The sequence below is a fragment of the Rhamphochromis sp. 'chilingali' genome (genome assembly GCF_963969265.1).
Source record: "Rhamphochromis sp. 'chilingali' genome assembly, chromosome: 7".
NCBI lineage: Eukaryota > Metazoa > Chordata > Actinopteri > Cichliformes > Cichlidae > Rhamphochromis > Rhamphochromis sp. 'chilingali'.
The window spans coordinates 13,571,182-13,622,353 of NC_137934.1; the positions used below are offsets into that span (position 1 = coordinate 13,571,182).

Genomic DNA, 51,172 nt, shown 5'->3' on the forward strand with positions numbered 1-51,172 from the left:
TCTTTGCCTTTCTTTACGACAAATTGTTCTTACAGCAAAATCTAATTTTGTAGAGTTATTTTAGACAGTGGGGAATTCCAGAATCTAGAAAGCTATGCCAGCAACATGTTGATGTAATTCATCCTTTAAGAAGCTTCCAGATTAAAATTGTTACATCCTGCACAGTAAGACAGTATTAAATATGTTTTATCTACACAAAATATAACAGATATACCAAACTCAGGCATAAATACCTGAATTCAAAATTATGTAGAGTTCAAGAATCTGAGTCTATGTTCTTAACTTTAAGTTTACATTTGAGATCGTCTCAATGGGGATTCCAGAGAAAGTGAGCCATGGCTGTCCTCTGACAGTGCTTTATATGTAGGTAATTTTAAAATGTCACACACACACACACACCGCTACAACACCTTAAAATTTTCCAGGATATCTGCTTATGTTTGAAACCCTGGTTTGGGTGTGTTTACTTGTGGATTACTCCAATATTCCGATCATTATTGTCCCTTTGAGCTAACTGGCTATGAATGGCATGTAACAAACAATGTGAGAAAATGTTGCCTTAACATAACTGTAACCAGTCAGTGCAGGGTGGTAAATATAGTCCATGTAAATAGAAAACAAATTCATTCATCCTCAATGACTGGAATAACTTCCAGAATGGCAGAAACACCAGAAATCTATTCAATATCAAAAATATAAACACACTCAACTAAATACCTGAGTTTCTCATCTGATGGCAAAATAATAATATAATACATAAGATTTTTGTTCACTTTTACAGACTGCTCTCTTGTTTTTGGCAAACAAGTAAGCAAACAGTTGTCTGCTTATACAGAAGGCAAACATGGAGCAACATTAGTTTCATTTTGCTAAATATATGCCTGTGATCAGAAGCTAGTCCCTAATTTTCCCAATAGACTCTTTATTCCTGCAGCACGTGGTTTCATTAGAGTTTGTTTGTTGAAACGAAAGCTGCCTGCTGTAACTGGAGTTGAAACCAAAACAGTGAAGCTGTAGGCCCCAAAGGTCAATGAGCTGAAATATATATTTAAATTCCAGTATATAAGAAAGAAATTACCTTCAGGAGTCGTCAGGAACAACAGATTGGACTTATAATTCTCTACTCAATTAACTGCACTGACTTCAAATGACTCGCACTCAATAGTTAATATAAAAATATTGATTAATGCAGTTTTAATTTCTGCTCTGTTTGTGAAAACTTGTGTGCAGCAGAAAAAGGCTGCATTGCTTTTCCTGCCTCAGCACGATCACTTTCAGGCTCAGTCAGGCAGAAAAATGTTTGAGTCCCACAAAAACATAACCCTCACCCCCCAGGCCATGTGTCTGTGGTATTCTCATCACTAGCTGGCCTCCATCTACCCTACACCTCTCATTCCCATCTAATGACATCCTCTTAGGACACCCCCCCCCCTCCCCAAAACTCTCCCTACACATAAAAAGAGGTTTGCAAGGACCACCCCCTATTGCAGCCATACAGATTCCTGGCCTTCCCTTTCTGAATTGTTTCACCATGGGCTCTATTGTCCGAGCAAAGACAGAAAGTTGGGAGGAAGAAAGAGAGTGAAGAGAGGGGAAAATGTGCCCTCTCTATTCTTTGGGTTGGAGGCGTCCACCCACATCAGGGTGTGGAAATTCCGTTTCAGCTTCCTGCTTTCTCTCCAAGCCCTTTCCTTTTAGTCCCCTCACTCAGTCATCGCTGTCATGGGTTGTTTTTGGCTTTGTGGAACGTCCAGATTTTAATGCAAAGCGTTATCTGAGGATAACCCAGGAGCACTTTTACTCGTAGTAGGTATGAACATGTGGCAACATCATTCAAAGCTAAACAATCACAATAGAAAAACAACGCAGAGTTAAGCAAACTGAATACTTATAGGGAAACCTGTATTTTTCACACACGCACACACACACACGCGCTGCAGGTAATGAGTCAATGAGTAATAAGGGTGAAACAAACATTAAAGTTATGGTCAACAGAACCAATGAGCTGAAAGATGCTAAAATTTTCTATAGGCCTGAGGGGACTGGTGTAATGATCATATTTGTTGCTACTTTTGTGGTGCAAGTTGTGTTACTTAATCCATGATTAATTATGCCAAGAAAGCCGTGTTAAACAATATGAACCTTTATTTCCCATTCCTTAATTTCCATCAGTCTCACTCTCCCACCCAGGCCTTTCCAGCTTTCAAGATTCTTGAAGACTGTGATTTGCATTCACGCCATGCCCAAAGGATGTTATGGTTACTGTTACGATGTAAGACACCTGTCCTTATTAACCAATTACATACCAAGAACCAAGGACATTTGATGGGATCAGTCTTCCTCACTGGTATGGAAACCATGTGAAATCTCCAACCATACAGTCACTGATTACAGATACCCAGCAAACACTGAGTACAGCAAAAAAAAAAAAAATTATCCATTTAAAGGTTTTTGCTTGTGTGTGTGTGTGTGTGTGTGTGTTTTCTTTTTTAAATCTGTAGACTATATTGTTAATTTATCTGCTGAAAAACTATAAAGTCAAAACATTAACAGGAAATCTTCCAAATACTTGATACTACCTAATACCTAGTGTGAGGCAGTTGCTAATGATAGTGAGTTACATGAAGCTAAACTTGACCCCTATCAGCAGCCGTTACCTTTGAAAAGTAATCTCTCACTTTCCCCTCCTGTCCTGTCTTTCAGCCATTGTACGTTTGCCTAGCAGGCATACTGTGAGACAAGCTGCACCGAAACAGTTTGTGTTTGCTTATACTTTATATTACTTCACCACTTTAAAAACATACTCTGTTTATCTTCAGACAGGTTGTTAAGTGTTTGCTAACATTTGCTTTGTTGCAGTGCCTTCAAGTGTCCATAAAATCAGTTGTCATTAAATGTAAATTGAATTCTGGAATGGGTGCAACTGCATATGAATTCCAAAAGATTAAAAGTTGTGAACAGATGGCGCATGGAGCTATATGGCTCCAGGAGGAAAAGTAGTCTGGTTGATAATGACACTAAAATGGGAGAATTAAAAGTTCTGGAAACAGCCTGAATACAGACTGTATATAAAGAACTATGATAACAGCGACTACTGTTTTCAAGTATACAGTAAGCATCTTTGGTTGCTTCCATCTTGCACTTTTGAAACCAGATGGTGCATGAAAGAGTAGACCTGATTAGCTAATGCTAACACAAGCTAGATAGCTTAGCTAGCTGTCGCGTTAGTAGGGATTCAAGTTTTGGCTGGTAAAAATGAAACATACCCTGCTTAATGGGAAAACTGTAACCATGCAGAGAGCAAGCAAGGCTGAATCTGACTGACAAATCAGTAACACATAGCCTGCATTATTATCTATTTTACTTGTTACAAACTAAACATTTATCAACCCTTTAAGACCTACCATAGAACCAAGTCCGCCAGAGCTTAATATTATATTTTTACATGTTGTTGTGCCATTTTTGGGAGCATTTCAAGTTGATATACATCAATACAACCATTATAGTCCAAATTCTAATAATATGTATGCATTAAGTGCATAATAATTACATAAATTGCAAAAAAAGTGCAATAAACTACAAAACAATTGAAAATAGTTTTTGTTTTTTTAAACATATATTTCTAGTTAGAGGAATTTAAGAGGCTTAACCCTCAAAACTGTAAATACAAAAAAGTTGCACAAAATAGTTTCCCACCACAGGAAATTTATTTTAAGTGTCTTCATAGTTTTATTTTTGAAATACACCAATTTTTATATACTGCAGGAAAAACGAAAAATAAATATTATAATGCAAATTTGTAAAGAAAACAGCATATGCATCAAAATAAACTATTTCCAGCAGTGCAATATGAGTCCTAAGCATCCCAGAAACGACACAGAAAGTCATAAAGTCAAACATAACTTAAAAACTCAAAAGGCCATCAGGGCTCAAAAGGCCCTGATGGTAAAAAACTACATTTCCGCAAATTGACGTCACTTCCGGTTTCGGGCAGGTCATGGCGGACATGCGATAGTTCGTGCTGATGGACGTAGGAAGTGTTACAAACAGCTGCTCAGATCGGTAAAGCGTGTTTCTGGAATATTATTTTTTTGTTGCTTCAAGTGCATTTTATGCAGTTTTTGCAAAGCTATATGTGGAAGGAAACCGTGACCTAGGACAAACTGATGGCATAAGATGTAAGTACAACTCCTCCGGTTTCATATGCAAAACAAATTATTGCGCTAGCTTATGTGGTTGCAGTGCTACCGGGATTTAAAAATAGTAACGCAAAATGGAGCGTGCCCGCTGCCACCGGCTTTAATAAAAAGAAAGAAAATAATGATTTTAGCAATATATGCAATGAGCACTTGGGGTATTTTCAAACTTCTATCCAGTCAACCTGATTACACTGGTTTCACCTCCAATCCTTCGACTACATTAGTCTTTTGCAGATATCTATGTGATTGAGGTATCACACTGGCACAAATTGATTGCTAACTAGTCTGTCCCAACCAATTTGTTTACAATAAATACGTTTTTCATTTGCTTCACTTTAAGCGATCTTTAAATTGTTGATGTTCTTCTGATTGTCCCAAATGCTTTGCCAAGGGCATACATTATAACTCTGTGAGCGCTCCAGTGAAAGTGAAGATAACACATTATTTACCCCACAGGCTTGTAGCAAAGAGTGTTGATTTGTCCACCAAGGTCATCTCCGATGCTCATCTAACAGCTCTAATCAGCCATATCAAATCTGGAGCAAAAACTGTGAACATCATAAGAACACACATGAGGATTGTACACACACCCACACCCACACAGAGAGCTTGATTATAGGTTGTATTGCATATTGGGCATCTTTATATTGGACTTTTCCCTCAGTCAGATTGTCTTTATGGATTATTTCAAAAGTTGTACTTCATCAAGACTCCCGCTGTTCCCCACATTGTCTTTTTTTTTTATTTCAGCGAATTGCAGATCACAGTAAGAAAAATGTGAAGCATTATTATCAAAGACGGGGTAAAAACAAGCTAACAAAATACACATAAAACATTCTTTTAGCAAAATAAGCACAAGTTCAAAAATCTAAATTTAGTAATTGTTTATGTGACTAAAAGTTTAGGGAGCTTTAAGATCTTGATCTTGGCGTGTAAACACACCGAGGAACCTGGGCTGGGTCCGTGCAGATGGCAGAGCCTCTAAACTACTCAGAGTGTCAATTGTTTTCTTTTTTTACGAGACAAAGAAACTTTCTTTGACTCTCACAAATAGCTATTGTCCGGCACTTTCCGTCTGCTGGAGCCAGCAGACTGGTCAAGGAGAGGACCTCGGTTTGCAGTTACATGCATAACACGCTGAATTATAGGGTGATTTTAAGACACAAGCTAGGCTTGGAAAGAGACAAACCAGTCCCTTTAACACACTAAAGGTCACTATCATTAGCACAGGAATATGTGTAAAAGTACATGATGCTGAGAGGTTATCTTAAATTGGAAAAGGAAGAGTATTTCGGTATCACAACAGGATACTGACAGACGCTTAAAGATGTAACAACAATGGACAAAGTAGGAATAAATAATCTGAGCTTACACAATTTTTATTGTTATTAATTTCTTTTAACAACAAATTTTCTGATTACAGTTAACTAGAAGCAAAATTGTAGAGTATGGTTAAGAATTCCTCTTAAAATTTCCAGGCAGCCAGAGAAACATCTTCACGTCTTATACAAAATATGGTTTACGGTCATATTAATTTTGTGTTGGACCTCCTTTTGCCTTTGCTTGCTATAATTCTTTGTCATATATACAGGGAGTGCAGAATTATTAGGCAAATGAGTATTTTGTCCACATCATCCTCTTCATGCATGTTGTCTTACTCCAAGCTGTATAGGCTCGAAAGCCTACTACCAATTAAGCATATTAGGTGATGTGCATCTCTGTAATGAGAAGGGGTGTGGTCTAATGACATCAACACCCTATATCAGGTGTGCATAATTATTAGGCAACGTCCTTTCCTTTGGCAAAATGGGTCAAAAGAAGGACTTGACAGGCTCAGAAAAGTCAAAAATAGTGAAATATCTTGCAGGGGGATGCAGCAGTCTTAAAATTGCAAAGCTTCTGAAGCGTGATCATCGAACAATCAAGTGTTTCATTCAAAATAGTCAACAGGGTCACAAGAAGCGTGTGGAAAAACCAAGGCGCAAAATAACTGCCCATGAACTGAGAAAAGTCAAGCGTGCAGCTGCCAAGATGCAACTTGCCACCAGTTTGGCCATATTTCAGAGCTGCAACATCACTGGAGTGCCCAAAAGCACAAGGTGTGCAATACTCAGAGACATGGCCAAGGTAAGAAAGGCTGAAAGACGACCACCACTGAACAAGACGCACAAGCTGAAACGTCAAGACTGGGCCAAGAAATATCTCAAGACTGATTTTTCTAAGGTTTTATGGACTGATGAAATGAGAGTGAGTCTTGATGGGCCAGATGGATGGGCCCGTGGCTGGATTGGTAAAGGGCAGAGAGCTCCAGTCCGACTCAGACGCCAGCAAGGTGGAGGTGGAGTACTGGTTTGGGCTGGTATCATCAAAGATGAGCTTGTGGGGCCTTTTCGGGTTGAGGATGGAGTCAAGCTCAACTCCCAGTCCTACTGCCAGTTTCTGGAAGACACCTTCTTCAAGCAGTGGTACAGGAAGAAGTCTGCATCCTTCAAGAAAAACATGATTTTCATGCAGGACAATGCTCCATCACACGCGTCCAAGTACTCCACAGCGTGGCTGGCAAGAAAGGGTATAAAAGAAGAAAAACTAATGACATGGCCACCTTGTTCACCTGATTTGAACCTCATTGAGAACCTGTGGTCCATCATCAAATGTGAGATTTACAAGGAGGGAAAACAGTACACCTCTCTGAACAGTGTCTGGGAGGCTGTGGCAGACTGTGTCATTTAAATAATGCTCGGTTGTTTCTAAGGGGCCCAAAGTGAGCCAAGAAAATATTCTCCCTGCCCTTACATTACCACAACCAATTTAAACCATTGCTACACAACTTACTGTTCTTCGCTGACAGGACTGGTGCAGGTGTGGTCTTCTGCTGATGTAATTCATCTGCTTCGAGGTTTAATGTGATCCTACCTCACAAACCATCCTACCAGTTGTTTCTGCGCATGTGCTGTGTATGCGCACAACACAAAATTAGGTGGCAAACCGTCCTATCTTTGTGAGTATGAGCTCCAAGTATACTTTGAGGGGTAAAACTAAGTGGAAAACCATCCTGCCTTCATTAATATGAGCTAGAAGTATACTCTGATGGGTAAAGTTAAGTGGCAAACCGTCCTGCATACTTAAATTTATGTTGGAATTATTGTGTGACAGCAGAAATGTGCATAAACTGTTGGACAGTTTGCCAAAATAGGATGGTTTCTGCAAACCTTGATTGCAATGAGTTTCTTTTTTTTTGTTTGTTTGTTTTTTGTTATTATTGTCTTGCTTTGAGCTCAAAGCTGTTTATTTGCATGATGTAAGAGAATTTAAAGGAGATAACACAACAACACAAAAATGTGAATGAATAAAGGCTGAAAAAAGAAAAACTATGTGTTAGAATGCACATACAAGCTTTTTTAAAGTTGCCCCAGACGGAGTATAAAAATCAACTTAAAGGAGAGATCGGACTTATGCATTCAACATTTTGGCTTCTTATTCACTTCAAACGTGCTGACCTCAACTTTTAAAGGTCCAACAGAAATGTCAGACAATTTCTGTGAAGCAAAACCTTAAACTGCACACTACATAGCACTAGCATCTACAGTGTTTACAAAATGATTAGATTGTATGACATGAACCCTTCTCAAAAGTGTGTATTAGTACTCAGTATACAGTGTGCTTCTTCTTCTTCAGTCCGGTTTAGCATGGAAGATGCATTTGCTTTGTCAGTTCATTATACACACAGTACAGTAGGCTAAAAGTATATGGTCAGGAGGTCAGAACAACAGAGTACAGAAAAAGATATTTGATATAAAAATAGAACAATGCAATTCTAAGTAGAGTAAGTACTTGTAAGGAAACTGGTCTTTGATCAAACCAGGGTAAAGTGAAGGTGGTTAAAAATAGCAAGGAGAGCCAAGGTCAGATATGCTATTAAGGCTTTCTTGCCAATGCTGGTGGGTGACACTGGGGATGGGGCTTCATCTCAGGCAGGTCTACTCAGAAACCGTTCAGGAAATTATGTTTCCTAGCTCTGGGACTGGGCAGATTGTTCCTATTTTTAGGTACTTCCTGGGGATCACTGAGGCAAAGATCTGGGGAATGCTGTACCAAAGGTAATGCACAAGAGTAGCATCCTCTCTTTGGACACCATAGATGTCAATGGAGATTAAAAAAAAAGTGGAACCATTTCACAAAATGATGTGCTAAACTGGCTTAAAGGTCAAATCTAGTCAAGTCGTCAAGTCAAGTGCCTTTATTGTCATTTCAACCATATGTAGTGGTACAGTACACAATGAAGCGAGACAACATTCCTCCAAGACCATGGTGCTACATATAACATGTAACAGACAATTAGCAGAGGACTAAATAAAGTGCAAGCATGCAAAAATTGAAAAAACAAAACAAAATAAAGGGCTGCTGTCCCTTACCTTATGTAAGTGATGGTTATTGATAGAAATTATATATAAAAACTTAGATTTTAATGCAGAATTGCTGATATAATTTAGATTTAGTGATTCAGAGTTTTTGGGACCACCCTACTCTTTTCCAGCCTACCACACTCATACATAGAGCATAAATTTGCACTTATTATTTACTTTAAAGAAGTTGTAGATGGATAAAGACACACAAAACCACAAAAAGAAATTTACTGCAATGCCTGCAATTAATTAGCTGTTTTATAGGTTTCAAGTAGCCAGGTTTGCCGTGTTAGTTATTCTCAATCGATATGTTAGTTCTTGCTCAGAGTATGAATGGGAATTTTTTAAAGTTTAAAGAGCTGCTCTGTCGGTATTCTTGCCCGGCTTGTAAGGTGGTAAGCTTTAATTTTTGGACCAGGTAGGCAGAGCTTGAGACACTTTTGTAAGGATGCATGAACCAAGACTGAGCTACGAGGGAGCTACTGCACACACTTAAGCTTTTTATAAAAGCTTCATCAGTTGAATGTCAAATCACCTGAGGGTGCTGAAGCCCTACACTGATTAAAATGGACACAGCATAAAACACAGGTTAGTGCTCTCTAGGCAGGTAGCTTGCAAAGGGGCTTGTAGAGCTAGCACCAATTGTAGGTATGCTAAAGCTAACTAAAATAGCAGACCCTATCTGAGATTTTTGAAAGGATGTGTAGAATCTGACTGAGAGCTAAGCTTGACTTATATCACTAACACTACACATCTGTTTTTGGCAGTCTACAAATTGTGGGCGTTGCATCAATATGAGACAATGATGTACTTTAGGACTGATGTCCAATGACAGCATGCACTCCCAAAAAGACCTGCAACAAAATTTAATTAAAACAGTAAACATCTGTTTTACTCTTTTAGTTAACACAAACAGAATCTTTCAAAGTGCATATATTAAAAGAGTCTTTGGACCTAAACATGTGATTACAAGCCAAATCAATTGCTGAGGTATGTGGCTGGAAATGTGGCAATGCTGGGGGAGAAAAAAGGCAGGGAAACGAACAGATGTGAGAGTTCTGCTGGCATTTACAGCTCACAAATGTCGGGTAGAAAATAGTGGCAACTTCAAAAACGTTTGAGGAAAATGTGGTAAACTGTTTGACTTGTTTACAATTTGTATCCGCCTTTCTCGTGTTTCTGCACAAGTTGTATTTTGTTAAAGCAGTGTGATTGTGTAACCAGTTAGTTTATCCTGCCAAGAAATGATATAATACTAAAATATCATTAAATACACACGTTGACATTAAAGTGTCAATAGAGAGCAAAAGAGGAGGAGGAGGAGGTCAAAGTAGATGAATGGGTCAAGCTGTTACAAAGGAGACTGCTGTAATCCCGCTCACACCTTAAACCTCCTCACACCTTAGTTACAAGGACGTCAGATCACATTTGGGTTTTACTGGAGGACAGCTTGAGGACACTAAGAACTTAACATAATCTGAACACGTGCTTTGAGTCTGTGTGCTTGTGATTGTGAAAAAAACATCCTCATCAGCACCATCAGTGATATTAGTTCTGGCCTTAAAAACTGCTGCAACTGGATACCAGCAGCTTTTTGCCCGTGTGTGCGCATTCATGTTAAAGGCTGTGTCTGTCATTTTTAAGCATGTGTGTTTGTCTGTGGCTGCGGGTCATCTCCGCTGAACAATTTGCCCAGTGAGGTGTGACCACAGGCATTGTGATGGTGGCCACACAGTGGACTACAGATGCAAAGAGTGAGAGAGATAGAAAAATACAGAGAGAGAGAGAGGGAGAGAGAGGGAGCGAGAGCAAGTGGGAGGGAGGGTGGGAGACTGGAACTCTGTTCCACACAGGCAAACCTACATAGGCTCAGAAACACGATCTCGCCTGCAGCACTCACACTCGAACACCGCTGGCTGTGGATCTTATTTCATACATCTGCGGGTAAGCACCTGACATGTTTTCACCGTCCTTTTCCTCCCTCTGTCTCTCTCTGTATGTGTATTTTAATCAGGTGGTCTTGACCAATAATAAGGTGTGTGTGGATATGACTCCTATAATGCAGGCAGTTGCATGCTGGTATACACACTCTAGCTGCAGTTTTACACACTGATACACACAAACATACTGGATTTCATCAAACATATATAAGATGAAGGGTTGTGGTTGATGCTGGTGTGCAGATTCTTACTAACATCTGGATTTCAAAGCTGAGTAATGGCTAAATATATGTGTATGTGTGTTCCTGTCAGTGAGGCGTCTGGATAAATCTGACATATAAAGATGTTGGCATCTGCAATTTTCACTCTTGTGATTTCGTTTAGCAGTTGTATCTATTTTCACTCACTTTGTTTTAGAAGGGTGTGCAAATGTATGTATGTGCGCTTTGGAGTTAGCAAACCAGCAAATGCTCTTGCAAGAATCGATTGGGGTTTTTTTTTTGAGTGTGTGTGTTTGTGTGTCAGACTGCCCATTTACATGTGAGAGCAACACGCTCCAAGAAGCCAAACAGCGTAATCCAGAAGGTGTTCAAATTCCTGGGATTAACAAGACGTCTTTGGCTTCAGCTGTCACCATGGCAAAGGCAGCCTGTGGAAAGCCTGTGTTTGAAAGCGTCCTCTATAATAAGCGGGTTCACTGCATTCATCAGCTCTAGAGCTAACACAAGCATTAACCCACTACAATGTCATTCTCAATCAAGAGATTGATGAGATCTATCTCAGGGCTGGTCAAACTGGGATTTTTTTTTTAAAGAGGTGGTATTTAGAATACATTAGAAAAATACATTAGAAAAATACATTAGAAAAATACATTAGAAAAAGAATGCCAGAACCAAAAGATAATGCCCTGGAGTGGAAGCCCTGCAGGTGAAAATAGCAAGGAATTAATCTTGTTTGTAAATACAGTGACTCAGGATGTTGTTTGGTTGTCAAGCCAACGGGACTCGGTTGGGAGTCCAGCTTATGATGCTGCCTATTTGGACACATGTGGATGGGTTTAGCTATTCTTAGACATGAGAACAGCTCTCATTATGGTCAATAATGTCCAGGCACTATTGACTGGTTGCACAATTCCATTTGTGCACATGTTGCTGCGAACACATTAGTTACAGTCTAGGACAACAGATGGAGAAATTATTTTTAAAATGATGACAAATGTGCAGCACGGTGGCACGGTGGTTAGCACTGTTGCCGCACAGCAAGAAGGTCCTGAGTTCAATTCCACCATCAGGCCGGGGTCTTTCTGTGTGGAGTTTGCATGTTCTCCCCGTGTTTGCGTGGGTTCTCTCCGGGTACTCCGGCTTCCTCCCACCGTCCAAAGACATGCAGCTTGTGGGGATAGGTTAATTGGATAATACAAATTGCCACTAGGTGTGAATGTGAGTGTGAATGGTTGTCTGTCCCTGTGTGTTAGCCCTGCGACAGACTGGCGACCTGTCCAGGGTGTACCCCGCCTTTCGCCCTATGACAGCTGGGATAGGCTCCAGAGCCCCCCGCGACCCTGAAAAGGATAAGCGGAAGTGAATGGAAATGGATGATGACAAATGAAGAAAGCTTCAAATTAAACAGGGGCAACTGTAGCTCAGGAGATTTGATGGTTTGATCCCTAACTCCTGTAGTCTGTATGTCCTTGAGGAAGATACTGAAGCTCACATAAGCGCTTGCTTATAGATTTATCACTTCTCTCCCTGTGTTGTTGCAAATACTGAATGATTGTTTATAATATTAGGTTTATCACAAGGAAATTTGTCTTACTTCCCGATCTAATAGAAATAATGCAGATTTAATGCTGCTTCCCACTGTGTCTGACTTCTTTGTCTCCTCCAACAACAGTTCCTCTGGTTGCCGGAGCCTAGAGGCAACTAGTCACAACACAGGTGTTTTGTCACTATTCTATAGGCTCTGTGCAATCAGAAAATAGCAATTTAAGGCAAAAGGGTTGTGCAGTTAACGACAGTTCTTTTAAAAATTGTCTGGGAATCTTAATAAAATTCTCGCTTGTGCTCTTTTGTAAACATGACTACAGTCAGCAGGTGGTTGACCTAGGCTACTGTGAAGACAGAAACTTTGCTTTGCCTAAAAGGTTACTATTTCCTGGCCACAGTTATTAGCCAATCACTGCTAATTTGAATAAAAACACTGTATGGCATCATGGCGACGTAACCACACACAAGATGTTGAAACGCTACTATGGAAGCAGAATTGCAAGTTGAGTTAACTGAGTGATTTCCTTTTTTTTTAGTTTGCAGTATTGTTATGGCATTTAATGCCACAGAATTCTTATTACACACCATGAGCAAAGACAATATAGTAGTTGTGAAAGATAATAAAGAATAAAGGAGGGTAAAGTATCTGAATATTTGCATATGAGGCTCTAAAGCACAATAACACAAATTTTTGATAGTCACACATTCAAATCATCTTGGTTGTTCAGTGCCTGCTTGATATGGAAAGCCTTCTAATTCCCAAGATTTAAAAAAAAATCCTTTCAAATTTAATACTTAAGTTTGCTCTTTAGATGGGAGATGGAGTTACATTTGAAAAACAGAGGGCCCAAAGGCACGTGGGAGGACGCACGTGCACTTGTATGCTATTGCACCTACACATAACCATGGAAATAATACTAGAGTGAAAACTAGGGCTTGTAAATATGTACACCCACACAGCAGACTCAGAAAACAACAACGATCACACACAACAGTAGCCATTTGCAGGGAGGTAAATTACTCCATTATCCTGGACTATGTCATTGATCCTCAGACCTTCCCGCGCTCATAGAGGGTTTGTTAAATAGTAATGACGCTGGCTGCAGTCAATTCATCTCTATTCGCGACTGCCCTCGCCATTTCAATCACTCTAGAAAGACCCAAGCCTCCACTTCAGTTACAAGGTTTATATTTCTTGTTTGATTAACTTAAACAAAATTTTGAGTGCACTGATAACAGAAGGGGTTGTCCTGCGATAGTTCCAATTAATTTAGAAACAGCATATGTTTCATGGAGAAACGTGCTGCACCACATTGAAAGCTGACTGCGTGTCAGGTAGCTAATGGTCCCAGAGAAAATATGAGGTATGTGCTTTCTTGTAAACACAGACACGCTGAGACTAAAATGAAAGCCAGGAGTCTGTTGACAGAGTTAATAAAAGAGGTTCTGGGCAGCAAACTAAAATGAGCATCAAGGAGACTGCCGCAGAGTTCGCTCTCTTGGACTAACAATGTCACAATCGAATGTCAACACGGTGTTGTTCTTCTCCTCGCCTGCCCTTGTCTCTTGTTCTCGGTCCATCTTTCTCTATCTCTGCTCCGTTGAGCACACTACAGTGCCAGGCTCCCCACCATCTTTGTCAGGAGCAGTGAGACAAAACGCCAGCAAAATAAGAGAAGGGACTTGCATATTCCCCACAGCCACTTTTTTATAGCTCCTTTCCACTTGCTCGACTGCCTGTCAAACAAGACAATGCCTACAGCAGGCGTGTATTTGATGTGGGGAAGAATGGTAACAGGAATGTTAAAGGCAGTGGCATTAAAGCTCAAGCTGAGTAGGATTTTGGAATAATTGGTGGTTTGTAGTAAGATTATAAGATTGTTTAAATTTGACTCTGACAATTTGTGGTTGAACATTACTTGTAGGCTGCTTTGTTTACATTTTAAAGCTTCAGTTTGGCTTCGGTTTTTATAAGGTCATGTGAGAACATGCACATGAAATGTGTCACCCGCAAAGAAATACTACATGACTGAAGTTACCCTCACCTGTAAACTGCTTTATGCTGTTAATTATCACCGCTCTCATCTTTTTTTCTTTTCTTTTTTTGGCTCTGACAAACCTATTTTCTCACCACAAACCAAATTTCCGATGAATGGAGCAGCCCATCTGCCTCATTGGTCCTTTAAACTTTAAGGCACTTTAAAACTTTGTTGGAAAGAAAATGTTTATTTTGAAATATAGTTAAAAATGAGGAAACACAGTTGCTAGAAACACACATTCAAACGCATGCAACCTTTGCTGTGTATCTCCTGGACATCCTCTGATATTATGACTTGAAAGGTAATTTTAAAATTTTTCGTATGTTAGATGCAAGAATAATCCTGATGTTGACGAATATGCATGAAAAATGTCTTAGTTGTTTAATCCAAGATCTAGCAAAGTATGCTTTGAATTGCTTAACTGCTTCCGGTGAATGGCCTGAAAAAACGATATCATAGTAAATATCATGATTATTCGAGAACTGTGCAATCGCTACGCTAAGGAAAGCGATCATTTTACACTCGACATGAGCCTACATGAGTTTCCCATTTACCACACTGCAGGATACTAAATGAAAGTGATACTGAAGTGAAATGTGAGAATGTTAACCAAAATAAATTATATATACTAACCCGCTGTGTAAATAATTGATGATTTATACATCAAATCAACAAAAGGGCAACTAGGGATGAAAGATAATTTGCCCCATGCTTCAACTAGATGTTTTTCCCTTTCTCTAAGCCTTTAAAAACTGCTGTCAGAATGTCTTGAAGAATTCAGGAGAGTGCAAGCGTGGGTGTGTGGATCTACTACAGAACAGTACATGTAGGCGAACAAGTTGTACTAACATGCAGAGTCAGATCCATATTCATCTACAATCGTATCACTCATATCACTGCATGCATGAAATGCGACTGTCTGCAGGTTGGCTGGGGCAAGCTCGAACACACAGCCATCTAAAAACATTCTCACCTCCTTGGAATTGGATTTTCCTGCTGTTCAGTCAAAATGCTAAAAGTGGGGAGTGTGTGGGAAGCTTCATGTTTGCCCCCCCCCCCCTTCCAGTTCTCAGTCTTCATATCTAAGCATCTGACTGTGTGCTCTGGCTGATTTCATTCCTTCAGGCAGGGAAGAGAAGGGTTGATGGCTGGACAAAGCCCTGCTTTCCTGATCAGTGGAAGTAATCCAGAGACATCGGGATAAGCAGTGGCTTATTGATCTAAATTGTATGCGTGCTAAAGAAAATGGCAACACTTGAGAGATCAAAGTTAACAGGCAATGCTTTGAAAAAAAAGAGGGATTTAAATAAACTTGTCATAGCGGAAAAGAAAAGCTGACAATGAAGAGGAAGTGTGACATGCCTGATTAAAAACAACGAGAGCACGGTAGAGAAGCTTGACTGTGATAGCAGTTTTCTGTGAATATTGATGCTTTTTTTTAAACTCCCACACAAAAAGACCTTTCTCCACTGCTTTAAAGAACAAATAAATCTGAGATTGAAAGAGAGCAAGACCAAAGCTGGGAGTTATTGAGGAGGGAGTTAAGTAAGGCTATGCATACAGGTTGTTGTTCTCACAGGGGAAATTCCTTGGGTGCTCCAGTCTTTTCACTGAGGCAACAGGCTAGTGACTTTGAACTATTCAATGCTCCACAAAAGAATAAGTGGTCTTTCTATTCTTCTCAGAGTCTAACCTCCCCCCAACCCAACTCTTATACATTATTTCTCAACCACTCCTTATAGAGGAGGATGTATATGAAAGGAAGTTCCTTCTCGAATTCATCAGTCCATGTAACAGCCCAACTGCTGCGACACAGTGAGCATGCGAGCAACAGCATGACATAAATACTGACCACGGCATCTGACAGAATACCGCTAATTGTGGGGTGTCCATAATACTTAAGCTCTTGTTGTGATTTGTGGCGGCTGACGTATTTTTTAAGCCTGCTAACTTCAGCAGTCGTTTGTAATGAGTGGCATCGTTTCTATACTTTTTTTTTTTCAAGAATTTGCTTTACAGTCTGGAAAAACAGATCAAAAGCAGGTCATGCTCTAAGAAAACTCAGCCTTTCAAAAAGTGAACACATGCAAATTCTATCAAGTTTTCATCAACTCAAATTTAGCCGCCAAAGAGTGGATGAAAAGTGTGTCACTGATGTCCTCTGTGTTCTTGTCTTCTAGGCCATATTTGCTGGCAAGCCAGCCGGACCCATCTCAGGGAGCAGGAGAATGGAGAACAACATGTGACGGATCTGCACACCACTTGTCGAAAGCATGCTTCGCCTCCACTGGACCTTGGCATTCTTCTTTTGGTATTTTTTGTTACTTCACAGAGAGGCTGCGGCTGACGAAGAGGCCCCCTGGGGATCGACGGCATCAAGTGAAAAGCCACCTGAAGATAAAGTCAGCTCGTATTGGTGGGCCCCGGCTCTGTCGAAGCTCCCTTCCCTTCCCAAACTGCAGTTCGGTATTCCCTTTTATGGGAGTTCAGATAGTAAAGAAGAGGTAGCTGCAGTGACCACACCTGCCAAAGGGCTGACAGAATCAAATGATCAAGCCCAAGAAGGCTCAGGATCTGGAGACGAAAGCATTTTTGAAGCATCTCAGTCACCCACCACTTTGACTCAGGGGCTCCTAACCAGCGTGACTAAGATAAGAAGCGAATCACCTCCCACAGGAACATCAGATTCTCCACACAGCAGCATAGTTCTGAGCGACAATGATACTCTTGTTTCCAACTCCTACTCTCCCACAAGCGTCTCTATCAGAAACACTCTGTTCACCAACAGTCCCACCAGCACTAACGCTCCTGAACAGAATGCAACACATACCCACCCACCATGGGACACAACATGGGTAGCTGAGCCCAGCGCGAATGCCACCGCACAACACCTTCAAGAGAAACACAGTGTTCCTCTGGCAAATGAAGATTTTTCTCCAGAGATCCCTTCAACAATAGCACCAGAAACCACAGTTCCCACTGCCTTGACATGGGCAGTAGCTCAAACCACGACAACAAACCCAGGACTCGTGGAGACCGCACTGACCATGGGACACAATCTGGGGCCGGCTGCTCACACTGCTACCCCAGAAACAATATTTAGCAGAGAACCACAAGATGCATCTGTTAGCATTACCCTCCAAGCTGGAGACTTCACTACATCAGAAGTCCACACAACTCAAAGCAGAACTGAGGCCTGGTCGTGGGCCATGGCAGAGGAGCCAGGGGTAATGTCTAGTGCCCCGGGGATCGATCATAAACCAGTCCTGGAATCCACAACAAGCACAACTCAGATCCAAAAGGTTAACTTACCAATTGGAGGTAAGCAAAGTTAAATCAATAGTAGCTGGATTGACTTGAAAGATGTGATCAATCATGTGTTGACAGGTCTTTAGTGTTCAATAAATGGCTGTCAAAAAGGCTGCAGACAGATTGGCTTGATCGATGACATGTTTGACATGGCAAGAAGTCAAAGGTCAGAAATTTGCATAAAACCCAGATCCAGATGAATCCTTGTAAACAGTCACTGAATACGAGATGGGAATCAGCATTAAAATTATTACACGATATTCAGCATTTGATAAATGGATTGCATCTAACTGCCAGCGTGATGATGGTTTTGAGACGTGAGAGTTGCTTAATAAGTAAAGCAATCAAAAACACGTTGAAACCATTGACAAAATGACACGTCTTCATTATATTTCCAAAGCATCAAGGGAGAAGAAATGATCAGAATGTGTTGAGTAAAGTGTTGTGGGTGGTTAAAATGAGATTTCAAGTGTTGTGTTGTTGTTTACTGGTTAAATCTATACCCGAAGTTAATTTCACATTGCACAATTGCTTCCAGTGAGTAATTTGGGCCACCCTACTAAAAGAAACTATCTCTTTAACCACCTATAATGTGTTTTCATCAGCAGATCAACTCCAACATTGTCTATGCTAAAACCAGAAAAGGGAGGTTATTTTGTCTAAATGTTGTGGGGGTTGCTGTGTGAGGAAGGGGGAAGAGGAGTTGCTCTCCTCGTGCGTATAAAGCGAAAGATGTTAATCTGAAATAGCTTCTGGTAGCCTTTATGTCGCAGGAGACCCTGACACGACACCGAGGCAATACTTTCTTATCCCTGGCCCATCCCCCAACCACTGGTGGCAGTCTGGGGTGTGAATACTTAACGAGCCCTCAGAGGGAGATCCTCCTCCAAGTACAGACACATTCATCATGTGGGGTCAAAGGTCGGCCCTGAAAATGATGAGTCGATTATTCTCAGCAGTTGTTTGGTGGATGGGTACACACAGCAGTGTCCTAGCTTGTGTAGGACACAACTATTTTCTGTTTCTGCAAATAGACCAGATATATGTTAATGTTGGAATTTACTTCAAATATAATTTTTAAGTTGTTTATAAAGTACAATTCGGCAAAAAACTTAATCGGGATGAAATTGTGTTACTTGATGTTCTTATAGATTCACTGTCCTAATGTCATTTTTTGGATTTAGTTAATTTAAATCACTAACTGCATACATTTTAAACTTAACTTTAGATACTCACCAATTACAAATATATTTAAATGCTGCGGTGTTTATACTTACCTATTAAAAAAACATCAGACTTGCCATTTGAGTAGTTTTCCTCCAGTTTTTGTATTTTGTGTGTTTATCACAAAATTGTAAATGTCTTCATTTGTAATTTTCTGCGCACTTTGGTTCTTCAAGCTCAAAAGCTCAAGATCAGCCTTTGACCTTGAAATGCATTTGTTTTGCCTTGTGCTGTTTACAGATTTGAGAATAGATTTTTGAGCTTCATCAAGATGCTTGCAGTTTATAGTGTTGTTATGTTGAAATCTTGAGATTACAGTTCTTCCATGAATGTTTTTTTCCACAACAGCAGTGTTGGAATGCAACCATTCCCAATCCCATATCACCCAGTCTGCTTTGGCTGACAGTTATTATGTTTTGTCTGCTGTGATCAGTATTGTCTGCACTTGTTTTTCAGCTGTGCGTGGTGTGGTGGGATACAGCACAGAAGGTGGGTGGGGAGGGCTGCTGTGTTCATGTATCAGTATTCTAAGCGCACGCTCAGCGAAACCACCGCCTCTCCTGTGGGACCATCCGCTCGCCGTCGCTGTTCATGGATGCTGAACATGCTTCTTGCCATTTAGTCTCCTCCCTCCTCTCTTGTGGCCATGTATATTCTCTCTGTACAGACGCAAACCCCTGTCACCTCGTTTCATGGATAAAAATGTCGGCTGTTGCTTTAAAGGTTGAAAATGCCCTGACGAGAAGCTGAGAAGCTTCTGATCATTCACAAAGAAACGTAAACCAGTAACATAAGACTAATTGATGTGCTAGTGGACTGGAGTCATGCAGTGTTTAAATTATTACACGTTACCAAAGGACACAAGTGGAGATTAATAGGACACTAACAGCATAGCAGCTCTGTGTTATCATACTTTATCCTGATGTGAGCATGCTATCTGTGTACTGTCATTTATTTGAAAGCTGCATGGGGTGAATTGTTTCAGGTGTTGGACACCTTCGCCACAAAAGGAAAAAAAACAGGGGGGGGGGGAGTTACATTGATCGAGGGAGCGTTGCCCTTGAGGAGGCTGTCAGGTGTAAAAATAAAACAGCAATGAAAACAGCCATAGCAAGGTCAATTATGAGAAGAGAAAGTGGGGGAAAGAGAACTGAGGGGTGAAAGTGTTGGTTTTCTCAAACCACTGCTGCTAATTTTCATCCAAAAATCTGTCTTTTACCCTGCTGTCTTTCCCTTCATCCCTGTTTCCATTACCGCACTAACAGTCATTGGTGAGTCTAGACCCTTAGCACACTCCATTAATACCTGCAAGGATATATTGTCTCTGTGATCCAAGCACTGTACCCAACTACTAAAGCGTGGCCAATGACAGAGTAATTGATTATGGAAATGGATACAGAGCATGTGACATGAATATCTGATGGCCTTTTATAGATTTTACATGGAAAATGGGCTTTAGTGCAAATAGAGAACACTGCTGGGGCTTACATATTATGCTAATCTTCTCAGGCTTTACCAGCCTGGTTTGTTTTTAGGATTTGACTCACAACTCTTAGGCTGAATAAACTCCATGAAAAGAACTGGCTGAGGAACACATATTAAGCAATGGGGGTGATTTATTACTCTAGCCCAGACTGATTTTAAAGTAAGAGATGCTCTGGGTTCCTGTGTAGCTGCCTTAAAGATGAACCAAATTAGCAACAACGTGATGCAATTTTGTGCAAGTAAGTCACATTAGAAGCAAAATTCAAGATGAGAAACTTTATTGCGCCACTGTTATGAAACTAATTATTAGTACATTTCTTACAAACCATTGCATTCATTCGTTTCATCAAGTCACACAAGGCTTTTATAGCTAAGGAGAGAGTAATGGAGTGCAACATCATCTCCTGTTTATCATTTCTGGTAGCTAAAGATAAAGGGAAGCTCCATCATCACTATACACTGTGTTACTGTGGTACACTTAGACTCGCCACGGCCGCTAATTATGTTTATTTTTATTTTGGGTGGCCATAAATGAATTGAATTATATGAAGCTATAGCCTGTGGTGAGGAAGGCACTGAGACATTCCTTTTCTGCTGTGACTGAAAAGCAACTGAATGAGACTTTAAGGTCACGGAGACCAAAGAAAATTATGGATGTACTAATTAGGTAGAGGCATACATGATAAGTCAGCAGAGGTGTGGAAAGTTGAGCTGTTCAATAAGAAAAGTGGAAAGTTAGCACATCCACAGTTAGCTCATACATCCCTGTCAACTGTCTACTGTTTTATTTTGCAATTTCAGCAGTCGCTTTAAAAAGCTGGTCATCAGTTTGTGATGAGCTACAGATATGAGTGAACTCTCTCGTCACTCTCTCTTCCTCGTTTTTAGCAGATCTTGTTTGACATTGTTATTTACTCGCTGCCTGCACTGCAGATCTGTAGTGATTTAGATGTGGCGTACACACACATAGTATTAGCTCCCTAAAAAATCAAAATTATGAGTTGAACTTAACTGTGAATATTTTTACAACAATCAGAATAATAACAAAATTGCAGTGAGAATATATTGCTTACATTTCTGGCAACACAAAGTAATTGCCCGCTAAACCTAATAACTGGTTGCATCACCTTTGGCAGAAAAAAACTGCAATCAAGCATTTGTGACAACTGGCAATGACTCTTTCACATCGCTGTGGAGGAATTTTGGAACCACTCGTCTCTGCAGAATTGTTTTAATTCAGCCACATTGGAAGGTTGTTGAACCTCATGCCAAATCACCTCAGTCGGATATCAGCCTGGACTTTGAGTAAGCCACTCCAAAACCTTTATTTTGTTTATATGAGGCATTCAGAGGTGGACTTGTTAGTGTGTAGGAAAATGAGGAAAAGTGAGGCCTGCAGTTCTTTAGATGTTTGTGACCTCCTAGATGAGTCACTGATGCAGTCCCTGAGCCTGGTTGTGCCTGGTTTCTTCCTGTTAAAAGACAGTTTTTCCTTTCCACTGTCGCCAAAGTACTTGCTCATAGGGGTTCATCTAATTGATGGAGTTTTCTCTGTTTTCTCTGGATCACTGCAGTGTCTTCACCTTAAAATCTAAAGCATCTTGAGGAAACTGTTGCAATGATTTTGCACCATATAAATAAAACTTAACTGAATTGATTTGCTGTCCCTTGCCTGGCTTCCACAAACAGAGCTAGACCAGAGAAAAAGCCCAGGACATACACAGAGTTTTATACTATTATTTTAAAACCTCATAATGTTAAACATTAACAAGCATAGCAAGCGTATGTAATGAAATAAAAAGGTAATGTGTAACATGTCCTCATCAAATACAATATTTTTTCCTACTAATCATTTGTTCAGATAGACCGCAATATAATAACATAAGCAAAGAAGACACTTAAAACTTAAAATACAAACTTGTAGTGTGAGATACTGCTGGGCGTACATGAGCTATATTGTCTCTCTTTTTTTTTTCTTACTCTTTTTGGCTGAACTGTAGCTCTCGCTGTGTGAAACCGATTTATTGTAGGACTTTTTAAACTAACAGATGACTCGGGTACTATCTGCTTGACCTAGATTAGTCTCTAAGATAGAAGGCATTGCCTTGTAGCTGTTCTGATTTTTTTCACAACTCATTATCTTCCACTTTATTTGGTATTTATTTTTTCATTAATATTAATTCTGAACTTATAGCCTAAAACTGTACCTGGTATCCCTGGCTTCATTACATAGTCAGCTCATCCGGTTTTCCCAACAGGTTTATTCAGCGCTCTAAATCTTTTCTTCTGTCTTTGTGACTGTTGTAACACACAATTCCTGCGTGGGTGGCTAACTATGAAAATATTTTGTGATTCAACCATACTGAGCTAAAGGGTTGAATAATGCCATGTGTAGTAATAACTACACATGGCATTTTGTGTAGTTATTAACATTAGCACTCTCTCGCCGTCTTTCTTGCATCATTTTTCCTCTTTGTCTCCTTTATGGAACGCAGCAGCTCTAGACACAGTCTGGATTTGCAGTGGACCAGGATGTACACACCCATGCACATACACATAAGGATGTCAATGTAATTAGACCACACAGGCCTATTCCACTGTGCTATGCTATGGATGACTGAATACAACTAAGTGGGTGATAGGCCGATCCCTGACAGAACTGGGTTAAGAAATATAGTTCTTCCATTTGCTACAGTGTTAAACCTCAGATGTGCTTTGAGCAGAGAACAGAGAGGGTTAAGTTTTCTTTTGGGTATGCTAATCTCTTTAACTCAGACTACTTTAAAGATGCCAGTGCTATTTAAAATGCTATTTTAATTAAATTGATCACTTTGAGATCTCGCCTAGGTTAAACTGCACGTGTCTCCCCAGATCTGCCAGGCAAAGAGGATAAGGAGGATGAGAAAGGTGTGGTTCAGTCGACTGCAGACAATGATGGTGACATAAGTTTGGCAGGCATTTCCACGCCGTCCAATGAGCTGCAACAACAGACAGGTGAGCAAACACATCCCTCGAGATGTAAACAAACACTGTCTTCCTTCAAAAATCGAATCCATTTTAGAAGCATGTGTTTGCACTGTCATACTGTTAGGAGGACAAGCAAAAGTCTGCATGCTGTTACTTTCAGAAGCCATCCTCTAAATGTTTGCGTATGTGTAAATCTGTCAGAAGACTGGGAGAAACAATTACCTGCATCCATTGCCTGAGGCTACTAATTGCTTCCAATGGGAGGGGGGGAAAGTGCTCATCCAACAGATAGGGAGCAATGCCCAACCACTGAACAGACTTCTAGGTACTACTTCTAAAATACACAATTATTGATCCAATGATAACAGTTTCTATTACAAAAATAAAACACACAGTAGTGCAAATCTTGCTGGCCAATGATTATCATCATTAGTCATCTTTTTGCATTATAACAAAGCAATATCCACTTTTGAATTAAATAAAGAGAATGAAAAAAATAGAAATAAATGCATTAATTCTACTTGGTCGATGTGGATTTTTTTTTTATGCTACAGTTGTCTGGAACCATGCTGTCAACAGTTTTTTAAAAAAGTAATTTAGAAGCATTTGCATCTACTTCAAACATTTCCACATGTCACTGGTTTTTATTAATAGCACGAATCTTTACAGCTCAAACAGGCAAAGTCTGATGGAAGCATTTTGGCAAGCGAGTACACATAGAATAGTACTCACTAGGAAATCCAACATTGTAGGTCACTGTGGTGCTAATAAATAATAATAATAGCAGCAATAACAATAAGAATGCCTAGGCTATACAAAGAACACGCTACAACTGGATCAAACCTCTTTTCATCGCCTCACTTCACATTAAAAAGAAAAAAATCAGATCAATTGTAAGAATGTGTTACAGTATAAATGTGAAATTCACATATTAGTCTAATTATTTGTGAATCATATACAGCTGATTTCTGATCAGATATCTGTTGAAGAGATTCACTTTCAGCCCACTTCACAGAAGCAGCTGTAACCCACATTACCTCACCCAGAATAGCCAATACTGTCAAGTGGTTTTCAAAAATAGACTTCAAATGTGCCACCTGCTGAATATGGCTCGCAAGTAAGTAAATGAAACAATAATATTACTAGTGTGCGTATCTGTTATTTAATAGTGTTCTCCCTAAAGCAAAACAAAAAAAAACAAGGAAGAAAAATAAAATAAAATAAATGTGCTGATGAGAATGTCTGCTCCGCATAAAGTTATCGTAAAATCAGGCCCGCTGCATTGTGTAGAACTGTTTAAGTGAGAGATAAAACCTCAGTCGTACAGGTCCCAGCACAACTGGCCCCTCCTTAGTATGCATCGGATTTCTCCATGAGCTCCCACGAAATTACTTTTTCTGAAGTGAGCCAAATTGAAGATGAAGGCGATCAGAAGAAAACTACATGGTTCCCTTAGTTTAGTGATACAGAATCAACATGCTGTGAGTTAAAGATGGGCGTGGGGTAGCTGGAGTCCACGTATCATCAGAAGAACCCTTCTACTTCATTATCTTAGCTGGTAGACATGTGAGGCACCTCAGGTGAGACCTTTGAAAAAATATTGCCGTAAACAGTTTATTTTGGGACACCACGAAACAAACGATAGCGTAAAATGAAACAATAGACGTTTTTATATCGTCATCTGATATATATCGTTATATCGAACAGCCCTAGCTACGGGAATGCCAGTTGGTGGATTGGTCGACTCCTGAATGAAATGCTACTAGTCTAAAAAGTAGAAATCTTCTAAACATTTGTGACTTTCCCCTACTTTTTTCCCAAGCCCCACCTAGAAGTTCACATCTGTGGATTTGGAACTCGACTGGATGATTTAAATACTTATGTTGCATAAAATCCTGAGTGTAAACCTCCCTCACTAGAGTTCTGGTTAGAGAATGGCAAATAAATCGGAAATCTCTTCTCCCTTGCGGCACTGTCTTGTGACAACCATAAGTAACCTGCACTGTTGCCAATTAACTATAACGACAAGCAGCTTGCTGCTGTCACATTTTCGAAATCTGTTGTTGCTACTGCAATGAAGGCAAATAATTATTGTTACATAAGCTGTCACATAAACGGGAGAAGATGCGAAAATTATCCATTCATTCAGATTCGATGCCTTGTCTTTGTGCGGAGGTTTTGTCAGAGCTCCAGAGGTGACACAGCTTTATTACTGAACGTTGCCATGCTAACACAAAAATGCTGAACATTGTGAAGTATGGGAGCACTGCCACTGTAAGCATTTTACAGTAGTGTGCTACCATTAACGGCGAGCTCAAAGCACCATCGTATGTCTCACAGAGCTGCTCATTTTACATCTGTGATCCCAACAAGCAGAACAATTCTCAAGTAATTAAAAGATTATACTTTGTTTTTTAATAGTTCTAACCCCTCAGAGTCCACAAAAGACCTCTTGAAGTCTTTCTGTGTAAAAGGTTCCCAGCATAAGAGGCGAGAGTGTGTCAGAGGCAAGAGTGAGCAGCCGCCGGCACATACCAAACCTTCCTGAGGCCGCTCAGTCGGCCAGCAGCTCAGATGGGACTCTTATTGACATGAGGAAACAAAACAGGGCGATCATTCAATACCCATCACGTTTTCCACTCGGCCTGCCTCAGTGGAATCCAAGTCATTGCCCTGGAAAGCAGACAAGTGGGCACACAGGTCATTGACATAATGCATATACTAAAACACACCTACTTTATCAGTGGCTGCCACATTCAGAATGTCTGCAGCCATGGGTTTGTTTAATACTCGAACCACATTTCCCACACAGCGACTGTGTTCTGTGATAAGATGACATAGTTGGAGTCAGTGCGAGTACATAGACTGTTTCTATGCTGCTAGTGCGATAACTTTTACAAGATTAAACATAATTTTATCTTATTTTTATTTGATAATAATGAGTGTGTAAGATTTGTTTGCTTGTTTTTTGCATTTTGCACTGATGCAACATGGAATTTGAATTAACCAGTTAACCAATTATCATTTCACTACACTGGAGAAAGGGTTACTGCTGACCTTGATTAATCTTTAGATATTTATTTATGCTTGCTGCATTGCACCAGTGCTTGTCAGCCCACCACATTTGTCCGGACTTGAATATCGTGTTACAGACATTACACATTCCCAGACAATGACTTCTAATGACACTAGTGAGCGCTGACTTTTCCTATAATGGCATCATGAGGTTGACTTTTGCAGCACTGAGTGCTGCACAACTAATATTGCATGTCTTTAGCATTCCCGTTTTGTCAGACTAGCAGTCCAAAAGTCAAGGGTACTGTAAATATAATGAGACAAAACAGGGACTGTTATGAAAGTAATAAATGTTTGACCACTTCGTGTTATATGTCAAAAAGGTGGTTTTATTTCTGTCCTTTTTCTAGGCAGATAATCAAGATTTCCTTGGAGCGCTTTCAAATTTAAAGCATGTCGCTGTTCCACACCCATCGGGGCTTGTGTTTATAATTCAGCCATTCTGAATTATGGCAAATTAAATGTCAGCATGGAACAGGATGTTTAGTTCTATTTTGCTTAGCAGACTTAATGGTTGCACAGCTTGTACTTAGCAGAGCAGAATGTGGTGTGAAAGTGCTGACTGCAGACTTGCACATCTAAATCTCTTTCCTGCTCTTAATAATCCAGCATCATCATGAGAGAGAGAGAGGGAGAGAGAGAGATGTGTAACAGAGCCACGTTGAATGCATCTTGCTATTAAAGCTTCATTAAGACTTAAGTGAAAAAAACAAAACAAAACAAAGCCACTCACAAAAATCGATCCTTGCGTTTCCGCTCGCTGCTCTGGATCAGCTCAGGGTGTGAAATAAAACTGCTGCATCACATTTAGAGATGCAGAAGTGAGCCTGCGGTGGGCTCGTATTTCCTCAGGCTCAATGTTTTCATCAGTACCTGGGGCTGTGACTCAGCACTGAGGTCAGGAGATAAATGTGAATAATGACAAAACAAACACAGGCAAACAGCAGAGAGGTGCTTTTGCTAAAGCGCTTGTGAAAGTCCTTTTCTGCTCATAGGGATCTGATGATGGCTTTGTTCACAAGTAGCTTACAAATCCATGTAAATGCAAGGATTCACACCCCAAAATGAACGCATATACAGACACAGGTTTTATGGAAAGCACAAAATAAAGGAGTTTTCACGTTGGAGCAAAAAAAAAAACCCAAAAACTGCTATTTCCATCTGGAGCTGCTGACATATTAAACGTAATAGAAACTGCAGCTGCCATACATTGAATCTATATACTTGGAAAAACACCAGGAAAAGCACAAAAATAAAGCATGGGAAGAGACTTGTAAAACTCAGGGCTGTCAAAGAGAAAAGTGGATTTGGTAAAGAAAACTGTCCCTGTTCAGAAATAACAAGCCCACCTATGGGAGTTTCCCTGTTTGCAGGCGGGAGTCGAAGGAAAATCAAAAACAAAAGAATGAATTAGGTGACCAGGACAGGGTGGGATGGGAAACGCAAGAATATAACCCATAAAAGACATGTGAGAAAGAGTTCAGAAAACCACATGAATTCCGCTTTTATTTTTACTCAGGAAACAAATTAGACATCTTCGGCCTATAGGCAAAGATTTGGGGGGGTTGCGGTTCTGAAGTCTACACATTCATGTTCTTAAACAGGCATTTAACATTACCACCGGATATAATGGATTCTCCAGTTAACGCTAGATGGGTTTCAATTACTGTTGCAGACAAAAGTAGTGGGAGTGCCTTTTATCTGCACTTGGGCAATATTTGAATCAATAAAAACATCACTTTCTGACACGTAAATGATTCCAAAATATATCTATGAGTGTGCACTACATTAAATCTGCATGCTGTGTGATTTAATAGGCTGTCAGTTTATCCTGCCCATTTGTCCCTGTCTCTGTGGTCTCTTTTAGCACCTGAATTTTTATGGTGGAGTTATTGTCTCTGATAAGCCTGCAGCAGAATGACTAATGATCCTGTGTGTGTGTGTGCAAATCCCTGATATGCAGTTAGAAGCTGTTTCTCTTCAGCTGCATTTGAATACATATTCTTTATAAGCTTCCATTGTTAGCATGGGTCCTTCTTTTTTTGTTGTTGTTTTGCTTTTTTTCATGGTGAACGCAGTATCGGTTGTGCTTTATGAAAAAGAACAAGCACCAGTTTGTGGAGCTCAGTGATGCAGAGACTAGAAGGCTGAAAAAATGTTTGTCTGATTGCCCATCTGTGAGGCATTATGCTGTGTGAAGTGCCTTATGTACATCCTTTTCGAGTAATTGAAGTGCATAAACATGTACAGGGTAGATGAGCTTTGCAGACGTCTCTGCAAATTTTGTACAAACACACATATGCATGGCTACTCCTTAATTTACAAAGCCAAGCCACTTCCTTTGCAGTGCTAAAACATGTCTAACAAAATCACAATTAACTATAGCTGCATGGAAACTCCAGATGGCTTACGTAACGCAAGAACTAGCTCTTGTGGTTCGGAGTGGGCTGATCTCACTCACACACACACACACTCAGCCACACATGCAAATCAAATCAAATCAAATCACTTTTTATTGTCACATCACATGTGCAGGCACACTGGCACAGCACATGCGAGTGAAATTCTTGTGTGCGAGCCCCACAAGCAACAGAGATGTGCAAACACAACAACACAAACGAGCAAAATACAAGAATGGCCAACCTGAAACTAATAAATATATGTACAATATATAATAGTGTATGCATTTCTGGATGTGTATACTAAATATTTTCCTACGTGTGTGTGTGTGTGTGTGTGTGTGTGTGTGTGTGTGTGTATACACATTTTTACAAATTAAATAGTAAAAAAATAAAATAATAATAATAATAATAAAATATATAAAATATACAGAGTTGAATATGTGCAAAACAAGTGGCATTTATATACAGTGTGGAGTGCATAATGTTGAAGTTCCAGTAGTGAAGCTGAGGTGTCTATGACGTGTTCAGCAGTCTGATGGCCTGATGGAAAAAGCTGTCTCTCAGTCTGCTGGTACGGGACCGGATGCTGCAGAACCTCCTTCCTGATGGAAGCAGTCTGAACAGTTTATGGCTGGGGTGACTGGAGTCCTTGATGATACCTTGATGCATACCTCTGCTTTTGGGCCTCGCTCGGTTTGAACAGCTTACAAGATTTTACACAGGATTAGCACATTAGGAGAACGTTCCCCATCCTGGGCCCGAGCCCATTTGTGTTCTGACTCTGATAGTTTTACTATTAAATGCTTCTGTGTATTCTCATTAGAACTCCATTAGTGCATTTTCAAGTGATATAAAAGTGTCCGTACATGTTTACAGCTACTGTCAATTCAAAGTTTATGCATTTTCTTTTTCTCTGTTTTTATGAAAACTCATTCAGTTATTAATGTTCCAGAATCATCTCTACTTTTTTCTTTTTATAGACCTTCCCCGTGAAACTCCCCATATACTTCTGTATACTGAAGACTGGATGTCCACCTCAACCAACGTCGCTAAAGAAGGCTGTAATCGCTCCACCACCACGTGGGATTCCACAACCTACATGGACATTAAGCCCACAGAAAACACCACTGTCATCAACCAGTCAAGTAGCCCCTTTCTGATCCCAGCTCCACCGATGTTGGTGCCCTTGTACACGGACTGGAACAGCGCTATGGCCACGTGGGGCCTGGCCTGGGAGGCCCACATTTACGGCGCTGGTTGCGTCTTTGCGATGCTGACGATTGCCTCAGCACTGAATCTGCTCTGCTTACCACTGCGATGCCCAACTGGTTGTGGCTACTTTGCTCTGGTTAGCCTGTTCCTATTAGCTGCTGGTTGTACCAGGTCCTTCTCACTCCTGTATGATGCCTATGGCCACGAGGACCGCCTACCCTCCACAGAGGCCTCACTGATGCTCTACGAAGCACCGTTTCCCTGCCTCACTGCAGCTTTTGGTCTGGTTTTCCTTCTCCTGTCCATGCGCTCACGGATGCAGCTTTCCTACTCGGCCTTTCAGAGACCCTGTTTCCTGGCCTGCCTGGTTGTCCTGCATTTTGCAGCTGCGTTCGGTCCAGTTACATTTCTGAAGTTCTACCAGCAAAAGCCTCCTCTGTGCCTCTTTCTGTCACTCATCTCCCGGGGAACCTTTGTGGCACTGGCAACTTTTCTATCAGCTGCCTATTTTGTGTTCTATATCTACGTGCGGGCAGACTCGAAGCACATCTATCACCTGAATAACACATCTCCAACGCCTGCTGAGCGCTACAACCGCTGCCCTTTTGCTGAAAGCAGGGAGTGGGATCGTGCTGCTGCAACGGTGTGTCTTTCAGCATTGTTTTCATTGGCGTGTGCAGGACTTCAGTTATACGCAATGCTCAATGCAATGGGTGTTGTGGGTGGAGCGGAGGTCTTCCATCCTTGGCCGTGGTGGGCGTTCCAGTTTAGCTGCAGACTCTGTGAGCTCGGGGTTTGTCTCACCTTAGCCTTAGTGGTTGCACAGCCAGTTTATTGTTCTGACCACCTTCCAGCTGCTGGAAGTTGTTGGACCGAACTGTTGGCATCCAAGTCACCCATCCTGCCTGGGAGCTACCAATGGACCCTGAGTCAGCAAGAGAAGCTAGCTATTGTGGACACTATTGGACTTGGAGAGACTGAGAGTCTCCCGCTTTACACTCTGGTGGATGAAAGACTTGGCAGCAGTCTGAATGGCCTGGACCTCCTCTACCACAGTAACCGGGCTTTGGCTTACCGAGACCTGGACATGGATTTACAGAGTTCAGAAAAACCTGAAGATACAGGTGGCAGAGAGCCTTCAGGTGCATCTTCATTCACCAGTGACTCCACCGCAGACCTACGTCCACCTTCACCCATCAACCTACGTCGCAGCATAGATGAGGCGCTCTTCAGTGAAGCCTTGTTTCCCATGAGCCTCTTCAGCCCTGCTAGGCCTTTTCAGTGCAGTGACCAATCAGTAAACAAGCACTGGACACTTCCCAGCAACGGACTCTGTGATCCCGTCTCTGCCGACGCTGGCCTTTATCGGACCTCCTCCTGCATGGAGATAGCCTCTCAACCCCAGCCACCCGAATCTGAGGGTAATGGTGTTGAAGGTGCTCCGCCATCTCCCTCCCTGAGCTCTTCTTCCAGCTGTTCATCACCTGAACGATGGAGGGGAAGCTCTTCCTCCTCTTCCCTCTACCGAGCCTCTCTTGGAAGCTCGCTGGTCCTCTGCGCAAGCCCAGAGAGACATGCACGACAGCTTCTCCAACAAGGCCGCACGGGTAACGTGGCATCCTCTGGCCACCAGGGCCATGCAGACCTGCAGAGGCACTATCACACATTGGGAGCAGCCTCACAAGAGAGCCTGGATCTAGACACGTCGACAGAGGCAGACCGATCTGTCCAGGAGGAATTCATCAGTGTTTGCAGACAAATCGATGCTTTGAGCATCTGCAGTGAGACTATTGATTTATGAAGTAGTCTGGTCAAATGAGGGTTATACTGAGGACTTTAGGGTGACTACTATGTGCAGCAAGCTGACTGTCCAGGAATTTTACAAATTGATAGTGCATGGTTAGCGGTGTATACACTATGGAAGAGCTACAGCTGCCAAAATATAGTTTTTGAAAGGCTTTGTTATGTGGTAAAAAGATAAAAGGGTCTAAGTGCCAAGAATGTCAAAAGCCAAATGGTAATTTGTAACTTTTACATGTTTGATAAAAGCAAGTGACATTTGATACAGTCGTTTAGTGAGTGGTGATCTAACAAGAACTGATTTGTACAAATAATTTTATCGCATTCCAACATTCCAATAGATAGTACTGTGAGTGAAGTAAGCACTTATTAAATACTACTGAAGTCAGACTCCTTCTAGTTCTACAAAATCATCAATTAGTCAAGTATTTCAAGCTTAAAAAACAAAAACATACCACTAAGCTACGCATTTGCAGTTATGATGCAGCAGTGCCCTCTACCGGTATTAAGCACAAGCTATTTGTCACATGCTTCTATATAAACAATCCAGACAGCATATTAATGACCAGCTTACTAACTTATTTATGTTTATCTATAACTTTGTCAACATATTGTTTAATAAAGATTTGTTTTTATAGTAAGTTTGCTTCTTTTATATCTTGAAACAAATAACTTGGTTCATACAAAAAGACAACAGCCCATACATGGTTTTATTCATTTATTCTTTTTACTTTGATGAACAGCAAAAGCAACGTTCCTCTGTCGAGTGTTTTACTGTAAACATGTTCTGACACAACAGTCCTCAAATTCCCCTAAACGATTTACTACATACAAAGTCTTTTTAGTCCATCTAAAAAAATAAAAATTAAAAAAAATTAAAAATTAAATTGCAGTTATCTTGTCATTTAGATTGCAAGTTGCATAAGCAACCGCTGTGTTTTGGCAACGCTTGTGAGGCTGATAAGGCAAAAAAAAAAAAAACTACTTAAAATAACTGTATTTGTGCCTTTTTAGATGGACCAACAGGACTCTGTACTTGACAACTTAAGACGTTTTAAAAACCTGAATTACAACTTTAGGTGGGGAAACTGAAAACAAGCAGCAGTCATTTCCAACTACAGGTATACAAGTCTCCATATATTTTAATGTACTTTTTGCAATTCAGCCCAGCTGCAAGATCATGTTAGTCAAGTGAACCCTGCGCAGGGTGTAATACATTAGCCAGTTAGGAAAACAATTCTTGCTTACACTCTGGGCCACAAAAAACAAAAACATAACTTTGTATGAAAATGTTAGAAAATAAACCTACTCCTACATAAGCTTAACGATAAAAACAAACGATGAGACTGTTTCAAAGCAAGAAATGGAGTCAAGAAGGTCTGTAACATTATGCATTTCAATGCATTTTCACATAGCCGTCTTACAGCTGTTACCCACCCCCGTTTCAAGGCATGTCTCCAGTGAAAAGACACTTTAAGACTCCGAGAAACTATGCCACGACGTGAAAAGAGCAGGAACAAACAAGTGAGAAGCAACTTGTTGCACCAATTTTGGTTTTTAACTTATAAAAGAAGTGTCAAACGAAGTGTAAATACACTTGGCAGTATGTATGCAATTAACGCAGAATATAAATACAGCCACGGTTGGCTTAGTGAAAAAAAACATGCATATCAAAAACCCTTCATGCTCATTTCAAAGCCCCCCTCCCCGAGACTATACAGGTTTAATATAAAGCTTTTGTTGTTTTTAATATATCTAAAAGTATTCAAAGTACGGGCAAAAAAACTCAACTATTTTTGATTGACACATTTTTATTGTTTTTTTTCTCCTTTAAATATACCTGATCTTCGGATTTTGGTCCTCTCCTTGCTCAACACATGAACACTACACATCGAGATGGGACACTGGTTATTCGGCTCAGTATGTCTAAGGGGTAAATGAATATTCACGAAGATAAAAAGGTTGCAGGTCTGACCTCCATCTACTGTTGACACTGGAGGAGACAAACTTGACCAGATGACTACCATGGCCGTGTATTTCTGACTGCACGATACACCGAGTGAATGAATGCTCAACTATAAGCGGCTACTCTTCGTGCAGCGCATACCTGTAATGATGTTTGCCGTGATCGACTGCCACGCTGCACAAATAGAGCAGAAGTGTTTCTCTTGTTGTTTGCATGTGTGTATTATTCTGGTTCCAAAATGGGATGTTTGAGGCAACTCGCAGGTAAACATCAGGGGGAAATTAAGAAATAAAGACAAAAAAAAGGATGCTGATGGGACCGGCGCACAATGACTGTTGTCAGCTCACTAACAGAAACAGGACAAATAAACATAGCGCACCTTCACTTTGTCTGTCCCCACACACACACATACACAAAACTATATCACACATTCAAGCACACTATTCTTAATTCAACCCCTTTGTTCTCTCACTGCCATCGACACGCACATATAACTGGGATCAGGCTGTATAGCTGTGATACAGGTGTGTGTGTTTTTCCAAAGACCCTGATGCTCTGCTTCTTAAGTGCAAAATCCAAGGTGTTCAGAGAGTTAGGTGTCAGTTTGAAAATTCACACTTCGCTGCGATGCCCCTCCTCCCCCTTCTTTTCCCCCCTCCCTCTAGACCAGCCGGGTAAGATCAGAAAGAGCAACAGTGAATATGATGCTGCAGAGGGGGTGTAGTTGGCGGCATGTGTTCTAGCAGAAGTAGAGATATAACATTTGGTCACTGTAAGATTGGGAAGGTCCTGTGCACTGGGTGATCCACATGTCACACCCCTGTTCAGTAAAGCCTCTTCTCAAATCTGTGGAGGCAAAGAAACACCAAATCAGCTAGTTCATGAAAGGATGCATGGGCACTGTCTGTGCTACCGCGTATCATGCTTTACCCTCCATTTCTCTCAGTGGGCTCACATATTACAAAATGAAACTCATCTTTTCTGAGGTAACATCAGGCAGGCAGCAGCAGCAGTTTCTTATCGACTTCTACTCTGATTTTTTTCTGTTTGCTGCTCTTTAGAAACCAGAAAGATTAAGAAACGGCTGCCCATCTTTTATATACAGTCTACACTCTACACTGTTTATATCAAGTAGCTAAAATATGACTAAAAGAAAAGACATTCTTTTGTGGGTTTTTGCACTTACGAGTGGAGACCATGAACACCACCCTCCACCTGTGCAGATAAGGTGCGCTTCTCAAACTTCAACTCTCCAGAGTACATCATGGAACTGTATAAAACATACAAGCACCATCATACATACTGCTTATAAAAGCATCTCATAACCTTAAAAAACACACACACAACTCACCGAAGGACGGAAAGACTCTTTGCCCCAATATCTTGGCACCCATGTTGGATTCCTGCTATCAGGTATGGTACAAACTTGTGAATGGAACCCTTGTCCTGGACTGAGCCCGACACACCCTGGGCTACTTTCACTTTGTCACCCTCACTGTGGACAACATATCACCAAATTCATATACATCCCAGTGGTTCACAATATTACAATAGCTGTAGCTTTTAATAACCTCACACATACCTAAAATAGCGTTTCTGACTGCTTGTGCTTTTCTCCATTGCATCCAGGGAGCCCATACCACGATACTTTTTCAGTCGCACACCGTCTGCAAAGAAGTACTCTCCAGGAGCCTCAGTTGTGGCTGCTAGCAAGGAGCCCATCATAACTGGAGTGAGAGCAAATTTCTTGTGAAAGACCGCTCCACTGTATAGAAATCAGACATTTCTAAAGACCTATATGAAATATTAGCTTGAACAAACTGCACGTCGCCATCTCTTAAACCTCACCAGTTGATGCACCGAGAGCTAAAGCCTTCACCACATGGCCCACAGTTTGAATGCCACCGTCAGCGATGACTGGCACACCGAAACGCCTAGCATACTCTGCCACCTTGTACACAGAGGTCCCCTGGGGTCGTCCACATGCCATGACTAGAAAGTAGAAAACACATCAAACGTGACTGCCATGTTGTTTTAAAAACACTGTTTTTGTTCGTTTGTTTGTTTTAGTATAAACATGACCTAGTCTGAACATGAGACCGGTCCCCATGGCAACACAGAACAGAGGCCTCGGCAAATCACCATGACAACTAGGAGTGGTCTCAGGGTATTAGTTTCCACTAGCAACTGATGGCCTTTTCATCTTAGCAAAGCTCATTGCCGGAAAAAGGATCGGCATAATTTTTTATAAATACTTATCACTACACTTAAGTTCTATCATCATATCACGGTTTCCACACTGAATACCTTCTTGTGTGATGCAGATGGAGCCGCAGCCCATGCCGACTCTCAGAGCATCCACGCCGGCATCAATCAGATTTTTGGCCTGGGCTGCTGTGACCACTGTAGGAAAGGTGGAAAAGTGAAAACTGTCAAGAAATGTGTGCAAAAAAATATATATCTGTTTATTTTGTTGTCATTTATGTTACTTTTCATAAAGGGACAGCCACATAATACTCACTCCCCACACCAACAGACTCACCATTTCCTCCCACCACTTGTAATTCTTGATACTTCTGCTTAATATAGTTTATCATGTTGATCTGATACACCGAGTTGCCTTGCGAGGAGTCCTAAAAAAAAAAAAAGAAAAAAGAAAAAAAAAAAAAAGAAAATATATATAAAAAAATATTTATGGTTTAAACATAATAAGTTTAGACCATAAAATACAGTAACACCTAATAAGTCAAAACAGACATTTGAATGGCGTCGCCGTGTGTTTTTTTACATGTGGTTGTTTTTTTCCTGTTTAATAATATTCAACATTGCTATCAATACATTTTTTAAAAAAAATGGGTTTAAAAATATAAACAACTGTGGGATACTGTTTGTCCGTGATTTAGACAGGGGGAACAAATTGCGGCAGGATCAGCCTGATGTTATTTGTATCCCGCTGTAACTTTACTGAATAAAGAGCTATCATCTCCAAAATGTCAGGAGTAGTTAGTCATTACAACAAGTGTTTGTGAACTAAAAATCAAGAATGTGGGATACTGTGTGATTTGAAGAGCCCAACGCCTGCTCCCGACGAAGGGAAAACCAACTATGCAAGGGAGACCTACCTTGGCACTTGTGCAGGTGAAGCCAAAGGGAAGATATGCTTCACCATATTTTCTAGTCTTTGGCTTAGAATGAAGTTGGTTTGGAAACATATTCAGCTATGCTTCATCTCCTGCTTTGCGTTTGTGTAGGTGCCCCGTGCTAGCAGTGTCCAAGTGTTGTTGTTCCCCCCCCTTTTCATACCGCCCCCCCATTACAATGGCTCTGCACCCCTAGGGGGCAGACCCCACGGATCCATGGATTTATTTGTGGACTTAGTCACATATCTCCTTGAGAATTTTACTCTGTAATAATTAACATTTAAGCTACAATTTTAAAACAAAACACAGCAACAGGAAGTATGATTTGGGCTATAACATCAGTTTGTAATTTACCTGCAATACTGAATCGCACCACAAGGTGGTACCCATTCCATTTAGTTGTGTTTAGTTACAGTAGAGTGTTCTACACGGAGTCTGACAGTTTCTCATCATGCATGAATAGTGCCTGTACTCTTTTTCGAGATCTATTCAATCAAATTTTATTTATATTGCGCCAAATCACAACAAAAGTCGCCTCAAGGCGCTTCAGACCTGCCATTATATGGCCAATATTAACAACAGCCACACTGCTAGGCTCTTCAGTGAAACCAAAACATGACACAGGTTTCACATCCTGTCGCCATTTAACACTAGAATCACCGACAGACCCCTTAGCATTTTAAAAATGATGTCAATGTTAAAATAAAACCCCATAATCTCATATTGCATCTCAATTTCTGTGTAGCACTCTGTAGTGTCAGTTTTAAAATGCAGTCAATGACCAGTTCAATCCCTTTCAATGTAAGTGCCCTGTTTTAATACTTTCTTAACGTTAGTACCTCCAATTAAAAATCAGTTTTTTTAAGTTTACTACAGTAGTTTTTTTTTCTTTTCAAGGCTAATTATTTAGATGTCTTATTGCGCTGTTTATAGTACTGTTTTTTTATGAATTCTAAAAATGTTTTAGCTATACAATAATGTAAGAAAAACAAAAACAAACAAACCTTAAAATAATTTCCAAAACTATTAAAATATAATCTGAAATATTTCTTAATGAGAAAATTATAGAAATTAGCCATGTGACTGACAGTGGCTGCCATTTAGCTACAAGCTGCTCTAAAATTTGAAATGAATCTTCTAAGTAGTGCCGATGGGGGACAGTTTTTATGACTGTAATGACAATAAAGATTTATCTTCTCTACAATACATCCAAGTATCTGTGATGTGACCGATCATTATTAAAGCACCGACCACAATCTAACTTTTTAAAAAGCACCAACCAGTACAACGACATCAACTCCAGCTTGCACCAGCAGGTCCAGTCTGTATTTGTCGTCCTCCCTGGTTCCGATAGCAGCACCACAGAGAAGCTGTTTGCGTGAGTCTTTGGAGGCGAGGGGGTACTCCCGGTTCTTCTTTAGATCCGTTCTGGCAATAATGGCCACCAGTTCATCGTTATCATTTACAATGGGAAGCTTGCCTGGTTACACAGAAAGTCGGGCTATTAAAATACAATAACCAAAAAGAAGTCCAACATCTATTACACAAATACTTTTTCTTTAAATTCACCTTTTTTGCTGCGCTGCAGAATATCATTGGCTTCTTTTAGTGTAACACCAGCAGGAGCCACTACCAACTCCTCCCTCTTAGTCATAGCCTGAGAGAAGACGGGGTCAGTGTAAAAATAATCGGGTAAAGCCAAGTTTTTATAAATGACAGAGTTTCTTAAAAGCAACAAGAACACACACCTCCTCCAAAGGCTTGCCACGGTCTTTCTCAGAGAGGAAGTCGATATCTCTGGAGGTGACAATACCCACCAGTTTGCTGCCCATTTTTCCTGTCTCTGTGACAGGAATACCAGAGAAACCATGTCTAACTTTGGCCTCAAACACATCCCCGACTGTGTGGCGTGGACTCATAACAACTGGGTCTGTAATAAAACCCTGTTCGAACCTCTGGAAGCCAACAGAAACCAAAACAATTATTTTCCACTGTACATCGGTAATGTGGCAAAAAAAAACAGCAAAAGCCAAAACACACTACACACAAAAAAAAAAAAAAAAAAAAAATCGTGAGCAGAAGCAGCAGAAAAACAGTAAGTAACACACACACACAAATATAACACACATGTGACGCCATTACCATAGCCTATATAGGGACAAGATGGGACACCATAACAAGAAAAGTCAAGAGCATGAATCACACAACAGCTGAATTATGTTGGTTGAGGTAAAGGTTAGCACTAGGGCTGGGCCATATTATACCGTTCACAGTAATACCGGTACAATGTTAGGCAACGATAAGAAATTAAAATATCGCGATATATTATGGGTAACGCGCGCATGCGCAGTGCCTTTGTTTTCATACGCACATGGCCGAAAAAGCATGGCGGTAACGGAGAATGAGAAAGGAGAAAGCGGATTGTTGAGTGAAACGGATGAACCAGAATTAGTTTGTAAAAGTGGTGCCACTTCAGTGATGTGGAACTGGTTTGGCGTTTGTCCGTCAGATACACAACAAAGCACATTTTGTTGTAGAACATGCAAGCAGCCGTCTTTATTATTTGTCGGACTAAGGCGCTCGTAAATCTGGGAGTAATCTGGGTCCTAAACTCCGTCCGATTCAGGTCCCAAAGTCAAACGAACACTGCAGCATCACTGAGAGTTAAAAACGGTCTAAATTCTTTCATCTTTAATAAAACTATCAGCATTGCTGCTTTACCAGGTGCATGAATGTCTATTAAGTTTAACATCCAGGCATCCATGAGAACAGAATTTATTACACTTAACGGAGTTAGAAGTTAGCAGGACGTTAGCGGAAGTTAGCTCGCTAGTTTTGCTAGTTACCTAAGCATGATATAGCATGTTCTGACAGAGATTTCTGAAAACATTCAAACGTACAGCTCTGCTATCACTTGTAAAATAAATGAAGACAGGAAACTAATAGTCATTAATATACTGCAACAACACAGGAATAGAGCAGCTGTGATAGAATACAGCATTAATGAATCAATGGTACAGAAGTGGAGGAAGCAAGAAGTATGAGTTGAATAAAGTTTGATTTATCCGACTGCTTTGTTTCGCTTAATGTGCCTTATAATCCCGTGCACCTTATGGTCCGAAAAATACGTATTTGACTTTATATTTGGCACACTGCAGTTTAATGTTGCAAAGCACCTCTTTTTAACTTCAGTGGATAATTTTTATATAGCTTTAATGCACATAAAAAAAAAAAAAAAAAAAAAAAAAAAAAAAACAGCTGCTTGTTTAAGTGAAAATAAATGGATCGAGTTTTTTTTGCGCTAGTGAAGTTGTGGAGTTGTATTTTGTCTCGCGTCAGTTATATCGTTATCGCAAATTTTCAAATATATATATCGTGATAAATATTTTTGGCCATATTGCCCTGCTCTAGTTAGCACCCTTTAATGTGTATAAATATTTGTATGCAGTCACAGTTTACCTTGACCTTGCGGACCTCGTTGGCTTGGAATTCTGGTGTGCAGTTGTGGTGAATAATGCCAATGCCTCCCATTAGCTACCAAATTTTTTAAAAGAAAAAAGAAAGAAAGAAAGAATGAGATGTGTGCTTTTTGATTAAACAGTTACAGAAAAAATAAAAAAATAAAAAACTGTGTCCTTAAGATGCTAGTTTCTTACCGCCATAGCTATTGCCATGGCCGACTCTGTCACAGTGTCCATGGGGGAGGAAATGAGAGGGGTTTTCAATGTAATCTTCCTAGTCAGTGCTGATGTCAGGTCCTGAAAGACAAAAAAATAGGGGATTGAATATTTTGCATGTGGTCCACCAGGGGGCAGAATGAACTAGATAGCCATGAAGGACTTCACTGTAAATATCCTTCAGATCAGACACCAGAAGGACACAACAAGGTTAATACAAGCAAACTTTTATAAAAACGGGAAAACAATGGAGCCAATTTTAAGCTTAAAAAAAATATTTTAAGCTTTAGATTTAGTTCATATTAGATATGAAATGCCTCCAAATTAAAAGACACTGACGTAACATACTGCAACTGTTGTTCCTACCAGGGAAAGAAACATGACACTGTCTGGAAAAAAATAGGGATGAGCCACACTACAGTGTCCAACGACCAGGTTTACTTTTACTTATCGCCGATTCCCAAAACAACCAGCACATTTCGTTTCAATCCACTGGCAGAGTGAAAATAATAACATTCCACTAACATGGGAAACCAGGGAAGTGGCTCAACAGTATCTGATGTAGACATAAACTATAGTGGGTGCTTGCAGCGTTTTCTTTAGAGGTTTATGGTGAAGGCCAGAGAAAATGCCTAACGCCACTTTGCCAGAGCACACAACTGCACCAACCTGCTAAATTCTACTGTGAGGTATTAAAGAATGTGAGGAAGACCATGACTGCAAACAATGTCCCAAAACACCACCACCCTCAACACACAGCACTACTTCATGCTTCTATGCCTCAAAGTATTTAGACTTATTCACTATTCAAGGTTGTGCAAGCATTTGTGTTATTTAAGCATGAATAGGTTCACTATCCTGAGAAAAACTAGGGCAGACCAAGACTGTGGAGAAAACAACTAGAACATAATATGGCAGCCAGGCAAATATGTCCCATAGTAAAGAAAGCACTCTAACTCGTAAGGAAACAGAAAGAGATTAAAACTAAATTAAACCTTCAGATAGACGAAGCAGAGGAGAGGGATTTCCCGTAAAGCCCTGAGATTAACCCCCCTTTTGCCTGCTGCAAGATGAGTAACTAACCGGACACAAATGTGACCACAAGGGTGAGGGAGCAGCCAGTGGGTGACCACATTGGGGGGGGGGAATTAAAAAAAAAAAATAGCAAAGCAGAAAGAGACCAAAAGATGCAGACTGTTTTAAAAGGGCAAAAATATGACTCAGATTCCTTGTTCACATGTGTACGCTACTCACCACTTCGTCAGAGGTAAAGTCGATGAAGCCAGGTAAAATCAGGAAATCGCTGAAAGACATAAGCAAAGTGCAAAGTAAGGGGCTAATAGCAGCAGTTTAGCAGTATTGTGAGGTCTAAAACTCCAACAACACCTCAGAAATATTCCAGGAGATGGTGTTCTATATGTTTCAGTGAAAGCTTGTAATGGCATGCCTAAGAAAACCAGATGAATTAAAGGATTTCACAACTTTGAGGAGTATCTCAAAGCAAATGGGGTGTACTGAACAAACTAATAAAAGTACTACAGTTTTTGATCTGTAGTGATAACAGAACTATTTAGATTATCAAAGAATGTGAATAGACTTCTGATTGTAATCAAGGCCTTGTAATAATTTTTTTAAGTCACTTTCCTACAGAGTCACTCCTCTCCTTCTGTGTAATATTTTAACCAAGGACAACAACCCATTTTTGGACGCTCTTGCACCACATCGTGGTTCCCAGAAAATTACAAAATGGCATTGCGGCTGAGTACAGACACTAAGTGCAGCTGGGTGCGCCCTCTACTTGGTAAAAAGTTACAGTTGACCTCTTTTCAGCTCCTGGCCTGTATAAACACAATAAGAGGCAGAAAGATGAGTGAAGCAGCGAGCGCCAGACGTGGGAATGATGTGTTTATTTTTCAGCTCGAGTCTGTATGTATTTTGTGGGTTTTTTGAGATGTTTATGTAAGAGAGAGAGGGGGGGGAAAAAGCAGGGGACAAATGGAAATAAGGAGGAATAAGTGAAGCTTTATACATCTAGTGAATGTTGGAGGAAACTATGAGGTAACAGTACACAAACATAAAGCGGGTCTAACTGAGAACAGGAGTAGAGAAATCTGGTAGAAGGCTTTGCCTACCCTCACTTTAAAGCGCAAAACAGGACAAGCAAAATGTCCAGGGAACATCTGCTGTCATTTAGCAGAAGCCACAAACCGCAGCTGCAGCACACAGACTATACTGTCTGCTTACTGCTGACCCCAAGTCAGCAGTAACCTGATTGCCGTGTTGGCTTTGACTCCTAAAGAAAACACTGGCTCGGCCATATCGCACAGGTTGCATTTGAACGTTAAATGTAGACAAATCTACCATGCTAATGGTTTCAAAGTAAAACCAAAGGCCACAACAGGCCTTCACCTGTCAGCTTTTTCCCTGGCACTGAAGTTGTATAGTTGTGTGTATTATCACAGGTTTTAGCCGCACTGTATTATTATTATTAATATTATTTTGGTTTTAGTTAGATTTCAGAGCTTGGTTGAGGGTAAAACTGACACTGATTTTGAAAGACAAAGCACAGAAACGAAGCTCTGAAGGTATCAAGGTTTGTACAGCACTATGTGCCCACACCCTACAATCCTATTATTAAAGTTAATTGGTACAGGTTAGATCTCTGTATCCGAGTCACCTCCCTTTATTAAAACTGACTACCAAAGAAACATTTCATTACTACCTAAAGATCATAATGTCATGCTTAAAATATTCCATCCTTAGCCTGAGGTAACTTTGGCTAAATGTGACCCCACCCCAGTCTAGGAGAATGCTGCCATGCAAGTTCTCCTTACCAGCTTTAACATTTAAAATGATTTTGAAAGTGTACACTCGGCTCCAAGTCTCAAAAGTTCACACATTTATTTATATAGCTTGAATTAAACGGGTTAATTAAAGCCTGTAGCTTTGTGTGGATGGCAGTGACCTCATATGCAACCACAGTAAATACCCTGTTTGTGTCAGAAAGCTGCATTAGAACAGAGACATGTACAGGAAGGAACCTGTAGATGTACTGAACAGTGTCGGCATCTAAAACTCATTTGTGTGCTCTTAACACTGCCTTGAACAGACAGTCGGTATACAGGCAGTCGTGCACTGATACTTTGAGGGCCATTACAGGAAGAAAAGGTGTGAAAGTAGACTTGATTGGAGCAAAATGTTGACACGTCGCATTCAGAACAAGGTTGCTGCATCTGGTATAGCAGGAAGCTGCCACTCACAGAAATCTGATTCTATCTTCCTGCAACTGTGTATCAGTTTCCCTGTTTGACTATTTCCTCCAAGAAAAAAAAAAGTTTGTAATCAAATATTTTTTTCATTCATATAATAAAAAAATAATTTTTAGGTGGACTATATATGCTGAGTCAGCTATCTGCATTGCGTTAATTAGGAGGTCGAGAAACTGATCTGAATTTCATTCTTATCAATTACCCCTGAAATTCACATGATATCAATTCAGGCAGTCACGTTTGCAACCTTTCCCTCCACACGTGACGCACTATAGGGAACTTATGAATGCAGGCAAGATTAAATTGGTTGTTTAGTGCCAAACAACCACTACAACTTAGCTTGCTTTGTTCATTTATGGTTATGAAAATAAAAGGCTATTTACAAGAGTTAATGAAGGAAAATAAGTCTACACAAAATCCAGCATGTGCGTGTCTATACAGCATGTCATCAGAATGTCAAGCAGAGGAGTGCAAGAATTGCAAGAGGTCAGAAATGAGTGCTTTTATCAAAAGTATTCATGCTAAAGAGCACAAGCTGCTCCATCATGCTTTCTGCATTTACAGGAGAGGTCACATACTTTGATGATTAGTTGAAGTTAATAAAACAGCGATGTCCCGTGAAAGCAATTTTCATTCCCATGACCCAAATCAAGTTAAGAATTTCACAAAGCCTTATATCTACCATCTGCCTTCATGCGCCGCGGTTCATGGGATTTTTGATATAGTTTGTTGCAGTCAAAATAAAGTTGCTGTAGAAGAACAATTATTTGCTTCTCCTCTATGAATTCACTATTTAGATAGATCAAGGATTTTCAGTTTGAAGGTGACTGTTTTTTTTCTTTTACTCACTTGTAAGTCAACCCATCTCCTTTAGAGCATAGCTCTTCAGCCGTTTGACCATCGGAGACAACACACTGTTGGTCAGATCTGCCGGTTCAAAACGTGTTGGCCATTACAAAGCACTGGTGCTTACACTCCACCCACAACTTCGCAAAAAGGTTGGTTTTTTTTCCTTTTTTTAAATGAGGAAACCTTACTTTGAAATTAATGAAAACATTTTCAAGAAAAACAAACGAAACAAAAACTTTGCAATGAAGGGAAACTTACTTGTATGTTAGACCACCTCCAGTGGAGAAGAGCTGCTGTGCCGAGAGCCCATCATCGGGAATGTAGCCTGTGCCACCACTTATTAGGTAATCTGCCATGCTGTCAAATGACCAAAACAAAGCCACTTCAATCAGCTGTTTTAACGCCAACACTCAACATTAGGATGTTCATCTACAGACAGTGTAATGACGCTCTGCAGGAAGACTGCACAGCCACTGTGCAGGCAGAGCTTTGGTGGGTGACCTTCTCACAGGAAGGTATAACCATGGCAACATCAACATCCCCAGCCAGCCTGGGGTCAGTGCGCCTGCGTGACAGGTGCTTCCCCCATAAATAATCCTGTACTAAACTTGCAACCTTGCTGGTGGTACTTAAGATGAGATCACCTTTTAAACCCAAAACAGGGGACACTCAGAAACCCACAACACTTCTACGGGTAAATACCACAGCTTAGCCACAACTCACTAAACTAAAATAAAAATCGAGTCTCTGCTGAAGGGAGATGTGTAATAAAAACATTAAACACGTTATTATTTAATAACTAATCTAATGCCAAACAAACCGCACACGAGGCAGATAACGGTGCACTACTCTCCACACCATCGCGTGTGAAGGAAACCATGGCCGGGTGACCCACTAACATATAACTGCACCATTCCATATTAGCCAATCATGCATGCTTTCGATTTTCAAGGAATGAAATGCAAAACAGTAGAGTTAAAAGATTTGGATTAAATGTCAGAAGAACACGGTAACCTCAAAACGCCGTGTCATCTACACTTGCACGATAACGTTTACTCCCCTAGTGACCCACATTGCATTATCAGCTAGCAAACATTAGCTGCTTGCGCTGCACGCCGGGAGTTAGCAAAAACATGGCAGTCAGACCTGCCTTTGTTTATACAGAGATGCGACTATGCATCATCCGTGTAACCTTATCCATGCTATCGAGGACCCTCCACATCGCTCATTTTCCAGAAGCTATAACGGATTATTACATTTTAGCAACACTTAGCTCACATGCTTATGAATTACCTTGGGTTTCAAATCACTACTCATTTAGGCTTAGCAAACGTTAGCTAACAGGTGAACCTTGCTCCCAAGGTTGGCGTTTGAGTATTTAAACCACGTCGGGAAAAAAAACGCATTCTAATACTTGGTAAATATTTTGGTCCATTTCTATATTGAATAAACCCTCTGGTATATCAGGCGATCGGTGATATTTCAGAAGACTTTTTGAGCGAGTTTGGTGCTGCGTTCAGTGGCATATGTTGCATTTTCCTAAAGCATGTGGTTGCATAAAGGTTGCAAGACCTTATCTAGCATTTCCAGAAACGTAAAGTTTAGTTTGTTTACTTCTACTTGAACCAAGTTCATTGCGTCTAATAATATTAAAATTATGTGAGTAACACCGTTATAATTTAGCTGTTCAAAAATACATAATCACTCAATGAAGTCAGTCTGTCGAGTCAAGCTATTAACCTAAAGTAATAGTAAACCATTACCAGTATACGTAGGACTGAAAGCCTTATCACCACGAGTGTTTTAACAACCACCTTGTACTTGTACTAAACACTAAGCAGTAATTATAAGTAATAAATTAACTGATAAGCTGGCCAAGTCAATCAGTCGTTAATGTTTAACACAAATAATGTTTTCCCCAATAGCGTCAGATTCAGTTTTAGATACTCTCGTGAATATTCATATTGCCCCCTTAAGAGTAATGCCTGCACGAATAAAATAAACATCCTGCTCACAATAAAACAGTTATTTTATAAAAACGAAAACGAAAACACACATCCCAAAGTTTTCACGCACTGCATCCTGGTTATATGCTGAACTATACGTGCAGACATGTGGGAGAAACCATTAGCATTTAGCATTAGCTATTCTCTTATTTTAGCTTCGCTTGTGGGAGAAAAAAAACAAGGCTCCCGACACTCTAAAACAAGCTTCTTATATCTTTAAAACCGGTAAGCGAAAGCAATTTAAACTACGCATCTTTTCTGCTATGGTAAACTCAACATCTTTTGCAGATTACGGTTAGCTAGCTACCTCATTGAGCGGATGCCCACGCTGGCCAAAAAGGAGGTAACTTTCCAGCTGTAGACTGAGAGCAATTAAAACAGAAAGCAGTTTGTTCCCGTTACCTCGAAAGACAAACTGGATTTTTTTAGCCAAAAAAATAAAAGAAAAACAGCAGTCTTTTGTGGCTCCAAGATGTAAACGTCAGCGATGAAGCCAGTCAAGAAGTGATTGCCTATCGCTGTCTTCAGACAGTGCGTGTTGGTGTTATATATTAGCAGCAGCGTCACATCCCCTCTCCCCTTCAGGCAAGTTTAACCCTGTGCTTCCTGTGACCCTGAAATCAGGAACAATATCTGGAATCAAAGTAGCAACACGGGCTCAGGTGAAACGTTTACTACACGGATGTGCAGCCAGACTAGTTTTATCACTAACATTTTGTCAGCCTGCCCACAGCATAGTGACAAATCACAGTAATAACCAGGCAATCTTTATATTCAGCTTTAAACACTGGCAGTTTTTCTTTCGCTTAAAAATAGCCCCTTTTTTGTATTGTTGGTAAAATCTCTAATTGTGTGTAATTAGCAAACTATAGTCTATGTGTAAGTCATCCTCATGTGTTACTACTAAATATAGGATATTGGTGTAAATACAAGCTTGGTAGAATAAGGCAGAAGCCTGAATGGTGATTGATCCTACATAGTGCGTGAGCATGAACTTTAACAAAGTGAAAGTGGAAATCAGGTGACCATAGACAGTTCTTTCATCATATCAGGTTGAAATACAGATGAGACTTTTAAGGCTTAATATCCTTAACCTAGTGAAACATTGCCTTGAATTTAAATTTTGGTCACATGCAAAGGTTCTTAACAGGATTAAGTGCAATGAAAGGCCAGCACTAACCACATTTCATTCACATGATAACATTTGAACATTTGAATACTTTAACACACTGTAACTCAGGCTGGCTATGCTGACTTAAGGAAAGGACCTTTATTGAACAAATGTTGTGATCTTTTGTTATTTACTTACAATTTTTTTTTATTAAGAATGCAAAATTCTACCACTGAAAAAAATACCTTACTCTATGTGACATAGTCATTAAAAGTAAACATAGAAAACAGCTTACTAGTAGAAAACATATCTATAGGTGTTTTGATTTCTAACAAATCAAGCAAGTTCAACTACAACGGAAGTAGGGATGTCTATTTTAAGGATGCCAAATAGTTCCTAAAACTGTTCAGTACACACCCACTTATACTGAACTGAAATTATAAGGAACATCAAACTACTCCATACAGTCAGTGTATGCATCCATACACTTCTTGACAATTTGACAGTGTATTGCCAGGAGCATAAATGTTTTGCATGGCATTACTTTCATCCAATTATATATATGATGGTGGGTGTCTTGTATTCTCTGGAAGGAAAGAATTAGGCTCTTTAACAATAACCCAAACCAGGTCTGGCACAGTCAAAAAAGGTTTTTCACATGGATGACTTCGCCAACGTCAAGTATGTTCCAGTTTATTATTAGATATATTCCAGACTTTCAGGAAACAGGCTGAGTTGTTCATTCATGCACCTCACAGCCAAACATAACAGCATGTTTGCTAACAGCATTTCTTACATATTTTGTGAAGCTTGTTAAAAGGTCTTTATTGCTTTGCAAATATGACCTAAACCTTCATCAAACTAGATGAAAAAAGCCTAATGAGCGCTAAAAGAAAATTTCTTACACGTGACTTGCTTGTGAAACAATAGCTACAACCAAATGTTTGCAACTAACTGTTGATTAGTCTGCACGTGAATTAAATGAATTTCTCCCCATAGCTCTGTACAGAATAGCTTCAGCTCCCAGATGTTTGGTGTTGCCTTAACCAGCTCGCTTTAGGTACCACCCTAAGCATTTCTGTTGACTCGAGATAGGGATTTTGGCGTGCCTGTTCCAAAAAATGACCTTCTTTCTTATCTGAGTGGGGGACTTTTTAGAACACCGGGTTGGAGATTCAGTCCAGATGCCTCTACATTCTTTGTTCCTTCTATGACAACATGCAGAGCTCATCCATTCACACAGCATTACTCTGATAGCTATCTGGCTTGTCCATTTTATCTTTAGCAAACTGCGGTGTTTGTTTTAGGGGGCAGTTACTTTCTCTTTGAAGCCCTCTCATGCACACTATTGTTGTTCAGTGCTGTCCTGATGGTGGACTCTTCCCATTCTGATCCATCACACCATATTATCATATTGACTGAGAACACTTTACTCTAGATTTGCATTATTGATTTCACACTATAACACAAAGTTAGTTGAGATTCTGGAGATCAGCATAAACCACTGTGAATTTCATCTGCTTTGGTGCAAGTGAATGTTGCAGGTACACTGGAGAGGCAACAACAAGACAACCCTCCAAAACAGAGTGGTTTTGCAGGTGATTTCCACACACCATTGCTCTCTGCTTATCCCTCCTGAGTTTTGTTTTTTTTTAGTTTTGCTTTTTACCCATATCTCTGTCAGCACTAATAGCATGAAGTGGTAAGTGGAGCCTCTACATATTGTCACAAGAATGTTTTCCTTGCAAGGAGTTGAGCCATCACACAAGGAGAACTGGACTGGGCTGCAGAATGGCTTAAACTCTATCTGCTGCTTTGTTTGAAGAGGAACTAAGCAAGAACCTCCAGAAAGCTACTCATACATTTTTCTGACCAAACTGTCAGAAACAGACATATATAAGCATGCCATAAGGTCCTGATGTCCTTTAGTGGCACCTGTGCTCACAGCCCAGCACTGTGCAGCTCTGATAGTGCTCTTTCTGTTCTTGATCACACAAAGAACCAGATGGCCCTTTCCAGCCCTTCTTGTGAAACAGCCCATCTCCCAGTATCTCTTTCACGCTCTTGAGAGTGTGCTGAGAGACAAATCAAACCTTCTTGTAACAGAACGCATAGATGTGCCATCCTGAAGGACCTGTGTTGCCTAAAGGGGTGTCTAGTACTACTACCAGCAGTGACAATGACACTAACAAAAATAAGTTATTGAGAAATATCAACCATGAAGGATGGGCACAGTCTTTGGCCACTTTCTGCAAAACCATTCCCTTTGTGATGAGTGTACTTTTGCAGAATTAGAGAAAAGGGTTGACAAAATTTAAAGCACCACTGTATAGATGTTGTTTCTGATCCACAAAATATTTGAGACTGATATTATCACCAGACAATATTCAGAATCACATTTTATGCCCTTAAATCGACAGTCCTTCTTTGTTCTGTGTTAATCCAAGGCGAGAGTTGCTAGATATGTTTGCAAAGGTGACTCAGGGGGGATCCTTTTCCTTCTCTGTGTTGTGTGTCAAATTAAATGTGGGTCGTTGCAGATATGGGTCAGTGGTTCCTTTATGCACTGTAGCTATTCTAAGCGCTTGCTTTAGCTTTGTTTATCCTCCCTGCAGCATGTTGCTCACTCCTGCCTTGACGGTGCATCAAAGAGTTGTGAGTGTGTGGGTGGGTACAAGGGGCAGAAGGACCAGGTTAAAAATAGCACTTGACAACCTATGACAAGCCATTTTTATTGTATTAGCGCCTGCCCATAAACTCAGTGTTGTTGTCTGCATGGCCTCCAAACTACTAAGAATGCAGCACATTGAAAGCATGATTTAACCTCAAGCACATTTGCAAAGTGTGTGTGTGGACATGTAAATTGATCCAGGTACACAAAGATAATTTACATGAAGTAACCTTGCAAAGCTGCAGCTGGTAAGAGTGAGCTGAACGTACATCACCAAGAGTGGTAACTAACAGCAAGACATAAATTTTCTCTTGCAGCTGAGAAATTGCGGCTGTACTTGAATCAAAATACTGTCTAGTTTGATACCTGAAGGTGTTTTTTTTTTTATCCCAGTCACCTACCTCTCTGGGCCTAAACCAGCCTGGATCCGTGTGGCATTGTATCGCTGAGCTGCAGTTTCATGACCGTGTGAGCTTTGCCGGACGTAACGTTTTAATTCCCGGGATGAAACATTGTTACATGAGCGCTGAGTGTCCCCTACAAATCTTCGATAGTCCGCTTGCTGGCTCTCATTCTCTCCTTCTCGAAAGTGCTCATGCCCAAACCCCTCCATTCTTTGTCCAAGATCAGACTTGGAATAACAGATCCTTGCATTGAAATTC

The 51,172-nt window shown here is 40.4% G+C and overlaps 2 protein-coding genes across 5 annotated transcripts; one reads left to right on the forward strand and one right to left on the reverse strand.

Moving 5' to 3' along the window:
- Positions 1–10,444: 10,444 nt before the first annotated feature.
- On the forward strand, positions 10,445–32,275 carry prrt4b (proline rich transmembrane protein 4b). The gene is made up of 4 exons (XM_080886354.1): positions 10,445–10,546; positions 16,528–17,668; positions 23,237–23,359; positions 29,790–32,275. The coding sequence occupies exons 2-4, from the start codon at positions 16,621–16,623 to the stop codon at positions 31,820–31,822; spliced, it is 3,204 nt and encodes a 1,067-aa protein (XP_080742480.1). The 5' UTR covers positions 10,445–10,546; positions 16,528–16,620; the 3' UTR covers positions 31,823–32,275.
- A 251-nt stretch (positions 32,276–32,526) lies between these two features.
- Positions 32,527–47,291, reverse strand: impdh1b (IMP (inosine 5'-monophosphate) dehydrogenase 1b; the record flags this gene model as incomplete). 4 transcript variants are annotated; one of them, XM_080886355.1, is made up of 16 exons in its annotated part: positions 47,036–47,291; positions 44,981–45,079; positions 44,723–44,800; positions 41,859–41,907; positions 40,584–40,685; positions 40,387–40,461; positions 38,676–38,882; positions 38,497–38,584; positions 38,208–38,407; positions 36,330–36,420; positions 36,095–36,190; positions 35,636–35,779; positions 35,370–35,514; positions 35,139–35,282; positions 34,974–35,057; positions 32,527–34,633 (listed from the first exon to the last, which is right to left on the reverse strand). In XM_080886355.1, exons 1-16 carry the CDS (start codon positions 47,038–47,040, stop codon positions 34,612–34,614), a joined length of 1,629 nt encoding a protein of 542 aa, XP_080742481.1. In that variant the 5' UTR covers positions 47,041–47,291. The 4 variants fall into 4 exon arrangements, with proteins under 4 accessions (XP_080742481.1, XP_080742482.1, XP_080742483.1 ...); XM_080886356.1 differs by having other exon boundaries at positions 47,131–47,290; XM_080886357.1 differs by lacking the exon at positions 44,723–44,800 and having other exon boundaries at positions 47,036–47,289.
- Between the last annotated feature and the right edge of the window lie 3,881 nt (positions 47,292–51,172).

What these genes read in the sequence shown, in the direction of transcription:
- prrt4b (XM_080886354.1), top strand. Translation starts at nt 16,621, where the DNA reads ATGCTTCGCCTCCACTGGACCTTGGCATTCTTCTTTTGGTATTTTTTG. An exon ending in GGTTAACTTACCAATTGGAG is followed by an intron (nt 17,669 to 23,236) that starts GTAAGCAAAGTT and finishes GTGTCTCCCCAG; the next exon opens with ATCTGCCAGGCAAAGAGGAT. An exon ending in TGAGCTGCAACAACAGACAG is followed by an intron (nt 23,360 to 29,789) that starts GTGAGCAAACAC and finishes TTCTTTTTATAG; the next exon opens with ACCTTCCCCGTGAAACTCCC.